Below are 72,089 nucleotides of genomic sequence, written 5' to 3' on the forward strand. Positions count from 1 at the left end.
AACAATGAATTGATACGAGAAAAATTTGAAAACTATACTGTTTTATCTAATGTAAATTATTGCATCTATTATTAATGCCCTTTCACAATTTACTTGAATGTTCTGATTTATTTTTATTATTTTCATGTTTGTAAGGGTTTACATTTAAGGGAAGTGGTAAAGTCTTCAACATTTTATTAAATATTAAAGTTGGGGTTTGGGGGTCTAACTCTATTTACTCCTTAGCTGATTTGATGCTTGAACCTGAATTATATTCACCCAAGTACAAGTGAAGGGAAAATGGGAATAGGAATATTTTTTCCTCATGTTTAAATAGCTTTTGTACTGTCTTGAAGCATATATGCTACTTTTCTGGCATTTAATCATTACTGCATAGCTCAGTACATATTTTTTTTTACAGAAATCTGACCTATTTCTTCTCAAAGAAGACTGTATTTTTGAAATATGAACATTTGAATCTTTGAGTATCAGATTATGTGTGAATAGGAATAATAGTAAAAAAAAAATACAGAGGAGCTGTGACAGTAATATAGACAAAATTTACATTTGGTTTTGGGCTATGTTTTGAGTGTAGAGTTGAATAGCATCATAATTGATATTATATAAATGAAAGTACTTCCAACAAAATAATGTCTCAAGACGTGTTAGAAGGCAGCTTATTCCTAATGTTTTATTACTTATAATTTGTGGGGAATACTTAAATTGGTTGCTTTTGTGAACTTAATATAAAATGTTGGCTATTTGCTCCCTCTCATCTCACTACTTTATCATATCATATTGTATTTCTTTGGGACTAGGAAAATAAGTAGGTGAGAGATTTATAATTTTTTAAAAGATATAGTTTAGCAACTGCTGGCCAAATGTAGAACAAGTTAAAACAGATAAGGTTAATATCAGTAAAAACAATTGCAAAGAAAAGAGATAATCAACTAGTAGGAAAAACTTGGAATATGTATTAATAAGAGATCTAGATTTATCCATAGATTTACAACTAATTTTCCATTTCTTATTTTTCCAATTAATCTCTTTGAGTCTTAATTTTCTTATCTGCAAAGTGTGGCTTAGAACTTCTATTACTTCAAATATTTGCAAGAGGGGGTGGGACATCAACCAGGATGCAACAGCCACAATAAAAAGATAACCTTTCCCACAGGCGGACTCCTGAGTTGTTGTATGAATCAAGTTAATAATATAGAACTTTATAAACTCTAAAGCACTTAACGCATTACCTTTAACAAAAAGATAACTAGGGCATGCTAATAACACTGAACTGTGAGTTTGGACTATAAACTCCAGTGAAGAGACTGGAGTTTTGTGACTTTATTGTGACTATAAAGCTTGTTGACATATGAAGAGGATTTGATAAGAGGATAAGGGACCTACTCAGACAAGACAGGGTAGGGTACGATTGGCTACCATTTTCAGGGTTGGTCTTTGATTCACACACAGAAGCATAATCGTGTACTTCAAAAACTGTAAACTTTTTGCATAAGCATCACATAATTATTATTTGTCTTATCTTTGCAAGGGAGATATATTATAATCCAACTGCCAGATGAAGAAGCTGAGAGACCCAGTGGTTAAAGGCCTTAGCCAAAGTCATAAAACTAAGGAATGTCAGGGCCAGTATCAGAACTTCTAAGGTGGTGTGGTTTCTGCCACATTGTCAGTGATGGTTTAGATATGGGATGATAAAGTGATGAATATGGATAAAAGTTCAAAATGCTTAGATTTAATATCTCTGTTTTGAATCCATCATTTTCCTCCAGAAGGGTGCTGGAGCCAGGAAACTACTCTTTCAGTGAAAAATAGAGGAAGAAACCACTTGAATCACAGCTGAAATATTCAACCCAATCAAAGCAACCTTCAAGAGCTGACAAGTAGCCACAGCTTTGAGAGTCCATGCAAGTAAGCCAATAAATCATGCTATTTATTAAATGTCCTATTAAAATGACACTGGAATCTAGTCCTTTGCCTACATTATTTCAGAGTTGCCAAATTTAAAGATGGTAACAACTAGCAAAATACCCAGAACTTCTAGCAAGCATGGGGAGGTAAACCATTCCTTTCCTGAAAAAAAAAAAAAAAAAACCAAACAGCTGTTGTATTTGTGTAGTTGAATCCTATGAGGATGATATCATAAAGAAACTTCTTGGATGATGACAGATATTTTAAGGTTCCTAAAAATATGTACTATTTTAGGAAATATTTAATGTCATAAGATCATGACTTGTAATTTTAGAGAGTGTTGTCTGAGATTTGAATTGCTTATTAAAATACTTGTATTAAAAGGGTTTATATTTCTGTTATACTTTTTATCTTTCTCATGTTTTTTCATATGTAGATATCTTTTGAACATTTATTGAGCATGTTTTCATAACTATGAGAACTTAAGTTTATGATATTAAAATTTATATTTGATGTATACATACACTTATATAGTATAGAAAGTAATTTCACTTAAATAACATTTTGAAATAAATTATGGTGGTAGAAGAGGATCCAGGTCTAGAGGCTCTGCTTCTTATGCTAATATTTTGTAGACAGAAGACTCAATAAATGTTACCTGAATGATTGAAAAAATAAATGGGATTATCTCTGAGCTTTAGTTCCCTCATACATAAAAGACAAAAATACTTTTGATAGTGTTTTTTTTTAATGGGGAAGTTTATATCTAATTTCTGTTATAGTGACTGGACCACAACAGCTGCTTAAAAATGATAGCTGTTATATAAATATCAATTTCCTCTCCTACTTCCTGTTTTTCCTTTGATTCATTTTAGATGGAAATCTTTCCAAAATGTTGCCCATTCTTGTAATAAAATGAAGTTATCTGTGCTATGCGCTGTGTTTAGTCGCTCAATCATGACAGATTCTTTGCAACCCCATGGACTGTAACCTTCCAGGCTCCTCTATCCAAGGGGATTCTCCAGGAAAAAATACTGGAGTGGGTTACCATGTCCTTCTCCAGGGGACCTTCCCAATCCAGGGATTGAACCCAGGTCTCCTGCATTGCAGGCAGATTCTTTACCATCTGAGCCACCAGGGAAGCTCAAAGTAATTTTTGTGTGGAAGACTAAGAGAATAGCAATAACTAATATTTATTGTTTTACTATGCTCTAAGAGCCATAAGAATCATAATGTTTTTCTTAAATATAAGGAAATCAAAGCTCAGATAGGGAAAACAACATCTTCAAAGCCATATAACCATTTAGTGAAGAGACAGAGTGTAAATCTCAGCATTTGGACCCCCAAATTCCTGTGCTTGGCTCTAACGCCCAACCATGGTTATGACAGTGGGCTTGTGTACAGGGAGACTGTTAGAAATTACTAATGCTTGTTTGTCCTATACTGAATAGTCTTAATAGACTAATACTAATGTGCTTTTACAAGTTCAGGCTGTTTTTGATGATTTTTTTGGTCTAATGCCTGTTAGCTGGCGACTTAAGTCATTTCCCCCTTCATAGTCTAGGAGAGAGTGCTTTTATTTCACTGCACCAGTATTTTGTAGGTTGAGAAATCATTTAACAACATGTTTAAGACTCTAGATAAGACAAAAATAAATATGCCTGAGGAATTCTTCTCTTACCAAAAGATATAAAATTTAGCAACTGAGCTTTTAAGGCAAACTCATTATGAATCTGACTAATGCTTATTAAGTGTTGGGCATTAGGTAGCATATAAAAATGGGAAAGACTTGTCTGTTACCCATAGACCTTACAATCAAGTCATTCAAGGTGCCATATTATGTGCAGATAAAAACTACAAGATAAGTTATATGTTTAAATTAGGGAATACTCATTTCTGAGTCAGAGAGAAGACAATATAAAAATTGTGAGCATACTTAGAACTTCTCTTGAAACAGAGAGTATCAATAGATTTTCCTTAAGTTGAATTGAATTATTTAAGTTGAATTCCAAGATCCTAAAGGTCTTAGTGAATATAAAGTGCAAATAATAAAGGCCAGCAAATCATGGGCAAAAAATAAAGAGTAGGAAAGTTTATGTTCTGAATAAATGTCTTCTGAACAAGTATATTTTAACTCAATTCTTTATATTGGAATATAAAGATGAAATGAGTTATTTTTGTCTGAACCCCTCCTTTTACCGGAAACCTGTTCCATTTTTGTGCTGTGCTGAAATTCACTAGTAGGTATTTTTGTAGCATTTACTAGCGTGGGAGATTGTATTTTCCAAAAATGGCTGCCACAATATTTGCCACCACATGTACTCTTCAGCAAAGCAACAATAAAACACATTTCTGGACAGCAGAGAGTAGATGAAGTGAATGGCTGACTAAACAGAGCAAAAGAAACTATGATCCAGATCACTCTAGGTAAGGGCTACAGGGGAGCAGGGGAGCCAATCTCAGAGAAAATATTGGGGGTAAGAAAATCAGGACCATTGAAGGTATCTCCTATAAAAAATGCTTCTTCTGGTCTTGCAAGGCCCCCCTGCACATGCCTGATGCTAAACAGGCAGCTGGAATTTATCCACATGCAAAAAAAAAAAAAAATACAGCAAAGGGCTTTTTCTAGAACAATTGAACAGTTTTTCTGAGGAAGAGCTGAGGTTGCCTGAGGTGGATTTTATAGCCTAGAGTAAAACCCTATGTACATTGATATCTGGGGACCTAAACCTCCAGGTAAACTTCTTATTTGTACTCTCCAACTTGAAACTTGCCCTTTGACAGGTTCTGCCTGATGACTCAGGTTTCTGTCTTCCTACCCTTTCAAAAAATAGATGTATAAAAGCAACAGCAGAGAAAACCACCCAGCTACTTTGAATCATCAGCCTATTTATTTATTATTAAAAATAAAGGGACATGTAGAGGCCATTAGGTATGTGAGAAAAACCAGCAGCGTAGAAGAGAAAGATCATAATTAACAAAACAACAAAACTCAGGGCAAGCAAAGATAATTCAGGCAATAAAAGAGAATATTAAATGAAAATTTCTATATTTAGGAAAATTCAAAATTTATTATAGTCACATAAACAGAAGAAAATAATTTTAAATGTGAATGATCAGAGAAACCAGAAGCTGTTGGATATTTAAAAAAGAGTATTACCAAAATATGGTTTAATGAAAGAGTTAGAAGATAAAATTGATCAACCCTTCTAATATACAGGAAGAAGAAATAGAAAACATGAAAAAATGACAAGAGAAATAGAGGATTCCTCCAAAAGGCCCAATTTCTGAACATCTCACTGGAGAGGAGTCTCAGAATAGAAAACAGAAAATGTGAAAAGGAGCAAATAATCAAATAAATAATAAAAACAAAAATTTCCAAATCTAATAAAAGAAAATTTCTTCTGACTAGAAATGTTTACCATAGCCTAACCCAGATACTTTTCTGCAGTGATTTTCTGGGCTCCAAAATCACTGCAGATGGTGACTGCAGCCATGAAATTAGAAGATGCTTACTCCTTGGAAGGAAAGTTATCACCAACCTAGATAGCATATTAAAAAGCTAAAACATTACTGTGTCAACAAAGGTCTGTCTAGTCAAGGCTTTGGTTTTTGCAGTGATCGTATATGGATGTGAGAGTTGGACTATAAAGAAAGCTGAGCACAGAAGAACTCATGCTTTTGAACTGTGGTGTTGGCAAAGACTCTTGAGAGTCCCTTGGACTGCAAGGAGATCCAACCAGTCTATCCTAAAGGAGATCAATCCTGGGTATTCATTGGAAGGACTGTTGTTGAAGCTGAAACTCCAATACTTTGGCCACCTGATTCGAATAGCTGACTCATTGGAAAAGACCCTGATGCTGGGAAAGATTGAGGGCAGGAGGAGAAGGGGACGACAGAGGATGAGATGGTTGGATGGCATCACTGACTCAATGGACATGGGTTTGGGTGGACTCCCGGAGTTGGTGATGGACAGGGCGGCCTGGCGTGCTGTGGTTCATGGGGCTGCAAAGAGTTGGACATGACTGAGCAACTGAACTGAACTGAACTGAACTGAACCCAGATACATGAAAGTTACACACAAAGAATAAAGACAAGATTACAAAATTTGTCAGAAATATGAAGAGAATATAAGAATATAAAGAATAGGAGGAGAATATAGTGGCAAAGAAAGAGGAGGAACCTTACTTTCAATCAGTGGGGTGAGGGTAAAGAGGGAGGAGAGAAATCAGTGGAGGGATAATTCTAAAATTCTGAGGGAAAAAGATTTTGAATTTATGATTTTATTCTCAGCTAAAATTGTCAACTGAATGTGAAGGCCAATTAGAAATATTTTCAAACATACTAAGATTGTGAAGTCTTACCATCCATGCATTTTTCCCTTGAAAAATTGTTTAAGGTGTTACTTTAGTAGTGTATGGGAGAAATCCATGGAAGATCTGAAATCCAAGAAAGCATCAGACTCAGGAATTAGGAAAGGGAAGTATTAGCATGTAAGCTGTGCAGACAATCTAGAACATATTGGTTCAGGTTGGAGCAGGAGATTGGTGTGCTCAGGGAGAGTACATCTCCAGGAAAAAGAAGAAAGATTCCATGCAGTAAATGACCAGATTAAGACAATGGGAAGCTGTGGAATATTGTGAACACAGATTTTTTTTTTCCACCAAAAAGGAAAAGAACTGAAACTCTAAGGGAAAAAAGTTGTATGAATCTCTCATGGTTAAAATACAAAGCAAATTAGACTGTGGCACAGAGTACTAGAAAAAAAAAATAGAGTTGATTTTGATGGTAGTGATGTTTCTCTTTGCATAGCACAGGGTATGAAACACTGGACCTGTAAAGAGGAAATATAATTTTAACACACAGTTTTGAAATACAAATGATTCATAGGCACAATAACAAAGCACTATATATAGGGGTTCAATGATCAAAATTAACCAATAGATAAACATGTGGACCATTTTTCACTATCTTTACCCTGAGAGTTTCAGTGACATGTGATGTGACAGATTTATTGAACTGACTAAGTAATGAAATCATGTCCAAAATGAAAAAAAAGTCAAATTTTATCTGAAGAAGCATTTCTGTTTTAACAACTTTTGATAGTCTACTGGAGGAAAAAAAGTGATCTTAAAATATGAATAACATCACTCCAAATATAAAATATTTCAGTGGTTTCTGGCTGCACTTAGAATAAATTCTAAACTTTCCCCCAAGACCCTGTATGTCTGGATTCCTTTCAACAATTATTTATAGGGTTTCACACCACATTCTCAGCATCTCGTCTACCTAACCATGGTTCTGACCACTGTCATCCATCCACAGCACCCTCCAACATTTCAGTTCGATGTTTGTTATATCAGCTCATTCTACTTATTAAAAGTATCACGTTTTTTTTTTCTTTTAAGCTTGTGTTTACGATTGTTTCCCACCAGGAGATAAGTTCAAGAAACAAGAATGATGTCTGTCTTTTTCACTGCTATTTCCTTGCTGTTTGTTCTGCAAGTTTTAATATTAATACATATGGAACCCACATTCTCAGTGACATCTTGTTGAGTTCTTAACAACATCTAAGACAATGACTGTTAAAGATCATAAAATCTGAAGGGACCTTGCTATCTTTTGAAAAAAATTTTCCAATGAGGTCCATCTTGAAAGCACATGTATAATACTTCAGCTTGGACAAGCTCAGGCCCACGAGGACTTGGCTAGGTTGTGGGAGAGCTTTGGATAAGTGAAGTGTCTCACATTTAAAAGGCCAGAACAGGTTATTAAGAATGCTTTGTAAAATTAATAACAAAGGGTGGTGTGGAATTATTATAGTAGAATTACAGCCAGGCCCTTTTTATGAATTTTAAAATGAGCAGGATGCTACTCTGAAAGTATATTTCTCATTTATTGTACTTTCTCCAAAATTTCTGAGAAAACAGTTTTGAAGAAGGTAAAGTCACTGTTATTATCAAGTGTGATGCCAAAATGGATTATTAAGAAAACAATAAAAACTGTTATTGAGGATGTATGAGATGCCAGGCACTGTACTGAGCCATAAACATGTATGACTTCATTTAATTTTCCTAAAGAACCTCTGATTTCATCCCTCTTGTACAAATATTACCAATGTTCAGGGATGTTAAATAATTCAACCAAAATCTCCAATTTTATAAGTGGCAAACTCAGGCTTCTAATCTACAGTATAGCGTTATAACGGTCAAGATCAGACGGCAATGAAAAATCAAGGCAATTTAAATGAAGGAGGAGATAATCTTTCCTAAAATATTTATTCATGTAATCAAAATATTCTGTATGTGTAGTTAAAAATTACAGTGTTTTTCATGATGCCAAGAGTAAATTAGCAAATTCTATGCTAAAGGCATAAAGACAAAGTGACATAGAGTTCAATGGATTTGGTGATGATTTTTATAATAAAGAGGTCTAAGAGCTTTAATACTTTCTCCTAATAGAACAAAGATTTTTTAAAATGAAGTAAGAATGCCTTTGCTGAATAAGATTGTTGTAGTGAGAATATGATTTAATGCCATTTAAATGCCTTGGGAAAACCCGTGAAGAGGTTACACTTGTGTATGAAGTCCTAAAAATCAAAGGGTACTTGGCCATTCATCTGTAATCACACTTCTTTTCCATTTTACTGAAGAAATTTTTACTAACAACCCTCAAGATAGGATTTGTGTAAAATTCATTGCTCTATTACTCAAAAGAAAATCATTGTAATAGGTTTACGCAGAGTAGGTATTCAATATTGTTGAATATATTAATTAATGAATAAAGGATACTAAGTATTTATCATATTTTTGCATAATATTTTGTGCTTTAAAACACAGTATCTCATCTAATTTCTAAATAACCCTGTGAGTTATTATTTATATTTATTTTTAAACTTCATTTTTGTACAATTCAATTTTTACTATTTGAAATAGAATTTAAAGTGTTATGTTTGGTCATTATACCACATACCTACGGAGAAGGCAATGGCACCCCACTCCAGTACTCTTGCCTGGAAAATCCCGTGAGCAGAGGAGCCTGGTAGGCTGCAGTCCACGGGGTCGCTAAGAGTCAGACACGACTGAGCAACTTCACTTTCACTTTTCACTTTCATGCATTGGAGAAGGAAATGGCAACCCACTCCAGTGTTCTTGCCTGGAGAATCCCTGGGGAGCCTGGTGGGCTGCCGTCTATGGGGTCGCACAGAGTCGGACACGACTGAAGCGACTTAGCAGCAGCAGCAGCATACCACATACCTATGATCCAAATGCATGTACAATCATTAATTGGAAATAATTCTGTTCAAGGCTTAAATCTTGCTTTGAAGCACTCTGCAGCAGATCAGGTAGTATTAAGTACATTTTACAATTTTTCAAAACAAGGCTAAGGCAGAAATGTACCTTATACCAAACAGCCTTAGGTGTTTGGAACCCAACTCCTCTGACCTCAAAATCACTTCTTTTTCCATAATAACCTGTTTTAGTATCTTATCTTTTTGTTGAGAGCGTGGCTCGTTGGGGTATCTGAAGAAGGTGAGACGTAAGAACATGTATATGTTTTTCTTTTCCAAGAATCACATGGAGCATATACCTCACTGGCTTCTAAGTATTAAACAGGGCTGGAAGTCTTCAATTTCCAGCCAGGCTTTGGTAGCTCAAGCATTCTATAACCTTGATAGAAGCAAAATGATTGAATAATTCTTAAAACGGAAGATTGTATTGAATTTTAATGAAATGCTCTTTAAAAATACATATTGCTTGGCTTTTCTGGGCTCAGTTTCCTCATTCAAAAGAACACAATTGGCTTATATGGCATCCGTGCTCCTGCCAAGGGCAGAACTACTTTCAGTATTATGAAGAAAGTGCGTGCATTTTTTTCCCAGCTATTAGTAGCTTGTTTCTTTCTTTTCATCATTCTATTTGTAGACAGTCTTTCCAGCATGATATATTAATATATGGTGGCTGATGGAGGTGGTTTCTACAGTGTTTATAAGACTATACATTTTCTTATCCAACAACTCTAATTTGGTTAAATGCTATTGGAAATTTGGGAGGATGGGATTATAAGACCAAGTATCTTTAGCTATTCTACAGCCTGCTTCGTATTGGTGTGTCATTTTTAGATGTTCATGCCTATCTCTTTCTGAAGTGAATAGGGATTATATTCTCGTATTTGTATCTCTCTAACATATCACCTCACAGCAAAAGACGTGTTGGTGATATCTTGTTGACAGGAAGAATGGTCTGTGTCAACGATAACAAGCATGTTCCTGTTCCCTGACCCTGCCATTTATCTTCTGGGTGCCACCTTTCATACCTTTGATAGGCTTTCTGGGCAGATTTTAAAATGACCGTGCTTATCAACCTTTTCATGTGATGAGGACATCCAGACTGCTGCCCTTGCTGAATACAGAAAATGACACTTGTGGTAGCCCAGAAATCACCTCTGTTCTGCCTCAGCTGTGACCAATGACACAGACTCCAGCATGGAAGAGAACTGCTACTTGTCCTGGGAAGGAACGCATTTTCTAAAGAAAGAAAACTATTTTGGAATTTCTGGATGTGACAACCTCTCTTGTTCACACTCAATAGACACATTAGCTGGATGCTTCTGATTGTCAATTAGCAATGTTTTGCCAGGAAGACTGGCATTGATGCTGTTTTTAGCATTGAAAACTCCTGTGGGAGAAATGTGGAATTTTGCATGTTGTAGGTCTTAGGATTCCTGAGTGTCTGACAGTCTTCTTGGAACTATTATAACTAATGAAGTTTTCCATCTGAAAGACCGACTCTTACTATTAGGTTTCAAGAGAAGTTTCTTTGAAAAACAATAAGTACTAAGGGCTCAGATTCAATCTACTTTCAGAGGCAAGTCACACCTTTCCTTATTGAGCACTTGGGCTGAAGAGCTCCCAGGGCACATGAGGCCAAGGTCAGAAGTGTTCAGACATCAGTGGCCAACTACTGTCTTGTAAGAAATGATTCTGTCCTTCAGCTACAGTTTATTCCCTAGCCCTGACTTGCTCTCGCATTGAGAGATGGTCGTTGTACCTGACACAAAGGAGAGCAAGAAAGAGATTGTGAATGGCAGTGGAAATCAAGATACCAAAATAAATTAGAGAGCTAGACTGAAATGTGGATTTGTGACTTCTTTGTGTTAAGCTGAGCCACACAAAATTGCTAGGTTTGCTGGTTTAAAAATAAAAATAAGAGCTATTTTATATGGTTCAAATTTACATTTTTTCTGATGATAATACAGAAAGGAGAATTTAGAGAATTCTATTAGGTCAGCTAGGCTGATTCTTTTTCATGCAAACACAATTTCTTCAAGTTAAATGACCAAACTTATACTATTTTAAATACAACAACAACAACAACATAGGGTATTTTAAAATAAAATTTTAGTAGAAGCAAAGTGACACAATCTAATAAATAATTATTTATTTTATTTAAGCCTGGTAAATTGTGGGGCAGTTCATGTGATTATGTGATGATGATTACCTCCTGAAGCCAGGACGCAAGGTTCAAACTGAAGCTCTGATACATCATACCTTCACCTCGAGCAGGTTACTCCATCTGTGGCCCAGTTTCCTTACTTTAAAATGGGCAGGATAATAGTATCTATCTTGTTAGGTTGCTGCAAGAATTAAATGAGTTAATCTACATAAAACATTTAGAATGATACTCAATAAATATTAGCTGTTATAAGTAGTTACTTATAACTACCAATGACAAAATGAAGTCATGGTAGAAAACTAATTAGGTATGCAAATGCCTGTTGCTGTCATTTTTGAAATAAATTTTCAATCTAGAGCAATTAATGATAGAGCCCAATATTGTATTTTAGGACTGGCTAGCGGTGTTATGCAAAGCTCACGTGCATGTTGGGTGATAACACTGTCAAGATGGCTGAAACATTTCACATGATGAACTTTAGACGAGCCAAGAACTCCAGTGAGCTCTAAAGATAGATCATCAGCCTGCAAAGAATCCATCTCTGCTTTTTTCCAGATCAGAAGTGCCATGACCTCATTGTGAGTCTTTTAGAGGATAAGAACGATTGGGTGAGGACAATGTTAGTAACTTGGTTGGTCATGATATTTCAGTGCCTATCAGCTCTTTGGTGTCTAAAATTTTGTCACATTGATTCCTGTCACCAGGAAAAAGAGGCCAATCCTCTCTTGTTTAGGAATTATGTGAGGTTCAACAAATACATAGCAACAAAGTTTTAATTTGAGCAGGGTTATAGATAAGTTCTCCATATCCTTCTAGAAGAAGAAACACCTGAGACAGCCGTGTTTAATGGTCGGATGACTGCTGAAAAAAAAGAAAGTGGAATCTAAAAGTCAGAATTTTCAGGGCTGTAGACCACTACCTTTCTGCTCTTCCACTGAAAACTGTGGAAGTCATGGACATGGAACTGTAATTTCTGGAAAACAAATTCCTTTCACACGCTGTTTAGCAGTGGATTTGAAGCAAAATGCCCCTGGTCACTGTTTTACTCTATTATTAGGGAGAAGGGAGAGTGGTATAAACACTCAACCTCCCTGCTTCTCTCCCACTCTGCCAAATTTGTTTGTTTTGACAATTCCTAGTTGAAGTAATTGAACATTGCTGGAGAAGATATTCACAGCTCAGCTAAATGCTTTTAAATTCACGTTAGTTTTCAAATGGGCACTCAATTCTATCCTACAATCCTATGAAATCTCCCTGGGTGTTCACTTTCCCTATCTCTGGCACCTGTATTTCATGTTCTGTCCCACCCTCTTCTCTTGTGTTCATCCGCTGACTTTCCATATGCTTTACCAAGAAACGAAGCCCTCTCATGGGAATACCATCTTCCCACCATCAAGTCAGAAACCCACCTGCTCAAATTCTCTGTGTCCCCTCCCATTTTCTCTGCTTATTATGCCTAGATCAGCCCTGTTTCTTTTACATCATTCTGCTCTTATGGATTTTCCCCACTGGAATTATAACCTTAAAAATGTATTAATCCTCATATCTACAATCTACTAACACATTTTTCCTCTTCTCTTTACAATAAAATCTATTGAAAGTTGTTTACATTCTCTCTCTCTACTTTTCCTCGACTCAGTCCAATAAGACTCCCTTCACCAATCCTCCCCTAAAAATGCTCTTGTCAAGGTCAGCAATGACTTGTGTATAGCCAAATTCAGTGGAGCCTACCCTCTCAGTTGCATTTGATAGAAAAGACCGCTTTCTTCATCTCCATACATATCCTGGTTTCCTGTTGCCTCAGTGCCTATATGCCGTCTGTTTCCTTTGCCAGCTTCACTTCCAATGTTCTACCTTTCCATGCTGGTATACTGTAGTATCCGGTCCTGTGGCTCTTCTCTTTTCCATGTACATTCAATCTCCAGATAATCTCAGGTATGGCTTTACATGCTGATAATTCCCACACTTGTAGCTTTTGCCCATATTATACTACAGACCTGTGGACTCATAGATCCAATTTTAGACTTGTCATACAAACTTAGTAAGTTAAATTTTCAATGTTCTTAACAGAGCTATTAATGTATATTTTCTCCCTTCCCACATATCTATTTCTTACCTATCCTAGTAAATGGCCATAGTTTACCTGGGTAGTGGAAACCAAAATTATGTCAGCCTGTTCTTTTTGTTTGTTCACTTCTCATTTCCAGTCCAGCAGCAAATACTGTCCAGTGTTCTTTCTCTATTTTACGAAGAGATTTGTACAAGATTAATGGTATTTCTTCCTTAAATGTTCGATAGATTTTACCAATGAAACCAACAGTCTGGATTTTTCTTTAGGGGAGGTTTTTGGTTAACAGTTTTACTTTATTTAAAAGAGGGCTATTCAAATTGTCTGTTTTACCCCATCAGTTTTGGCAAAGTGTTTTCAAGCAAATTGTCCATTTCCTTGAAGTTGTCAAATTTGTTGGCATAAAATTGTCTATAATATTTTTATTTTTCTTGTCTGATCTGTAGAATCTATTGTGATGAATCCCTTTCATTCTTGATCTTGGTAATTTATATTCTCTTTCTCCCTTTTTTTGTTTATCAGTCTAGCTAGAGGTTTATCAGTTTTGTTGGCTTTTTCAAAGAGATATTTTTATTGGCTTTATCAAATTTTTCTGTTTATTTTCTCTTATTTCTACTAAATAATTTCTGTCGAGCCACTTTAATTTTATTTTGCTCTTTTTTTTTTTTTTTTTTGACTACTTAAGGTGGAAGCTCAGGTCATTGTTTTTAGAGGTTCTTAAACTTTTTTGTCTCAGAACTCATTCACACTCTTAAAAAACCAAAGAGAACCCCAAGAACTTTCCCTGTATGGATTATATCTATAGACTGTCTATGATTACATATCATATAATAATTTTTTTTAAATGTTATAAATATTTATTTTAAAAATATCTATAATAAACCCATATCATGTTAACAAAGTAAAATATTTATAAAAAGTAACTGTATTTTCAAAAGCAAAAAACATAGTGAGAAGTGACATTGCTTTAAGAAAATTTCTGTGTTTATCATCTGGCTTTATAGAAGACAACTGAATTCACATTTCTGCTTTTGTATTCAATTTGTTAAAATATATTGTTTTGATTGGAGTTTATGAATAAAATTCAACCTCATACAAATATATAGCTGGAAAAGGGAGTTTTATTTTCATAATTTCTTTAGATAATGGTGAGTATTCTCCTTTAGTACTACACCAAAACTCTCAACAGTTGTTTCAAAGGTTAGTTTCAATGTGGAATCTAAAATCATGCCTGTGAAATTTTCATACTCTCTACTGTGACCTTTGAATGGATCTGTGAATCTTTTATTAATTTTTTTTGCAGTAACAGCATGCTTTATCAGAAGACTGTCAACTCACAGTTACACAAATCTTCCAAAGGTTGACACATTTCATTATGCAATTTGAAAAAAAACTCACTTGTTAATATCACCGGTCATCTCCTCTGTTAAGCCTTTAAACATTTGGTATTTGGAATTAATCAAGTTCACAGTGGCAGATACCAGTTTCCCAAAATTCTAAGTTTCCTATGAAAGCTTAAATTCTTTATTACTGGTAATAATATCAATTGTTATCCTTGAACTGAGAAGTTCATTTATTTTTTGCAAAATATCTTCTAAACATTCAAGTCAGATTAATGATTCCTTGTCTGTCAGTCATTTTTCAAGTAAAATAATTTTTACTCAACAATTTTCTCAGCAAATTTTGAGTTCGCTCAACAATTCCTTGAAAATTATGGCTAGGTAACCTCACAACATAAACAAGCACACAGGTGCTTTTTTCCTCAAGATTTTCATTATACTTTGGTATAGACACCAGAGGGCCTTCTGTATGATCTCATTTTGTCACAAAGAATGATAAACTCTTGTACACACTAGAGTTAGATTTAATAAAGTTAATGTTTTTCCTGATTTATCAATGATATTCTTAAGTAAACTAACTGGCGATTTTTTATCTTTACTGCAAGTAATGATGCAGAATGCAATGACTATTACCATAGTTCAGTCCCATGGCCCTGACTTGTACTAAAGCACCAGCACCAAATATTACTTTTGCATCATCAGTATAAATGTCAACATTATGAAAATGTCAAACAATAACATCATTATTAACAATACATTGTTCTCAGATTGTCTTGGGTGATCCTCAGGTTTTTATGGAGCACATTTTGAGAAGCTCATGCTTGATTAATAAAACAGGTAAATATACTATTTATATAAATATAAATTTACTGCATAAGGTTCCTCCTCCCTACTCTCACTTGCCTTACTACCACTCAAATGGAAGAACCAAGACTCAAACTTGGCTATCCAAGAAGCCTAGTCTCTTATTCCTTACCAGATACTGTTGGGTTTTCTGATAGGGCAAATGGATTATGTTTGGCTTCTTAACTCAGCAGATTAGTTCTGGAGGTTAATTTTTTGGCTTTTCATGAAGCAGAGAAGGGTAAATAAGTAGTTGCCATCTAAAGAACCACTTTCTCTGCAAGAGCCCAAAGCCAGTGTAGCCAGCTCTCTATTGCATCATCATTTCAGGTAGAAGGAAACTTCTTTAGTAACTGCACCAGCTCACCTCAGCTTACTACTCGAATCATTCCAGCTAATTATATAGCTTCATAAATATGTTTAATAAAATGATTGATGGTTTTTATAAAACCCCAGTGTCCCAGGCTTTCCTATCCTTCACCATCTCCCAGAACTTGCTCAAACTCATGTTCATTGAGTCAGTGATGCCATCCAACCATCTCATCCTCTGTCATCCCCTTGTATTCCTGTCCCCAATCTTTCTCAGGATCAGAGTCTTTTCTAATGAGTCAGTTCTATTGGAACTTCAGCTTTAGCATCAGTCCTTCCAATGAATATTCAGGCTTGATTTCCTTTAGGATTGACTGGTTTGATCTCCTTGCTGTCCAATGGACTCTCAAGAGTCTTCTCTAGCACCACAGTTTGAAAGCATTTGTTCTTTGGCACTTAGCCTTCAGCCAACACTTACATCTGTACATGACTAATGGAAAAACCATAGCTTTGACAATATGGACCTTTGTTGGCAAAGTGATGTCTTTGCTTTTTAATAGGCTGTCTAAGTTTGTCATAGCTTTCCATCCAAGGAGCAAGTGTCTTTTAATTTCATGGCAGTAGTTACTGTCTGCAGTGATTTTCGAGTCAGAGAAGGTAAAATTTGTCACTGTTTCCGTTTTTCCCCCTATTTGCCATGAAGTGATGGGATCAGATGCCATGATCTTCATTTTGAGTATTAAGTCTTAAGCCACTTTTTCACTTTTCTCTTTCACCTTCATCAAGAGGGTTTTTAATTCCTCTTCCCTTTCTGCCATTAGGGTGGTGTCATGTCCCTTCTATTAGTTTATTAAAATCTACACTGAACATCTTGAAACATGCAGTGAACTCAACTGAAGGGCTTTTAAAACAAACTTAGAAAACATTTTCTTCAGGGGTCTGAACACATATAACTGTGTTGAAGGGGAAAATGCTGTTAAATTTGCTTTGACTTTTAAAGTGCCAAAGCCCTCATGGGGAAACTAAAAGCATGCAAATAAAAAGGTTTATTCTAAGATACCTGAAAACTCTCATAACATATTGCATTTATTCTCTCTACTGCTTTTCCATATGACAAAAAAACACAACCCCACACTGTAATAAATACTATTTTTCTCCTCTCCTCAGACTGAAGTCCAAGACACTTGTGAAGAAATACTCCTCCCCAGCTAAAAGAAGAGCAAAATTCTCAAAGATGAGATATTTTATATCTCCAAAGGATATAAAATTTGATATCCTTATAACTCCCAGTAGACTAAAATTTATTTTGAACATAATATGATAATGTAAGGGAAAATCGAGCCTACTAAAATTAGTGACACTCCAGTATTCTTGAATGTCTAACTTTAACATTTGGCTGGTGCCTGTGAACTCACCATTTAAATAAAAGCAAACTAGTTCAATCTCCTTGTCTGAGAAACTTAAGGTTTAAATGTGTTGCCTGCACATCTTTACTATGATATTTAACAAGCTAAAAATACAGTCCACCATTGGGAAGTAAACTAGGAATAAGTCACATTAAAGTTGTTTGAAGTCTGAAAAATGTGATACTTTTGAGCCCATCAGAGGAAAAGTGACATTTTTTACTACCCCATCAAACTTATAGTAACTTAAGTCTGTTCCTTGTTATCTTTTCTCCATTATTCTTAGAACGTTTTTCTTTATTCTACTTTCCCTTTGTGAATCAGGTTATTATAGACATTACCTGTCTTAGAAACAGTCTTGCGATCCTTATGCCATGGGGTATATCAGAGCTGACCGGATCATGAAGTTTATGGGCTAGCTTATTCTGAATGTTCTTCAACAGAAAGACCTTTAATCTTCAGCACTTTGAATATAAGGAATTGTGTTTCCTTCTCTGTGATTGATCATATTCTTATTTGCCATTGAAAAGGTATATTGTTTTCACTTGTCAGGCTCCCCCCCCCAAAAATCCCTGATGTATATGAGATTTATCTTATAGTTGTCATCCTGTTGGAAAATTTAAAAGCTCTAAGTAAAACTAATGTCAGCATAAATAAAGCCTAAGCATTTTAGACAGTTTCCCCCCTGCCCCGGTATTAGTTTTTTAAAATAACCTTGGTTTATTGATCAATTAAAACAAATCTGATTTACAGACTTTAAATCTGTCACTCAACCTGATTATTCAACCTGATTCTGAACTCCTTGTACGTCACTATTCAATTTCTCCTGAGGTCATCATTGTGAGAGAGGCTTTCTTTGATCAAAAAAAAAATTATCTTGGCTGTTTATATTTCTACAGGGCCTGTTATCTTAAAAAATGCATATTTGACATATTATACTTCCTAGAATTTTATAACTGTATGAAGATTTTTTTCCCTGTACATTTTAATTTTTTGTATCAGAAGGTTAAATTCCCTGGCCAGAATTTAACCATTTATAATCACTGAATTGAATGGTTTGCTTTGCAAATGAACTGAGAAATTCTGTTGTTTTTGAGATTGCACCTAAGTACCGCATTTTGGACTCTTTTGTTGACTATGAGAGCTACTCCATTTTTTTCTAAGGGATTCTTACCCACAGTCATAGATATACTGGTCATCTGAATTAAATTTGCCCATTCTGGTCCATTTTAGTCTACTGATTTAGTCCACTGAAGATAAAAAAGAGAATGAAAAAACTAGCTTAAAACTCAACATTCAGAAACCTAAGATCATGGCACCCAGTTGCATCACTTCATGGCAAATAGATGGGGGAAAAGTGGAAACAGTGGCAGATTATCTTTTCTTTGACTCAAAAATCACTGTGGACAGTGACTGCGGCCAGGAAATTAAAAGATGCTTGCTCTTTGGAAGAAAAGCTGTGACACAGTAAAAAGCAGGGCAATCACTTTGCCAACAAAGCTCTGTATAGTCAAAGCTATGGTTTTTCCAGTAGCCATGTACTGATGTGAGAGTTGAACCATAAAGAAGACTGAGTGCTGAAGAACTGATGCTTTCAAATTGTGGTGCTGGAGAATCCTCTTGAGAGTCCCTTGGCCTGCAAGGAGATCTAACCAGTCAATCCTGAAGGAAATCAAGCCTGAATATTCATTGGAAGGACTGATGCTGAAGCTCCAATACTTTGGCCACCTGATGTGAAGAGCTGACTCATTGGAAAAGACCCTGATGCTGGGAAAGATGAAGAGTAGGAGTAGAAGGGGATGACAAAAGATGAGACGGTTGAATGGCATGCTATGCTAAGTCACTTCAGTCGTGTCCGACTCTGTGCGACCCTAGAGACGGCAGCTCACCAGGCTCCGCCATCCCTGGGATCCTCCAGGCAAGAATACTGGAGTGGGTTGCCATTTCCTTCTCCAATGCATGAAAGTGAAAAGTGAAGTCGCTCAGTCGTGTCCAACTCCTAGCGACCCCATGGACTACAGCCTACCAGGCTCCTCCGCCCATGGGATTTGTCAGGCAAGAGTGCTGGAGTGGGGTGCCATTGCCTTCTCCTTGAATGGCATAGCCGACACCAAAAAAAAAAACCGTCAGTTTGAACAAACTCTGGCAGTTAGTGAAGGACAGGGAAGCCTGGCATACTGGAGTCCACGGTGTCACAAATAGTTGGACTCAGCTTAGCGACTGAATGACAACAATAACAAGCGTTGAATTGATCCTTTTCTACTCAACTTTTTCCTATTCTGTAAATAAAACAAATATTTTCATTCTGTGTTTCATTTTGATAATTCAATACTGGCTCATCTATGAAAGTAACTATGTTTAAAGTGAAAAAAATATTTATGGAGCTTGAGGAATATTTGGTTATCAATATTCATGGAGACAACATGGCCAAACTTAAATGTAACCACCGCCAAAATGTATTTTTTTTTTTTGATGGCTTTTCTGGTGGCTCAGCAGTAAAGAATCCACTTGTTAATGTGGGAGATGCAAGTTTGGTCCCTGGGTTGGGAAGATTCCCTAGAGAAGGAAATGGTAACCCACTCCAATAATCTTGCCTGGGAAATGCTATGGACAGAGGAGCCTGGTGGGTTATAGTCCATGGCGTCGCAAAGAGTTGGACCCAGTTTAGTGACTAAACAACAGCAACGAACTTATTTTAAAAGCCCCTTTTTGATTTTGAAGATAAACAACCATCAGGACACAGATAGTCATATCATTCTGAGATTTTAGTTGGTGAATCAAAATCATCAAGGTATAGAGATTTCCCCTATTTGAGAGAATGTATCACAAAATATTGTAAAGCATATGTCCTCCAATTAAAAATAAATTATGAAAAATTTGTTTCACAAGATAGGAAGAACTCTGGAGTTTTAGCAAAATATAATATGTATTGCTATTTGAAACAAATTAAATTTACACATAATGGAAGAAACACTTTGATTTTATTTTTTAAAGTTACATGGGGAGTAAAGAGGTAAATAGGAAGAGAGAAAATAAGTTAGTGGTGTATTCAAAATTCTGCACTTCACTTGTTACCATCAGTAAAACTACTAAAAAACCAACAGGGTTAAAGGGAACCTGGTCCAGTTGTTACAGTGGTAAAAGAATCTACCTGCCAGTACAGGAGATGCAAGAGACATGGGTTCCATCGTGGGTTGAGAAGATCCTCTGAAGTAGGAAATGGCAACCCACTCCAGTATTCTTGCCAGGAAAATTCCATGGCCAGAGGAGCCTGGCAGGTTATAGTCCATGGTGTTGCACAAAGTCAGACATGACTGAGCAACTGAGCATGTAGTATAGGTTTATATTCATAAAAATTAGTTATGCGTTACTTAGAGTACAGACAGATCTAATGTTACAAATGTACCTAAAATACAGTGGCTTAAACAAGAAGGAGGTTTATTTCTTTCTCACACAATGGTTCAGAGGTACGTGGGTGGTTCAAGATCAATAGATGGCTCTGCCCCAGTAGGTCTTTAAGGAACCAAGGTGTCCTTTGTCTTGTTGCCCTTTCCTTTTCTAGGATGTTGACCTTGTCCATGTGGTAGAAGATGGCTGGTGGCTAAGTACATTCTAGACAGAGTATGTGGTTTAAGAGAATACTTAAGGCTGAGAAAGGAACAGGGAAAGACTGGGCTAATATGATCTAAGTGATATGGATATAAAAAGTTATGTGGATAGAAGGAGGTATATGGATAGAAAGAGAATGAGAATTTAAAAATTCTGAACCATTTTAGGAAAAAGTTTTAGAAATATAAAAATAGGGTGATCTAATTAAATAATGGACTAGGAAGATTTTGGTAGTTATCTTGAAGATGAGTCCAGATGAGTAGTATAGAAGATGAGATTTCTAAGAGAAAAATAGTGCTGTCTGTCTGGCAATTTTGTACATAATAAGTTGCTAACTAAATATTTAATGATGTACAACAGTATTAGGATGAGTAGCCACTGGCTAACCACTGGGTGCCATGTAGCTCCCACTGAGGAGGAAATAACATGACTCTGAATATACTTAGCCCCTTATTATTGAATTTCTGAGAAGCACACTGTTCCCTAGAGATCTACAAGAATAAAGGGTTAGAGAAGGAAATACTCAGGCCCTCAGTTGGAGAAGACTCTTGAGAGTCCCTTGGATTGCAAGGAGATACAACCAGTCCATTCTAAAGGAGATCAGTCCTAGGTGTTCATTGGAAGGACTTATGCTAAAGCTGAAACTCCAGTACTTTGGCCACCTCATGCGAAGAGTTGACTCATTGGAAAAGACACTGATGCTGGGAGGGATTGGGGGCAGGAGGAGAAGGGGACGACGGAGGATGAGATAGTTGGATGGCATCACTGACTCGATGGACATGGGTTTGGGTGAACTCCGGGAGTTGGTGATGGACAGGGAGGCCTGGCGTGCTGCGGTTCATGGGGTCTCAAAGAGTTGGACACGGCTGAGCAACTGAACTTAACACAATAAGATTGAGTGGATGACTATCCTTTAAAACAGGGGTCATGAAACTTATTTTGTGAAGTGCCAGATAATAAATATTTTAGGATTTTGTACCCTACAGTCTCTGTCACAGCTACTGAGTTCTGCTATTATAGGGCAAACTATTCATGGGTAATATGCAAAGAAATGGGAGTAGTGGTATTCCAGTAAAACTTTATCAATAAAAGGTAGAGGGCCAGATTAGGCCTATAGACCATACTTTCATGCCCTCTGTTTTAAAGCAATGAAATGAGAATAATTAGGTAAATTAGGGAAAGTTTTTTTTTTAATTGTAAGATTATAAAAGTTCATAAATAAGTTGCACTCTACTAGATATAAACTATTTAGAAAGATCAACAGTAAGTAAGAAAGAAGATATTAATGTTCTCAGAGGGTGCAGATGCTTTGGAATAGAAGATAACAACATTTCATTATATAACATTAACAACATTATAAATATTGTTGCCTCTATGAATGTTTGGATTCTAAAAACAATATTGATAAACCAGCATAAGTTGTATGTAAAGAACTAGAAAACATTAAAATTATATTTAAAATAATTTTAAGAAATCATAAAGAAAAGAGAAATTATTGTATATTTCATTCATTGAGTTTCTCTCTTTCTTTCTTTTTTGTTTGTTATAATTAAATCAGTCAGTCAGTTCTTCTGAAAAGGACTCATCTGGTATAGATAAACTGATTCTAAATCTCACTCCAGACCTTCAAAATATCTTCATGATATAAAAAATTATATTAGGAAAAGGTGCAGAATTACAGGTAGACTAAAAACTGAGACCATTGTTCCTTCCAAAGAATTCTAAACTTTTTTAATTTATACAACATTATAGAACCTGTTAACGTAAAATAAATTCTATTTTAAAATATTACATTAGAAAAATGTTTCCTGTATAACAATGCTTGAGCCTCAAACAATATTTTTATAAGATGTACCACCACCTATTTTTCTCTCAGGAATAAATGTCATCAGAAATAATTGCCTTACCTACTTTGGAGAGTGACAGTCAAGTGAATAATTATCTCAGCCCTTCACTCTGAAAAGGCTGAAAAGGGTTAAAATGTCTCTGCCTGTGGAAAGATCTGCTTGCCTGAAGGTCCTACTCTTGGTGTGTTTGCCCTTCTAGTTTTTGAAATTCCTGGCAAGGGAGCACTTTCAATCATTGCTGCTTTTAACCAAGGTCTCGATAGTGTCTCTCTGTACTGGCACTAAGTCTTGCCAGTGAAAAATCCAATTTGGAGATCTTAAAAAGGTTGAGTGGCACTCTGATGGTAATGGCCTACACTTGAGGTACTTTACAGTTTATAAAATATTTTTACCTAAATGATTGAATTTCATTTGGAATACTCCTTGGGATGAACAGGGTTGTGGTTCTTATTTTCTGAAGGAAAAAATAAATTCAAGGAATTGAAGCAAACTGTAGTCCATAGCAATTCAGAAAGAGCTGAAACAAAGACAAGATCCCATTTTTTGAGACTACCGGTCTAGTCTTCTCTGTTTCAAGCCTGTCGGTTTTTCTATCTCAATACTTCCAAAGTTCATACCCTTTTTCTACTTTCCACTGAGAACTGTGAGACAGACTTTATAATATCGATGGTTAAACCAGGGGAAAAATCACAACAGCTAAGCATATCAAAAACTTAAACAGCGACTGTATGAAGTCTCCCATTACCAAACCTCACTATTAGCTGAAGTCCTTGGCCCTCTTACCCCAAGCATTAACTGTGTGTCCTTGGACAAATCAAGTAACCTATCTGGCTCTTGGCTTCTTTATCTCTTAGATGAAAGGATTATATAAGATCCTCCCTGCACATAAAATTCTGAAACATTAGTAAAGAGATACACATTCCTTAAAAAAAATTGTTCTGTTTTGTTCCCTCTTAGAATTGCTGGAGTGGACTTCAGACTGCAGTATTACAGCTGCCAATTCTTTAACAGTTTGAACTGTGTAGCACTAACTTAAATTCACCTGTGGGAATAGAGTTGGAGGCAATACACCATCTCAACTTGCTGTGTTTGTGTTTTCAAAACCACTAAGGGAAGTTGGGCTGAAACTGGTTTTGGAAAAATACAGAAACTCTATATCAAACTTGACAAGAAAGTTAACTGTATGCCTTATTAATGCATTTTGACTGTATTAGTAATTTCCTATTGCATTGTTTTGAGATTCAGTTATGTTGGCACAAAATAAAAAACAATGTGGTTCCAATTTAATTTAATCTGTTAAGAGTCCAACGTGGGACACAGGTGCATACTATTTGAATGTATGTAACTAATACAGTTTAAAATTTACATAATTGATAAATTGCAGGCTTTATTAGACTGACATCAATAAAAGTGTCTGACTGATCTATATTTTATGAATCTCTCTGGGGAGTCATCTTGCTTCTCCTATTTTTGTTTATCACCAGACCCAGATTTTGGCTTGAAGAATTTCCAAAGATCAAATGGTCAGTCTCAATAATCAACATCATCAACTCCATGCCTCTTATTTCCTCTCCTCTCTCCTCTTCTCCTATTTTTTTGGCTTTTGAAGAGATAATTATTATAAGATGGACAAAGTTCCCAACAGTATCCAGCATAGCTACCCACAAACATATCTTTGAATCCAGCAGACAAGCCTGTGGTTGGTTCCTATTTTGCCACTCCTTTATAACATAAGGTCATCCAGTTCAATTGAAAGGCTAGATGCTGAACTGTTACTTCTCTAATTCCACAAAGTAGCTAGCCATCCAAACACATAATTAAAGAGGGCAGCAGCCTGTGTTCCAGAATGCTGATGTAATATTTCGGGGAAGAGTATGTTGGTGAAGTCAGTAGCACGCCCACCTAGCCACTACTATATTTGCCTAAAAAGAAGGCTATTTTTCTTACTCTGTGGACATTTAAGCTCAAGTCTGTTAATTGTTTGCAGTTCAAAGTCTGTCCATGTCGAAATTAATCATACATAGTCTAACGAATACCAAACTGTGTGGACTGCCAGAGAACTCCTGTGTCAGTTTCCCTGCTGTGAAGAACTTGCCAGTGACCTTTAAAGTTATTCACTTTCTCTTTGCTTTAGAGTTTTTGAACTCTAATCTTTAAAATATAATACCTATCTCTTACTCTACATGAAATCATAATTAAACATTTGTAATGAATCTTAAGTCTGTTAGGAAGAAGTTGTTGTATAAGTACATATCTTCCCACTAATTCACCTCCTGTACGTTGTCAATGCTAGCAGTTAATTTTTCTTCTTTGTTTTAACTAAATCTGTAGAAATGTAAGTTTCTAAAGTGCTTTATTTAAAGAAATGTCTTAACAGTTCCCACTACTGAGCCACCTTCTTTAAATATGCCTGTGGAATTTATAGAAGAACAATAGAGATTATCAACCCAAAACTGAAAATTTCGCCTTCTTTGTATCTTAATAGGGAGCATATTTAAATACCTAAGTGTAGTTTTATTTATTGTGGAAGCAAAAAGCATTTTTTTTAACTGAAGAACTTTCAAATCTTATTACTGATGCACAGATGAAACACTGTCCATTCTCCTTTTGCTCCTGCTTCTAGATACACATCTCTTTTCCTGGAAAGCACAGCATAAATATGGAAAATGGAAATTTAGCTCTTTTTATGTACTTCATAATTACAGGGTTACATTAGTATTACTAAGAAATTGTGTTTGTTTTTAATTATGATTCCAAAGGAAAGCAAACCCAGGAGCAGATGAGTAACAGATCAGGTTCAGTTGGAAACTTTTGTGTATGTTACTTTTTAAGAAATTCTGAAAGCCTTCCCCATACTCATCCTGCTGGTAGAGGGGACCCAAAAGAAGAAGACGAGAATATGACATACTGATCTCATACACTGTTTGTAGCTGTAAACATCCCAGGCCCTTCGAGAATCTCACTCTGGCAAAAGTATTTTGAATCATACCACTTCCTTCCCTTTCTGTAGTGCTTCAGGAGGCTAAGGTACTTTTTGAAAAAATCTTGGAAGAACTGAGACTATCTAAACTTATCTTTCTAGACTTTTCTACACATCTACCAGAATGAACTCCCAGTAGACTAGTTTTTTCTGAAAAGAATAGAATGTGTCATTTGCTGACAGAAGCTGAAGGACAAGCTTTCACACCCTTTCTCTAAGTCTAGATAGAAAAAAAATGTAGTGGAGAGTTAATAAAATTCATATGATTCTGTTGAAGCCTCTTTGGAAACACTGAAAATGGATTTCGGGCATTTCTGCATGAAAATCATCTTTATGTGTCTCTGAAATGAAAGAGATGATTAGAAAGGAAGAGGGACAGGGAAGTGGATGTAGGGGGAAGGAAAAAGTTGCATGGTGAGATACCATTTCAGGGAGACCAGTTTCCCCAGAGAGTATCTTAACTTTCTACTTTACTTTGCCTGTGTAAATACAGCCTCTGCAAGCTTCTCTTCTCCTTTCTCTTCCTTCTTTCTCCGGAAAGAAATTCTCATTTCACTGTGACTGTATTTTTGAATGTAGAAATTTGGAAATTCATTTTATGTTCAGTTTTCTCAACATAGGTGCTATTTATCTAAATCTTTATTTTGGTAAATGTAAGCAAACCACAATAAGATTCAAAGACAGGTAAAATGAAGGGGCAACTTTTCAACACTTAACCATCTTCAAAAAGAGAGAACTTCATAAAAGCATTCCTTTCATTGCCTTCATCTGGAATATTTCTTTAGGATCAAAGATTTGACAGAGAGGAAAGACCCCTCCACCCCAATCTTACACAGAAATATATATCAACCAGGAAAGACTCCTTAAGTGAAAACATTCCTACAATAACCTTCTTTATTTCCATCTCTTTACCTAATAAGTTTTCTGAGACACTTTAAAAAATGAAATGGAAGAAAGGAAATGTTCTTTGTAGGCATTTCATATTATGACTGCATTCAACAAACGGATTATAAAATATAGCCGACACAGCTCTTTTTAAAAAAATCTGCGTTTGTGTCATGTACGCTAAAGATTCAAATGACTAAGAAATATTCCACTGTTATTAAGATATCTGATACTGTATTGAAATAAAATTTGCACATAATTTATTGTTCCAACAACTGGGTAGAAGGGTAAAATTAAAATATGCTTTAGATTCCTTAAAAGACCCCAGTGATTTTCCTGTATCACTGAAGGACAAGTCTAGTCTTTTCTGAAAAGAATAGAACTGCATATTCTACATCTGGGCTAAAGACAAAAGTGTATACACTTTTTTCTTTTGGACATATGCATAGTTCTGTGTCAGAGAGAGTAAAACATCCATATTGGTGGCATCTCAGTTGCAGGAAACACAACTCATCTTTCTGACCATAATTTAAAAAATATTTTTTATTACAGAAAACAGTGTATAGAGATACAAAAAGGAAGAAACTAAACATCATTTATAATCCTCTATCCTCTTCCACCCATAGATATTCACCTGCTGATGCCCTGAAGTGGCTCAGACAGTAAAGAATCTGCCTGCAATGCAGGAGCAGGTTTGATCCCTGGGTTGGGAAGATACCCTGGAGAAGGCAATGGCTACCCACTCCAATATTCTTGCTTAGAGAATCCCATGGAAAAGGAGCCTGGCAGGCTACGATCCATGAGGTTGCAACGAGTTGGACACAACTAAATGACTAAGTGCACACATATATGCCCTGAAGTGGGGGGAGATGCCATTGATGTGGATTTGAGTTTAGTGTCCATGAGAGGGCTAAAGAGGACCTTGAATCTTCAAGAGGAAGGAGATTTGGATAGAAACATCTATCAAAACCTAGATTACTTACATCAAACTAAAAAATTTCTTGAATTTTTATTTTTGCAGCAATTGAAACAATCAACAAAATTAAAACTCAAACTACAGAAAGGGAGGAAATATTTGCAAACGATATATCCAATAAAGAGTTAATATCCAAAATATATAAGGTGCTCATACAACTCAGTAGCAAAAAGCCAAATAATCTGATGATAAAAGAGGCAAAAGACTTGATTTGACACTTTTCTTACAAGACATACAAATGGTAAACAGGTATATGAAAACATGCTCATAATAATCATTATGGAAACGTAGCTTAAAGTCAAAATGAGATAGCACCTCAAACTTGTTAGGCTGGCTGTTATGAAAAAGTTGAAAATAACAGACTTTGGCATGGATGTGGAGAAATGGGATCCCTCCCTATCCTGTTAGGGAGATCATAAATTGGTATAGGCTTATGGTATAGGCATAATTTTCTCAAGAAATTAAAAATATGATCTAGCAATCCCACTTCTGGGTATATATTCAAAGGAAATAAAATCACTATCTAGAACTCACTCCCATGTTCATTTTTCACATTAATGAAGATACAAAAACAATTTGATGACAAATGCAGGTATAAACAAAATATCTTGTAAGCAATTTGATCTTAGATTGAAACTCCTCTCTTTTTCTCTATTTGTTGTAAAAAATTCTCAAGTTTAAAGATAGGTTTTTTAAAGATTGTATAAATTTTATTAATGTAAAATCATTTAGACACTAGGAAACTTGGGAAACATGAGTGTCTCCCAATTCCTTCAAAACTAAATGTTAAATGCTGTCAATTGAGCTTTTCCTTTGTCTGCTGTGAAATGTTTTTTTTAATCACAAGACAAAAGAATGAAAATCAAACAGATTTTTAATGGATGTAAAACTCTTAGTCATAAAAATAAGTTAAAGAAGAATTTTTGAGAAAAGTTTTTAAGGATAGGCATTTAAAATTTAAAGTCTTTATTGTTCTTTTGTTGATCTTTCTCATTTTAAAATATAGTCTTTAATTTTGTGCCAAAGGACTTCTATTTTTTGCATTACTAAGAAGTTGCTTGATGGATGATGATATTGTCCATACTCTGCCTGGTGATCCATCTCAACATTGTTCTGGTGAATTTTGTACAAATAATTTTACAAAGGCTTATTCAGTTTCTTAACACCTCCCATGGGAACCTGGGTTTGGCAGCCTTCTATTAGTGATTATAACATTTAGCGTGAGTTGAATCAAGACACAGACTGTGATGTATTCTATTTAAAATCCATTTGTGAGGCATTAGCAGAAGATTTATGAGAATATTGTAATAATACTGTTTAATAGAAGGTAAGACTATCTTTAGCTATGTGAATAAATAGAGTTTGATTAGATTTCAAGAAGTGGTTTAAGGTTCATTGTTTTCTTATAAATTTGAAAAGGCAATCAACACTATAGTATTAGAAAATATCATGTATTAACTTTTGAAATCCAATTTATATTCATGTGAGTTTTATGTACATGAGGCAGAACTGTATCCTTAAGTAGGTCAAATAACTTCCTGTTCTTTTGAGAATTCAGGCTGGCTTTTGTTTTGGAGTGGCTCAAACAAGACTCAGGCCTTTGGCCTCTTCTCCTAGGTAGCTCTTCATTTCAGTTCAGTCCTTCAGTCGTGTCCATCTCTCTGCGACCCCATGGACTGCAGCATGCCAAGCTTCTCTGTCCATCACCAACTCCTGGAGCCTACTCAAACTCATGTCCATCACGTCAGTGAAGCCATCCAACCATCTCATCCTCTGTCGTTCCCTTCTCCTTCTGCCTTCGATATTTCCCAGCATCAGGATCTTTTCCAATCAGTCAGTTCTTCACATGAGGTATCCAAAGTACTGGAGTTTCAGCTTCAGCATCAGTCCTTCCAATGAACACTCAGGACTGATCTCCTTGAGGATGGACTGGTTGGATCTCCCTGCAGTCCAAGGGACTCTCAAGAGTCTTCTCCAACACCACAGCTCAAAAGCGTCAATTCTTCAGCACTCAGCTTTCTTTATACTCCAACTCTCACATCCATACATGACCACTGGAAAAACCATAGCTTTGACTAGACGGACCTTTGTTGGCAAAGTAATGTCTCTGCTTTTTAATATGCTGTCTAGGTTGGTCATAACTTTCCTTCCAAGGAGTAAGCGTCTTTTAATTTCATGGCTGCAGTCACCATCTGCAGTGATTTTGGAGCCCCCAAAATAAAGTCTCTCACTGTTTCCATTGCTTCCCCATCTGTTGTCGTGAAGTGATGGGACTGGATGCCACGATCTTCGTTGAATGTTGAGTTTTAAACCAACGTTCTCACTCTCCTCTTTCACTTTCATCAAGAGGCTCCTTAGTTCTTCTTCGCTTTCTGCCATAAGGTTAGTGTCATCTGCATATCTGAGGTTATTGATATTTCTCCCAGCAATCTTGGTGCCAGCTTGTGCTTCATCCAGCCCGGCATTTCTCATGATGTACTCTCCATATAAGTTAAATAAGCAGGGTGACAATATACAGCCTTGATATACTCCTTTCCCGATTTGGAATCAGTCTGTTGTTCCATGTCCAGTTCTAACTGTTGCTTCTTGACCTACATACAGATTTCTCAAGAGGCAGGTCAGGTGGTCTGGTATTCCCATCTCTTTCAGAATTTTCCAGTTTGTTGTGATTCACACAGTCAAAGGCTTTGGCATAGTCAATAAAGCAGAAAGATATGTTTTTCTGGAATTCTCTTGCTTTTTTGATGATCCATTGGATGTTGGCAATTTGATCTCTGGTTCCTCTGCCTTTTCTAAATCCAGCTTGAACATCTGGAAGTTCATGGTTCATTTATTGTTGAAGCCTGGCTTGCAGAATTTTGAGCATTACTTTACTAGCATGTGAGATGAGTACAACTGTGCGGTAGTTTGAACATTCTTTGGCATTGCCTTTCTTTGGGATTGAATGAAAACTGACCTTTTCCAGTCCTGTGGCCATTGCTGAGTTTTCCAAATTTGCTGGCATATTGAGTATAGCACTTTCACAGCATCATCTTCTAGGATTTGAAATAGCTCAACTGGAATTCCATCATCTCCTCTAGCTTTGTTCGTAGTGATGCTTCCTAAGGCCCACTTGACTTCACATTCCAGGATGTCTGGCTCTAGGTGAGTGATGGCACCATCGTGATTATCTGGGTCGTGAAGATCTTTTTTGTACAGTTCTGTGTATTCTTGCCACCTCTTCTTAATATCTTCTGTTTCTATTAGGTCCATACCATTTCTGTCATTTATTGTGCCCATCTTTGCATGAAATGTTGCGGCAAAATTAGTATCTCCAGTTTTCTTGAAGAGATCTCTAGTCTTTCCCATTCTATTGTTTTCCTCTGTTTCTTTGCATTCATCACTGAGGAAGGCTTTCTTATCTCTCCTTGCTATTCTTTGGAACTCTGTATTCAGATGGGTATATCTTTCCTTTTCTCCTTTGCTTTTCTCTTCTCTTCCTTTCTCAGCTATTTGTAAGGCCTCCTCAGACAACCATTTTGCCTTTTTGCATTTCTTTTTCTTGGGGATGTTCTTGATCACTGCCTCCTGTACAATGTCACGAACCTCTGTCCATAGTTCTTCAGGCACTCTATCAGATCTAATCCCTTGAATGTATTTGTTACTTCCACTGTATAATTGTTATGGATTTGATTTAGGTCATATCTGGATGGTCTAGTGGTCTTCCCTACTTTCTTAGGTAGCTGTACCAATTCCTTTTTGCTCTTATTCAGTCTCAAGGCATTAAATAGACTGATGGCACTAAAATTTTTATATATGGTTCAGAACTCTTTATGAACTCAGAAGAATATGTCTGATGGTCTGTGTGCAACATCTCCTTAAGATGATTTATAGGCCTATTAGACTCAGTATATTCAAAGCTTATTTCCTTATTCCAACAGCCCCACCTCCAATTCAACTTTTCAGCTCATTGAATTGTAGGGTATCTGTAAACCTATTTTGCCTGTTTTCTCAGTGTAATTATTAATCCTCTTCGACTCTCAAAAGTATCTTAAGTTTCAGATATCATGATATATTATTTTATGATTACTTATGTTCATGGTAATTTCATTTTCAATGTTGTTTCAACCTCCAAGGAATAGCTATACCGTTTTTCTGTCTTTCATATCCCACATCTACTTTATCAGCAAATCCTGTGGGGTTTACTGTGAAAATATATGCAGATTTTGACCATTGTCGACATGCCCATTGTCAACATGCTGATTCAAGCTAGCATCACCTTTTACCTGGGTGATCGCAATAGTTTCCTAAAGTGGTCTTGCTGGCATCCACAGCTCCCTATTATGATAATTGTTGGATGATAATTCTGCTCAGCTCTAGATCCTCAGCTACGTGACTAGTTTTATTACTTATTGATGGACTTCCCTGATGTCAATATTTTAAAGCCTGCTTGGACTTGGGCGATATAGCCCTCTATCATAATTGAGTTCTCCATCACTATACTTTTCTTAACTATTGGAACAACTACCGCCTCTGTCTTGCTCATTTGCCTGGCTGCAACCTCCATTTGATTCCTGGTCACCAAGGTTACCAGATTGGATTTTGGATCCTGTACTTAGCATCTGCAGCTGTGTCTACCCTGTTTCTTTGCTCTTGCTTGGCCCAGCATGTTGAGTAGTCTTTGAAAGGCCCTAATAATTCCTAGTATAATTCATCTTGCTTTAAGTAACTAAGACAGATCCATTTGGTTTGCTTAATTAAGACCACTGACATCTTGAAGTAAAGAAAGCCAAGTTCATCAGAAGAGTGAACTACTTGAGTACCAATAATAGGAATGGTAATGATAATATATTTAGCTCAAATGTATCTATTGCAAAATTTCTTGTCCTTTTATTTTAAGAATATATCTAGACTTGCATTTAGAATTCACACTGTAATTTTATTATTTTCAAACATCAGGACTATATTTTAGGAGAATATTTCCTGGGATGGTGAATTTCTACAACATTTAAACAAATTTAAAAAGTGAACTTTGGAAATAATGCACAGATATTTAATTAAAATAATCAATCCAAGAGAAATATAGTCTTGTAAAAATGATAGTAGGTAGTTTATTAGGACCTGAAATTTTTATTCAATACACCTCCCTAATAAAATGGTTATGAAGGCTTTGGCAAGAAATGATGAGACATGCTTTTTTTTCCCAGTTGTGATAAATTTTTGTTCTAATGTTCAAAATTAAATAACAAATGGAAAATTTTGGCATGTCCTTGGTTTCTGAGAGATTACTTACTAGATTCATCTTTCCCCCAGTCCTTGAAATTTTTTATGTCCTGATAAGTATCTTTAAATTAATTGCATATAATCCTTATAAAATCTATAATAATTTTGCACATAATGTTTCTCAACATGAATCAGTGAGAGATTTGATTAAACTTAGGTTTTTTTTTTTTCAAATTCACAATGCCAAGACTTTTTTTGGCCTTTTTGAAAGGGAGTACTAATGTTCATATTTAGTGTTAGAGTTTGTTGCAAAGTTGAATCTGACTCTTTGCAGCTTGATGGGCTGTAGCCTACCAGGCTCCTTTGTTCATGGAATCCTCCAGGCAAGGATACTGGAGTGGGTTGCCATTCCCTTCTCCAGTGGATCATCCCAACTCAGAGATGGAACGCGGGTCTCCTGAATTGCAGGCAGATACTTTTACCGTTGGAACCACAAGGCTTTAGTACTGTTTTTTAAATTATCCTATGTGAAAATACAAGTTAAGCTAACTGACATCAAATTTAACTCAGATGAGGTCACTTTCTTACCCCTTTGGTAAACTTAGCAGTTTATAAACATTGAAAAATATACCTAGAAAATTTTGTAACAGAAAATAAGGCCTGATTTTACTCAGGTTCTGGAACATTTTAACAAGAGAATTAATAGATGAAGGACTAGACGTCAATCCATCATGATGAAATAGTGATTTAACCATTTGTATGTTTTGATGTAGCCAAAACATACATTCAAGTTATGTATGTATGCTGAATACATACATACTGAATGTATTCAATGCTGAATGAATAAAACTTGAATGCTGAAGTCTTAACCAAGTCTTCTAACCTCATCCTAAAGATTAGTTTTATTTATGATATTAATCTACTCCTCGTGTGAATCTACCCAGTATTCCAATTACATAGCAGAAATTTTAGATCATTCCCCACGTATATATCAGAAGCTTTTCTTTATAGATCATCTTACTCAGAAAAAGAATTCATTACTCATTTTCAAATCCTTAAAGTGTTATCAGTAAAACTCTCTCTCTCTTTTTTTTTTTTGTTCTGGATTTATGAATTAGCTAAACCATCTAATAATTGGGAAACCTGCTTTCTGTGACTCTAAGGAATTGGAAGAAGTATCACAGTAGGCTATTGTAATATCTTCATTTTCTCACAAAAGTTCAAATGGAGATACAAAACATTGTCACCAAAAGGATCTCTCATGTTGCTATCCTTTAGTCACACCTACTTGATGAAAGTAAAAAATGAGAGTGAAAAAGTCGGCTTAAAGCTCAACATTCAGAAAATGAAGATCATGGCATCTGGTCCCATCACTTCATGGGAAATAGATGGAGAAACAGTGGAAACAGTGTCAGACTTTATTTTTGGGGGCTCCAAAATCACTGCAGATGGTGACTGTAACCATGAAATTAAAAGACGCTTACTCCTTGGAAGGAAAGTTATGACCAACCTAGATAGCATATTGAAAAGCAGAGACATTACTTTGCCAACAAAAGTCCGTCTAGTCAAGGCTATGGTTTCTCCAGTGGTCATGTATGGATGTGAGAGTTGGACTGTGAAGAAAGCTGAGTGCCAAAGAATTGATGCTTTTGAACTGTGGTGTTAGAGAAGACTCTTGAGAGTCCCTTGGACTGCAGGGAGGTCCAACCAGTCCATCCTAAAGGAGATCGGTCCTGGGTGTTCATTGGAAGGACTGATGCTATGCTAAAGCTGAAACTCCAATACTTTGGCCACCTCATGGGAAGAGTTGACTCATTGGAAAAGACCCTGATGCTGGGAGGGATTGGGGGCAGGAGGAGAAGGGGACGACAGAGGATGAGATGGCTGGATGGCATCACCAACTCGATGGACATGAGTTTGAGTGAACTCTGGGAGTTGGTGATGGACAGGGAGGCCTGCTGTGCTGCGATTCATGGGGTTGCAAATAGTTCGACACGACTGAGGGACTGAACTGAACTGACCTGAACTTCTCTCTTTGAACTTAATCCCTGCAGCTACTAATCTTTTCTCTAAATCTACAATTTTGTCATCTCAAGAATGGCATATAAATGAAATCATACAGTGCTTAACTTTTTTGAAATTGGTTTTTCCCACTCATGATATCAAAAGTTTGCTCTTTTTGTAGCTGAGAATACATGATTTTCAGCTAGAACACTACTAGCTGAGTAGTATTCTATGATCTCTGTATTATAATTTTCAACTTTCATCTGTTGAAGGATATATGTACTGTTTCTAGTTGTCAGTTATTACAAATAAAGCTGCTAGGAACATTCATGTGCAGGCTTTTGTGTGAACATATGTTTTCATTTTTCTGGGCTAAGTGACCAGGAATGCAATAGCTAGGTTGACTGGTAATTGCATGTTTAGTTAAAATCTTTTTAAAGAAATTGCCTAACTGTTTTCCAGAGTGGCTGTACCATTTTATATTTTCAACAGCAAGTGCAACTGATTCAGTTTCTCCACCTATTTGTCAGCATTTGGTGTTTTCACTATTTTTAAATTTTAGCCATTTTTCTAGGTGTATGATTATATCTCATTGTGACTTTAATTTGCATTTGCCTAGTGGGTAATGGCTGAGATAAGAAAGCCTTCCTCAGCAGTCAATGCAAAGAAATAGAGGAACACAAAGGAATGGGAAAGACTAGAGATCTCTTCAAGAAAACTGGAGATACTAAGGGAACATTTCATGTGAAGATGGGCTCGATAAAGGACAGAAATGGGATGGACCTAACAGAAGCAGAAGATATTAAGAAGAGATGGCAAGAATACACAGAGGAACTGTACAAAAAAGATCTTCACAACCCAGATAGTCACGATGGTGCCATCACTCACCTAGAGCCAGACATCCTGGAATGTGAAGTCAAGTAGGCCTTAGAAAGCATCACTATGAACAAAGCTACTGGAGGTGATGGAATTCCAGTTGAGCTATTTCAAATCCTAGAAGATGATGCTGTGAAAGTGCTGCACTCAGTATGCCCCCAAATTTGGAAAACTCAGCAGGGGCCACATGACTGGAAGAGGTCAGTTTTCATTCCAATCCCAAAGAAAGGCAATGCCAAAGAATGTTCAAACTACCACACAATTGCACTCATCTCACATGCTAGTAAAGTAATGCTCAAAATTCTCTAGGCCAGGCTTCAACAGTATGTGAACCATGAAATTCCAGATGTTCAAGCTGGTTTTAAAGGCAGAGGAACCAGAGATCAAATTGCCAACATCTGCTGGATCATTGAAAAAGCAAGAGAATTCCAGAAAAACATCTATTTTTGCTTTATTGACTATGCCAAAGCCTTTGACTCTGTGGACCACAATAAACTGTGGAAAATTCTGGAAGAGATGGGAATACCAGACCACCTGACCTGCATCTTGAGAAACCTATATGCAGGTCAGGAAGCAACAGTTAGAACTGGACGTGGAACAACAGACTGGTTCCAAATAGGAAAAGGAGCATGTCAAGGCTGTGTATTGTCACCCTGCGTATTTAATTTATATGCAGAGTACATCATGAGAAACGCTGGGCTGCAGGAAGCACAAGCTGGAATCAAGATTGCTGGGAGAAATATCAATCACCTCAGATATGCAGATGACACTGCCCTTATGGCAGAAAGTGAAGAGGAACTAAAAAGCCTCTTGATGAAAGTGAAAGTGGAGAGTGAAAAAGTTGGCTTAAAGCTCAATATTCAGAAAACTAAGATCACGGCATTTGGTCCCAACACTTCATGGCAGATAGATGGGGAAACAGTAGAAACAGTGTCAGACTTTATTTTGGGGGCTCCAAAATCACTGTGGATGGTGATTGCAGCCATTAAATTAAAAGACGCTTACTCCTTGGAAGGAAAGTTATGACTAACCTAGATAGCATATTAAAAAGCAGAGACATTACTTTGCCAACAAAGGTTTATCTAGTCAAGGCTATAGTTTTTCCAGTAGTCATGTATGGATGTGAGAGTTGGACTATAAAGAAGGCCGAAGAACTGATGCTTTTGAACTGTGTTGTTGGAGAAGACTCTTGATGGTCCCTTGGACTGCAAGGAGACCCAACCAGTCCATCCTAAAGGAGATCAGTCCTGGGTGTTCATTGGAAGGACTGATGCTGAAGCTGAAACTCCAGTACTTTGGCCACCTCATGTGAAGAGTTGAGTCATTGGAAAAGATCTTGATGCTAGGAGGGGTTGGGGGCAGGAGGAGAAGGGGACGACAGTGGATGAGATGGTTGGATGGCATCACCGACTCGATGGACATGAGTTTGAGTGAATTCCGGGAGTTGGTGATGGACAGGGAGGCCTGGTGTGCTGCGATTCATGGGGTTGCAAAGGGTCAGACATGACTGAGCAACTGAACTGACCTGAACTGAATGGGTAATGATATTGAACATCTTTTAATGTACTTATTTGCCAGACTTATTCTTTGATAAAATGCTTGTTCATAGTTTTGATCCATTTTCTTTGGATTATTTATATTTTAGCTCTTGAGTTTGAGAGTTCTTCATATGGATACTTGGAGAAGGCAATGGCAAGCCACTCCAGTACTCTTGCCTAGAAATATCCCATGGACGGAGGAGCCTGGTAGGCTGCAGTCCATGGGGTCGCTACGAGTTGGACATGACTGAACGACTTCACTTTCACTTTTCACTTTCATGCATTAGAGAAAGAAATGGCCACCCACTCCAGTGTTCTTGCCTGGAGAATCTCAGGGATGGGGAAGCCTGGTGGGCTCACGTCTATGGGGTCGCACAGAGTCGGAGACAACTGAAGCGACTTAGCAGCAGCAGCAGAATATAGATACTAGGCTCGTTAGACATGTAGTTTGCAATTATTTTCTCCCATTGCATAGTTTAACCTTAATAGGGTCTTTCACATACAAATGCTTTTGAAGTTAGTAGAGGCCAATTGATCAGTTTTTTATTTTAGGGATTGTCCTTTTGGTGTCAGCTCTAAGTAAGAATTCTTAGCCTAGCCTCAATCCAAATGTTTTCTCCTATTTTTTTTCAAAAAGACTTCTAGTTTAACATTTTTCATATGTATGCATGGTTAATTTTGAGTTAATTTTTATTATATAAGTTGTGACAATTAGGATGAGTTTCATTATTTTTTAAGTGCTTGTAGAAGTGCACTCATTCAAGTACCATTTATTGAAAAGGTTATCTTTCCTTCATTGGATTGCCTTTGCATCTTTGAGAAAAAGCAGTTTAGGATATGGGTAGAGACTATTTCTGAGTTCTCTATTCTGTTCCACTGATCTATGTGTCTACCCCTGTGCCAATACTGTGTGGTCCTGATTATTGTACCTATATAATCAGTCTTGAATTTGGGTAGACTGATTCCTCGCACTTTATTCTTCTTTTTCAGAATCAATCAGTTCAGTTCAGTTGTCTGACTTTCAGTTCAGTGTCTGACTCTGTGACCCCATGGACTGCAACATGCCAAGCTTTCCTGTCCATCACCAACTCCTGGAGCTTACTCAAACTCATGTCTATGTAGCCGGTGATGCCACCCAACCATCTCATCCTCTGTTGTCCCCTTCTCCTCCCACCTTCAATCTTTCCCAGCATCAGGGTCTTTTCCAATGAGTCAGTTCTTTGCAGCAGGTGGCCAAAGTATTCAGCTTCAGCATCAGTTCTTCTGGTGAATATTCAGGACTGATTTCCTTTAGGATGGACTGGCTGGATCTCCTTGCAGTCCAAAGGACTCTCAAGAGTCTTCCAATACCACAGTTTAAATGCATCAATTCTTTGGTGCTCAGCTTTCTTTATAGTCCAACTCTCACATCTATACATGACTACTGGGAAACCATAGCTTTGATTTGATGGACCTTTGTTGGCAAAGTAGTGATTCTGCTTTATAATATGCTGTCTAGCTTGGTCATAGCTTTTCTTCGAAGGAGCAAGTATCTTTTAATTTCATGGCTGCAGTCACCATCTGCAGTGATTTTGGAGCCCAAGAAAATAAAGTCTGTCACAGTTTCCATTATTTCCCCATCTATTTGCCATGAAGTGATGGGACCAGATACCATGATCTTTGTTTTCTGAATGTTGAGCTTTAAGCCAACTTTTTCACTCTCCTCTTTCACTTTCATCAAGAGGCTCTTTAGTTCTTCTTCACTTTCTGCCATAAGGGTGGTGTCATTTGCATATCTGAAGTTATTGATATTTCTCCTGGCTATCTCAATTTCCAGCTTGTGCTTCATGCAGTCCAGCATTTTAATGATGTACTCTGCCTATAAGTTAAATAAGCAGGGTGACAATACACAGCCTTGACATCCTTCTTTCCCAACTTGAAACCAGTCCATTGTTCCATGTCCTAGTTTTTAACTTATTTAGTTTCCTTGTCTTTCCATATAAATTTTAGAATAATCTTCTCTTTATCTAAACAAGTTTTCACTGGGATTTTGATACATAGAACAGTAAACCTGAATATTAATTTGGAGAGAATTAATACTTTAACTATTTTGAGTCTCCCAAACAATGAGCATATTGTCTTTCCATCTGTTTAGGTCATCTTTGGTTTCTTTCATTATTTTTTGTTTCTTTTTTTTTTTTTAGGTTTTCAGCATACTATCTGAATTCTTGTGTTTTTGTTGAACTTACACCAAAGTATTCAACTTTTTCAGTGATTATAAATAGTATTGTGTGTTTTTTAAATTTATTTATTTTAATTGGAGGCTAATTGCTTTACAATATTCTTGTGGTTTTGCCATACATTGACATGAATCCCCCATGGGTGTACATGTGTTCCCCATCCTGAACCCCCCTGTCACCTCCCTTCCCATCGCATCGCTCAGGGTCATCCCAGTGCACTAGCCCTCAGCACCCTGTCTCATGCATCGAACCTGGACTGGTGATCTATTTCACATATGATAATATACATATTTCAATGCTGTTCTCTCAAATCATCCCAGCCTTGCCTTCTCCCACAGAGTCCAAATAGTAATGTGTTTTAAATTTTAGTATGCATTTGTTCATTGCTACTATATAGAAGTGCAATTAATTTTGTATGCTTATCTTATATCCTGAAATCTTGCTGAACTCATTTATTAGTTCTAGCAGGTGTTTTGTGCATTCCCTGGGAATTTTAACATGGACAATGATATCACAAGCCTATGGTGACTGTTTTGTTTCTTTCTTTCCAAATTATCTGATTTGATTCCCTTTTCTTGCATTACTCAGTGGCTAGAACTTCCAGCACAGTGTTATGCAAGAGTGGTGGAAGCAGACATCCTTCATTTAATTTCATTCTGTTTTTCTCTCTAGTTATTGAATTTACTTCAATCTTCAAATTTTATTTAATCTTTAAGGGTTCTGACCAGTGATCAGAACCCTATTACTCTTGTATATTAATTTGTACACAAGGCTGCTGAGTTGTAAAATAAAGAAGCATGCCGTCTATTCCTTTCAGGTCCTAAAGACAACATTAAACATTATAACAAAAATATGACTTGAGAAACACTAATTTTAAGCTTCCTTGCCTTGGCATAGATAATATTGAATCCTTTCTGTAAAAGATCCTTGATATAATAAAATAGTCAAACAAGAAAATCCCCAAGGAGCCACAAGTGAACAACCCAACTGCTTCTATAAGGAGAGGCAGGAAAGGGAAGTTGGAAGAAATTTGCTACAAAGCAGAGAATAACTACAGAGCAAAGGTCTCACTAGTAATGACGGGAAATGCTTTTAGGGTTTATGGAGGCTAGAAATTGTAATATAAACAGGCTGGGACCCAGAGATTATTCATACTTTGACTCCATCAGTAACTAGTATACAACCTGGGCACATGTCTGTACATCTTGAAGTGTTTCCTGATGCCTTTTAGTTTTAATTTAAGGATGGAAATATCTACTTTAGAGAGTCAGTTTATGAATTAAATGAAATAAAGTATAATATTTATATGATGAATTAGTTTGGTACATAGTGAATATTCAGTGTTGATTTCATTTTCCTTTTTCTCTCATTGTTCTGCTAACACAAAGTGTTTTATAAAACGTGTGCTAATACAAAGAACAGAGAAGGAGGCATTTTGTAGAAGGTACTTGACATCATGTGACATGAACATAGTAATGCTGTTCGGTAGAAAATACAAGCAGAAATACCTGTTGATAACATATTTGAGATTTTGTATTTTAAGTATATGTACGGAACATCTTTATTTATTTAAACACATCTATTGAACATCTATATTTAAATATATATATTTAGTATCTTTAAACTGATATTTCTTACCCAGTGAGGAAGCAATCTAACACGGAGTTTGAGAAACCATGAAATAAGAGAAGGACCAACCGGCAACTAAATGAGCAAAAACAGGAGACAGATAATTGAAACCACTAGTGCCTCTAAGATTTACTCCAATGAAGAAAAATTGGTAGTTTACTCCAGAACTGCATTAAAATTATGCTTAAATAAAACTGGTAGCTGACTCTTCATTGTGAGGCTATAGCCTTATTGTTCCTGGATCTTGATAAATGCAGATATGGATAAAGGAGAGATATTTTGTTTGTTTTTTGTTTTGATTTTGAAAGCTTTTATTAATTATATTCTCTCTCTGTGATGAGGACTTGTTCCCTCTTGGGTGTGCCAAGAGTTATATAGTTAAGTGTTGGGATTATTAAAAACTATGCCACACACAGAAGACTCAAAATTATTGCAAATGTCAAAGAAGGTTAGGGTTGTAGTTTAGCCCTGAGCAATATTAGTCTGTCATTAAAGAATTCGTATTTACTGACTGAAATTATTGCTTCAGAAACAAGGCTGAAAGAGCGCATTTTTTCTGGATGGTTTCATAGTTGATCTTTGACTCTTACCTCTTCCAAATTTTGTAAAATACTTTTGAACATCCCTGATAAAGAACTACACAGCACATCGAGATGCTCCACCTGGCTGTTGCCCTTTTAGTTGGCAGGGCCTGATGAGCTGTGTAATTACATACGTGTTTCACCAATACACGGGCACAGTAATGTTTTTCATCTTTTCCATTATCGTATACTTAACTAGAAAGCATACACTCATTTGGCATCCTAAGCACTTTTGATTGATTTACAGTGTCAGTAAAATTTACAGATTATGCATTCCAAAAGATAAGAGGGAATTAATGTCTTAGGAAAAGTTTTCAGCATAGCTCCTTTTGCCAACATTAATTTTTTTAGCATTAGTGTGTCTAAATGTGCAGAAGCAAGTAAACATGGATAAGTGTAATCCAAATTAAATTGCTGAGAATATTATTTTCCATTTGGTTTGCTCTGGGTTTATAAGTAATAGTTCTTGATGTATACTTTGAAGTATGTCCTGACTTTTATTAGCAATGTCAAAATAATGTTCAGAATGCTCCGTTACATGTTGTCTCATACTCCCTTTGGATATGCTAGCTTTTTCTTCCCTGTAACACATTTAGATTTAAAACAAGTGAAAATCAATAAAAATAATAAAAGAAGTATAATATGAATTTCAAAGGTGGAACATCAGAGTACCTCTTGGTATTTTGGAAATTATATATTGTCCAATAAGAAATAATAAGAGATTTTTCCTCATTATATTTTAGCTTTACTTACAAATTTTATGCACCTTATAATAAAGGCTATTCAAACAATTGAGAAAGTTTAGCTTGAAAATCTAGTTTACCAAAAGACTTGACAGTTATATAAAATACCCTCTACTCTTACATACTCTTAAATCACATTATGGATATATCAGTAGGAAAAAAATATTTTATATACATATAAAAATAAATCTTATTTAGAAGGGTTATATATTATTGAAAGTAAAAAATCAATACTTTAAAGTTCAGGTTTATATAAGCTTGCCAAGACTTTGCTTTATAAAATAACTAAATTTGGATTTAAATCATTCTTTCCTTAATGATTTATTTAAGGCAAATCTGCTATTTTAGGGGTTAAGTGAGTTTTTAAGAATAAATATTTAGGATCTCAGAAAAGCATATTTTGTCTGTCATGGAATAAATCAGATATTTAGGGAACAAAGGATCTACAAGGCCTGAATAATTTTTTAGTCAGGTTGCAGTCTGAGTAAATATAGACAGAATTTCTTTCTAGAAATTTAGTGTTAAGAGTGGGTTTGTTTGACACAGACTGACATTAGTTGGCTTCTGGAGAAAATGAGTATCCACATAGGATTAGGACACAGACATTCCTAGCTAAGGAGTCAATGAGCAGAGATTGTTAGGTTGCAAGTTTTTATTATGCCAAAACTGTAACCAAAGGTGATTTTTCCCCTTGGGAATGTAGCTGGTTATTTATTTGACTCCTGAAAAGTCTCAAGTACTGGATAAGAAGATAATTTTCTTGGTTTCATTTGTTGCTTTCATCTTGATTCATTTTGAGTGATTATTTTAAGCTCATTTCTCTTCAGATCTGGAGGAATCATTTAACCTTTGATTTTAGAATCTCAAGATGAAATTATTCATATTTTCTTTCTTTAAAGTCCAAACAGAAATGCCTTTTAAAGAACTGGTTAATTAGGAAGCCACAAACATTTTCCACTTATCAGGAATTATTCAGGTATATTATGCACTAGGCCAGTATTTACCTGTTCTTTTTTTAAAATTTTTTTAAATATAATTTTTTTTAATTGGAGGCTAATTACTTTACAATATTGTATTGGTTTTGCCATACATTGACATGAATCTGCAATGGGTGTACACGTGTTCCCCATCCTGAACCCCCCTCCCACCTCCCTCCCCGTTATCCCAGTTCACCAGCCCCGAGCACCCTGTCTCATGCATTGAACCTGGACTGGTGATTCGTTTCACATATGATAATATACGTGTTTCAAAGCCATTCTCCCAAATCATCCCACCCTCGCCCTCTCCCACAGAGTCCAAAAGACTGTTATATACATCTGTGTCTCTTTTGCTGTCTTGCATACAGGGTTGTCATTACCATCTTTCTAAATTCCATATATATGCATTAGTATACTTTGCATATACAAAGAAAAGTATACTTTTCTTTCTGGCTTACTTCACTCTGTAAAATAGGTTCCAGTTTCATCCACCTCATTAGAACTGATTCAAATGTATTCTTTTTAATGGCTGAGTAATACTCCATTGTGTATATGTACCACAGCTTTCTTATCCATTCATCTGCTGATGGACATCTAGGTTGCTTCCATGTCCTGGCTATTATAAACAGTGCTGCGATGAACATTGGGGTACACGTGTCTCTTTCAATTCTGGTTTCCTCAGTGTGTATGCCCAGCAGTGGGATTGCTGGGTCACATGGCAGTTCTATTTCCAGCTTTTTTTTTTTTTTAATTTTATTTTATTTTTAAACTTTACATAATTGTAGTAGTTTTGCCAAATATCAAAATGAATCCACCACAGGTATATATGTGTTCCCCATCCTGAACCCTCCTCCCTCCTCCCTCCCCATACCATCCCTCTGGGTCGTCCCAGTGCACTAGCCCCAAGCATCCAGTATCATGCATCGAACCCAGACTGGCATCTTGTTTCATACATGATATTTTACATGTTTCAACGCCATTCTCCCAAATCTTCCCACCCTCTCCCTCTCCCACAGAGTCCATAAGACTGTTCTACACATCAGTGTCTCTTTTGCTGTCTTGTACACAGGATTATTGTTACCATCTTTCTAAATTCCATATATATGTGTTAGTATACTGTATTGGTGTTTTTCCTTCTGGCTTACTTCACTCTGTATAATAGGCTCCAGTTTCATCCACCTCATTAGAACTGATTCAAATGTATTCTTTTTAATGGCTGAGTAATACTCCATTGTGTATATGTACCACAGCTTTCTTATCCATTCATCTGCTGATGGACATCTAGGTTGCTTCCATGTCCTGGCTATTATAAACAGTGCTGCGATGAACATTGGGGTACACATGTCTCTTTCCCTTCTGGTTTCCTCAGTGTGTATGTATTTCCAGTTTTTTAAGGAATCTCCACACTGTTCTCCATAGTGGCTGTACTAGTTTGCATTCCCACCAACAGTGTAAGAGGGTTCCCTTTTCTCCACACCCTCTCCAGCATTTATTGTTTGTAGACTTTTGGATAGCAGCCATTCTGACTGGCGTGAAATGGTACCTCACTGTGATTTTGATTTGCATTTCTCTGGTAATGAGTGATGTTGAGCATCTTTTCATGTGTTTGTTAGCCATCTGTATGTCTTCTTTGGAGAAATGTCTGTTTAGCTCTTTGGCCCATTTTTTGATTGGGTCATTTATTTTTCTGGAATTGAGCTGCAGGAGTTGCTTGTATATTTTTGAGATTAATTCTTTGTCAGTTGCTTTGTTTGCTACTATTTTTTCCCATTCTGAAGGCTGTCTTTTCACCTTGCTTACAGTTTCCTGTTCTGATAAAAGATTCATGAAGCTACCCAAAGACTCTTGCAGAGGAGGAGTCCTTGGATTAAGGGGTGGAGACAAAGTAGGGTGTAATGGTGTGGATGCCCTGCTTCAATCAGACTAATTCTACCTTTATATTTTACATATTCATCTTCTGTGTAGGCTGTTATTTAAGAAAATGCTCAGATCTAAAATTTGCATGCTTTAAGAAAAAGAAGATATTGACTAGAATTTAATTCAGTACAATTCATTAACAAATCTATCAATTTATTAACTGTCATCTAGTGCTTTTCTGAGTATTTTAAATTATTCAAAGAAATAAAATCATTAAGTTTAGCTTATGATTTAGTATTTTTTAAAAAGAAAGAATAAAGGAAAGATTTGTTATTATAGAGTTGTCCACTGAATTCTCATTAAGTAGAGGGGAAAAAAATAACTCAAATGGACATGTATGCTAAATTCTTTGAGGCCCTTGTTGATTTGCTTGTCTTAATTCATATGGGACTAGTAACTAGTTAAATCACCCTAAGAAATAAATTGTAATTTAGGGTTGGGGGAGGAGTTAGAGAAGAGGGTAAAAGAAGTACTCAAGGTTATAATTCAGAAAAAGAAAATGTGCATTCAAGAGAGAAAAATATGTAGGAAACAAGAAACAGTTCTGCATAAAGGAACTAGTAGAATGTATTTAGTTAAAATAAGCAATGACACATAATAAAATTTTTCTATCTGATTATTAAAAAATAAAATTTCTTAATTTTGTGAGGGATACTTTGAGGAAGTCCAGGCCACATGGATGAAGAAGGAAATGACAACCCACTCTAGTGTTCCTGCCTGGAGAATCCCAGGGATGGGGGAGCCTCATGGGCTGCCGTCTATGGGGTTGCACAGAGTCGGACACGACTGAGCGACTTCACTTTCACTTTTCACTTTCATGCATTGGAGAAGGAAATGGCAACCCACTCCAGTGTTCTTGCCTGGAGAATCTCAGGGATGGGGGAGCCTGGTGGGCAGCCGTCTATGGGGTCGCACAGAGTTGGACACGACTGAAGCAACCTAGCAGCAGCAGCAGCAGGCCACATGGAGAGAAATGAGAAAGAATGCCCAAGAGACCAAAATATGGGGATAAATATCGGATTATATTTTGTGAAAAAAATTTTGCAAAGCAGACCAAGTGTAGCATATTGAGAGGATAATGTCACAAAGAAAGCAAATGCCTCATAGCATTTCAATGTATTTGAATATTTTATTATGTAAACAATTATCTGATTTCAATATCATGAATAGAAATAATGTCAATGAATATCCTTAAATTTAATTATTCAATGGTTATTCAGACTACACCGGGTCAGAGGCTCACAGTGGCTTTCCACCAAAGTAGGGAATAAAATCATTTTCTTCTCCCTTTAAATCGAGACTCTATCCCCTTTTTTATTACTAAAAAAGTTTTATAGAAAGAACACATCTGAATATCATTCTATTGGTGATGACAATTGAACAATACTCATAAAACATAACTGTTCTTGAGTAACTAATAATTATCAAAGATTATTGTACAATATTGAGAAGTATAGAATAAAATACAGTTATTGGAGGACAGTTGCTCTACAAAATTGTGCTGGCCTCTGCCACATGTCAACACAAATCAAACACAGGAATACGTATACTCCCTCCCTCCTGAACCCCCCTCTCATATTCGTCCCCATCCTACCCAGCTGCATTCCAAGTCAATCCTATTGAGTTTGGATGAGCCTAGAGCTGACTATGCAAAGTGAAGTAGGTCAGAAAGAGAAAGACAGATATCGTTTAGTAACGCATGTGTATGGAATCTAGAAAGATGGTGCTAATGAGCCTACTTGCAGGGCAGCAGTGGAGACAGACGTAGACAGCAGGCTTGTGGACGGTGGAAGCAGAGAGTGGGGTGAATTGCGAGAATTGCATGGAAACATATACATTACCATATGTAAAATAGATAGCTAGTGAAGATTTGCTGTGTAAAACAGGGAGCTCCACCCACTATTCTGTGCCGACCTAAATTAAGACTCTATTTTAAGCTACCTTAGCACTTTCTCCTCTTTCCATCCCATTATCTGTGTCTTTTCTTAATGCCAACACAACCCCTCAGTAAACACACACACAAATAAATGTGGAATGAATGAACCTCTCTAGCACGTTGACAGGCGATCTCCTACGTGCTAGGAATATGCAGTTCAATAACAAATCTTATCCACAAGGAACCACATCAAAATACCCCATTCTTTCACCTGAATATATTTGGAGGATTTTGTCTTTATCTCAGTTGACTTTTTAACCCTTTCAACTCTTTCCTTGACATTATTTCAACATTCATGAAAACACAGGTTTCACACAGAAAAATCTCTTATAGGCACAAAGATGTCTCCAAAATAAGCTTCATAAACTATGAAAAGATTAATTATTTCCCTTCACACAAATATTCTTGGATATTGGATGGTTAATACCTTATGTATTTTATATTTTCATGCAAATGAAGTATCTTTTGAAGTACTTGTTCCAGTATAGCAAAAAAGAAAACTAGTGATATAATCATTAAGGTTTCTTAATAGCAATTTTTATAACATAACAAGTGAGAATATGATTACAAAAAATTCAGATTACAAGATTTTAGCCTTCTGTGATAATGTTCAATACATGAGTGAAAAACTTTTATTTTAACCCATATTGTATTAAAATGGTCAAGAAATGGAAACCTTAGATGTAAAGGAAAATACTTTGTTTTTGTCTCAAAGGTTTCTTCCAAGCAGTCCTAGGGTATAATGGTTTATCTTCATTTGAAACATGATTTAGAAAATTAGAAAAATGAAAAATCGTTCAAAATAACAATTTTTTTGACTCTATAAATGTTAATATGGAAATAATTCCCTCAGATTAGATGGACTTTAAGCATGTACTCTCCCTGTGCTAAAATACCACTGCTTTGTTTTTGTAGAAAACAAAACTATTAAGTGTTCAATAAACTGTTTTAAAACATATTCCCATGCTGTAGAATGATGAAACAGATTTGTAAATTCACTCAGAGTAACAGCCTGTGTTACAAATTTGATCACAAAGAGAGTCAGAACAGTTCAGACTTCAGCCAGTTATCAATTGAGGATCTTGAGCCATTACTAAACCTCCCTGTAAATGAAATAATCACGTCTTACCCTAGGGGGTATTCATAAAGATTAAATGAGCTAAGACATGTAAAGCCCTTAAGACAGTATTTGACACATTGAAACTGGTATTAAGAATAGTTTTTTTTTTTTTGCTTATGCTTATTATAATATATTATAATAAAATATAAGTACCATTCTTTTGCTACATAGAAATCTCATTACTACACCTCCTCCAGAAAGATGTTAAGAGTTTTGTACACATTGTCTTTTTTTTTTTTTTTTTAAGTTTAATCCTTTTCCCAAGCTATGGGTACAGTTTTCCCTCCTTTTGTCTCTATGTCTGCTCGCTCTCTCTTTTTCAGCAAGAAAATGTGCTGTAACACCCTTTGTATTTATTAATTTATTAGGCTATATATGCTCCATAATATGAAACCTAAATGTTTGTAGATGAACTTTTAACTTGCTTTGCAGTATTTGCTGGAAATACTTTCCTAGTTTGGTGGGCTTTTTTCCCTGATTTATCAGATTTTTGACATACAGTCATTTTGTAACTGATTTTCTTAGCATATTCTTCAAGGAAAGTGTAAAAGTGATGGATTTTTGGTTGCCATAATCTCCAAACATGGTGTTACTCTTATCATTCTACCATTTTCTATGAGGTGTTCTTTGGGGGAAAATACAATCAATTATTCTGAAAGACATTTAAATTGCTGGAGGTATACAACTTTACAGTCTTGTCTATCTGATTGTATGAGCCCACAGGTGAAGATCAGGGAGCCAGAAAAATTCACGGGCAGACTTTGGTCCCTCTTTGTCAAGCCCTTTCCCATTGATTTTGAGCAGTGTTGTCAAAAATGTCAAAGTTTAAGTCACTCTTATGTGGCATCTGTACTATAATTTGTATGTGTGTATACAAACTGACTTTTCTTATGATATAAATCTGTACATGAACTTATCGAAATTCTTAATCATCTCCTTAAGATGGATTATAAAACTTGTGTCAAAGGTAATGTATATAAAGGGAATTGTGTGTACTGGACACCTATTATTTGGACTATGTAGCACCCCTCTGCTGCTTCTTTTGGCAGTGGTGCATCATCCTTTTGTAACCAAGTGATTCCCAGAGAACCTTCACATGCTTATTAAACTCTTCTCTTGCAGCCACTATTCATTGGCTAGGGCCAACAATTTACCCAATATAGTTCAGTGAGTATCTCCCCATCATTTATGGATAAGGGGCCAAGAGGGAATGTATGAAAGTGAAAGTTGCTCAGTCATGTCCGACTCTTTGTGACCCCATGGACTATACAAGTCCATGGAATTCCCCGGGCCAGAATACTGGAGTGGGTAGCCTTTCCCTTCTCCAGTGGATCTTCCTGACAGGAATTGAACCAAGGTCTCCTGCATTGCAGGCAGATTCTTTACCAACTGAGCTATCAGGGAAGCCCCAAGATGAAATAGTTTAGTATAAAATTTAAACACCAAAGCTACTGGAGCCCCTTGTTTCCAAAATGTAGTGCAAGTCAACATGACTTGTATCGAGTCAGATAAGCAAATTGCTATTCAGAAACCTGTAATAACTAACGCCCACTAGAGGAGATGAAGGCATCCTGATGACTGTGTTTTATTTCTCTCAAGTTAATAATTTGTAATTATTTTCACTTGTATTTATTTAATTACCTGTGAGGTTAGATTTTTTTTCATGTTTATTAGATATTTATGTTTCTCTTTTATGTATGTTGGTTCAATTTTTTTATTACTAATTCACTTATTTCCTTAATTTCCATAGGCTTTTTTACATTTTTATCAATATATAATTTTTAATATAAAATAAATGTGTAATTATTGCATATCACTGTAGAAAATTTATAAAACTTGGAGAAGTATGGAGAAAGAATATTAATGATAATGATAATAAGAATGATAATGTAAATGTTTTCTATTCTAAGCAGCCTCACTAGGTGTCACAAAATTGAAGTCACACTGATTTACTGTGTTGTGACCTGCTTTGGCATTAATATGCACTGACCTATTTTTCATGGCATCAGTTAGTTCAGTCGCTCAGTCGTGTCCAACTCTTCGTGACTCCATGGACTGCAGCACACCAGGCCTCCCTGCCCATCACCAGCTCCCGGAGTTCACTCAAACTCTTGTCCATCGAGTCGGTGATGCCATCCAGCCATCTCATCCTCTGTCTCCCTCTTCTCCTGCCTTCAGTCTTTCCCAGCATCAGGGTTTTTTCCAGTGAGTCAGCTCTTCACATCAGGTGGCCAAAGTATTGGAGCTTCAGCTTCAGCATCAGTCCTTCCAATGAATATTCGGGACTGATTCCCTTTAGGATGGACTGGTTGGATCACGGCATTAAGCCTTACTATAAAGTACAAGGTGTAAACTTCGCTAAAGCAAACCCTTATTATTTGCCATTAAAATCATTTACACTCTTTATTTCAATTATAAGTAATGCTCAATGACCTTACAGATACATATTTGTAAATGACTTTTTTATTGTGGTATAATACACAACATAGCATTTACCATTTCAGCCATTTTTCATGTACAGTTTTGTGGTATTAAGTATAAGTAATCATGCAACCATTACTGCTATCTATCTCTAGAACACTTTTCATCTTGAAAAATTGGAAGTCTATAGCCATTAAACAATAATTCCTGCTTTCCCCTCCCCCAACCCCTAACGACCACCATTCAGTTTTCTGTCTCTGTAATTTTGACTACTCTAGATAAGTGGAATCATACAGTATTTATCTTCTTACAACTGGCTTATTTCACTTAGCATAATGTCTTCAAGGTCTGTCCATGCAGTGTCTTATGCTAGAATCTCCATCCCTTTCTAAGGCTGAAGAATGTTCCATTGTAGTATATACCACATTTTGCTTATCCAGTCATCTGTCAGTTGACATTTGCATGACTGCCACATATCAGCTACTGTGAATAATGCTGCTATGAACATGAGTATACAGATACTTCTTCAAGACCCTGTTTGCAGTTCTTTGGGGTACATACTCAGAAGTAGAATTTCTGGAAATGGTAGTTCCATTATTAATATTTTGAGGAACCACCAGACTCTTTTCCATAGTGCCCATACCATTTTACATCTCCACCAACACTTCCCAGGGTTCCAATTTCTAGCGAAAGCACAGTATTTGGTAAATATTAGGTCATATAGCAATGAAAACGTGAATCAAGTGTTTTCTTTGTAAACTTGGAGATTTCTGAGTAGTCTTTTGGCATTCAATTCACTTTTCCCTTCAAAGTTTGTGAAAAACCCTATAGGCTCCCCAGAAAGGCTTTACTATGATGCTCTAGGAAACAAATCCACTTTGCACATATGGAAACCATCTCCCCCTGACCTATTTATTTACTGAAACCGAATAGGGCTATATCATATTGAAGGCTGCTCTTCGTAAACTGGCTGATTTTAATCTATTGGGCTGCAGTGTGCAACCTAAAGTGTTTTATAGCTCACATTAAGAACATTTTTGCTGAGTCCTTATAATGCACGCCATATAATAGTTCTTATGAGTTCACCAAGAGGTTGCAGCTACGTTCATGTCATTATTACTATTATTTTGCTTTTTGGCGCATATTGTTGGTAGGTTCTATATATGAGCTTCTATATATAATTCTTCACTCTTGACATTTAAAAAAATAGTTCTTAAGTGATGGAGCTTGCACTTTAGATTCAGACCACATGAGTTCCAAATCCGACTATACCATTTACCAGGTCTTTGATTTTAAACAAATCACTTTATTTTCTAAGAATCGATTTTCCCATATATAAAATAGGGAGTTGGGATAGTTGGGAGGATTAAATACTATGATTTATATTAAATGTATAGCCCAGGGTATTTACAGACTAATCAGTGATTAATATCAAACCACTGTTTTATTATTACAAGTGAAAATATGATTTCCCCTGCTAAACTAACCTTTAGCTACTTGACTAATGCATAACATTCAAAGTGAGAATTCAACAACAAACTTATCATCATCTAAAAAGAAGTAATTTGAGTTATTACTGTTAAATCACATGTTAATATTTTCAAACTTGAAAACTATTCATCTTGACTAAGATGTATGTTAATTCTGCTTTAACTTTTATTTCAGATTCAAGCATACATTTCATTCAGGGAAAACAGCTAGAGAATGATTACTTTTGGTAGACTTCTGAGAAAATTTTTCATGAAGAAAGAACAAAGTAATGTCTGGATATCTGGTACAATTCTAAGCCTACAAACATATAACTTAAACTTCTTTTCCCATAGGGAACTATAAAATTGCCACACACCCTCAGTCCTTCCATTTCTCATGCATAATGTATCAGTAACTTTCTTAAGATTTATTGCATTAAGGACAGAATTAGTGAATAGTAGCACATAATGTGCTTTAAAAAAAGGCTATATTTTTCTTTTTCCTCATAACACACTCACTCCAGATGGGTTTACCTTTTATACTTCTAAAAAATCGTGAAGACACGGGTTAAGATTTGGGGATCGTGTATCCTTGGCTCTGGTTGGACAAGAAAACATAAGAAGGAATTGGTGAGGCATATGCAACCTATAAATGAGTACTTCTAGAGGTAGAGGAATCCTAAGTATTGTAACCTGTAAGAGCCTGGTTTGTGGGTTGTACTGGGCAGAGAAAGTCTGAATAAAATCAATATAAAGAATTCTTGGAGAATTTTATTGTTGTAATTAACTTGTTTTATCATTTATGTTAATCAATAAAGTTTCATTTCCAAACTCAGTGCACTTTGAGTGATGATGTTGCAGATGGATCTGGCGTAAGGGTGGCAGAAGCAAGATGTCTCTTCCTGGAGAGACAGGCACCAATTGTAACTTGGTATCAGGAATCTAGTCCCAATAACCAACTTTGACCTGTCCTTTTTGCCTTCCTTCCTTATTTTCCTTTCCTCTCTTCCAGCTCTAGTATCATTGTTTCCAACCACTTGTGGAGACAGCACATTATTCACCTTCACTCTTGCCTCTGCAGTGTAGATTCTCTGTCTCAGATACCCGTCCTTCTTGCTAAGTCTATAAATATATTAGCATCTCTCATATCCCTTCACTCTGACTTCTGCTCAACCAATTTCATCATTCTCTTCCATTTTGATTTAAATTTCTTCATCAGGTAGTCCGTTTTCTCTGTCTTCACTTTCCTTCTTCCATTTATACCATCCACCATTGGAATTCAGTGTCTCTTCTCATCTTTCTAATAAAATTGTTCTCTGATAGGTCTATAAAATATTCAAAAATGTAATAACTAGTTAACTCATAATACAGTGGGTAGTATGGTCAGCTCTGTTGCCAGATTGTGAGCTACTTGGATCGGGGAACTGTGTCTTTTTGATTTTTGCAACCCAGGCACCTAGAACAGTGTCTGGCACATGATAAACACTCTATTTATTGAATTAAATATTCAAATTCCTTGATAAATGAAAACTTCTGGTATTCTAATAGGGAAGAAAAACAAATCTGAAATTACCTTTTTAAATCCTCAACAGGTCCTATGGAATAAATTAACTATTATCTCAGCTAAGAAGTGAAAAAGTTAAAAGTAAACTAATATTTCTTGAGTGCTATTTCCAGGCTCTTCACTTTGGGATTTACACGTATTGTCCTATTTATTCTCTCAACAATCCTGAGTGTTCAGAATTATGATTTTCACTTTTACCATTAGAAATCTGAGACTCACAGTTTAAGTGATGTGTTTAAGATCACACAAGTTATGAGCAGCAGCAGTAGGATTTAAGCCAACATCTGATTGATTTTAAAGTTGGTATTCTTTCCACTCTCCTATTTCAACATGTTTAGTAACATATGTCAGCAGCTTTCCAACTTGGACATGAGTACTCCTGGGATAGCTGAAGACTTTCCAAGGGATTCATTGCTCTGGAGAGTTTTAGGGACTCAGTTTCTAGTTAGGGGTGTCATATAGGTTCTGCTTTCTAGCTTTCCTTTCACATCTACCATTCTTCCATTTTAAAAAGAAAAACATCCTAATCTCTAATCTTGTCATGGAATATTGTCCCAGAGAGTACAAAAAAAAGAAAAAAAGGCAACTTCATGATGACAAAAAGATAGTTGAGAGTACTAAATATCAATGTCTAGGAAATGTTCTTTTTTATCAAGGTGCATTCTATGTCTCAGTTTTATTTTTTGAATGGAAGGGGAGTTAAAATGTTTCAAATCTACTGGTGAATCAGTATTATTAAATCTGCAAGTTTAAGAAAATAAGTTAAATGAATAATTTATAAATGGTAACATTATAATATAAAATAACACTCTGTAATATCTTCAATATTATTTTCTACTTGTAGATGAAACTATTTCTTCACCATTTTTTCTTAACATGGGAAAAAGTCTTCTGCCCACTGTCACTCCTCATCATTTTTTCCTCTTTATTAATTCATATTAGGTTTTGATTAATTTAATGTGATCTGTATTATATAAGACTTAAAAACAATGACTAATACACCTTTGGCAAGTCACACCCTAAAGTGGTGAAATATTTTCTCTTTTTGCTATTTTTACTGAATCCTTACTCACTCTAGCAACAAGAATTATTTATTCATGGATGCATCAACCACTTGGAGCAAAGCTCCATCCATATTACTATCAAACAATATATTCTTCATAAAACTGTACTTTTGTTGTAATAACTATCAACATAGGAATTCCCTGACAGTCCAGTTGTTACGATGTTGGCTTTCACTGAAGTGGACCCAGGAACAATCCCTGATCAGGGAACTAAGATCCCACAAGCTGCAGCCAAAAAAAAGAAAAGACATGGATTATACTTATATTGTTTTGATCAGTTGTACACCAATAATATTTGAAAAAATAAATCTGAAAAAAGCTGTGCTAACTTTTATAACCTAAAGTAATTGAAAGATATGCCTATATGCATATGTTTTGTTGTAGCAAAGTAGGTTAGAGTAATTTTAAGCATAAAGAAATATGACAAGAATAAAATTATGTGAGGGAAAGTGGAATGGAAATATGAATTCAAAGAGAGAAATGGAAGAAGTCAAAATAGTAACTTAAAAAAATGTGCTCATGTCTTTTAAAATGAATAATGATTGGTGTTAAAACACTACAATATATGTTACATTGGATAGATTAAAATGATAAAAGTATACTTTTAAATGTCTATTTTTAAACTGCATCAGAAATTACCACATTTATAGCTATTTAAACTTTGAAAAAAATACACGTTAACATAAATGTGCCAGGGAAGAGAAGTGTTTTCAGAATTCTTTTAAAAGTTCAGATCAGTTCAGTTCAGTCACTCAGTCATGTCTGACTCTTTGCGACCCCATGAACCACACAGCACGCCAGGCCTCCTTGTCCATCACCAACTCCTGGAGTCCACCCAAACCCATTTCCACTGAGTCAGTGATGCCATCCAACCATCTCATCCTCCGTCGTCCCTTTCTCCTCCTACCCTCAATTTTTCCCAGCATCAGTGTCTTTGCCAATGAGTCAGCTCTTCGCATCAGGTGGCCAAAGTACTGGAGTTTCAGCTTCAACATCAGTCCTTCCAATGAACACCCAGGACTGATCTCCTTTAGGATGGACTGGTTGGATCTCCTTGCAGTCCAAGGGACTCTCAAGAGTCTTCTCCAACACCACAGCTCAAAAGCATCAATTCTTTGGCACTCAGCTTTCTTTATAGTCCAACTCTTACATCCATACATGACTATTGGAAAAACCATAGCCTTGACTAGACGGACCTTTGTTGACAAAGTAATGTATCTGCTTTTTAACGTGCTATCTAGGTTGGTCATAACTTTCCTTCCAAGGAGTAAGCGTCTTTTAATTTCATGGCTGCAGTCACCATCTGCAGTGATTTTGGAGCCCCCCAAAATAAAGTCAGACACTGTTTCCACTGTTTCCCCATCTATTTGCCATGAAGTGATGGGACCGGATGCCATGATCTTCATTTTCTGAATGTTGAGCTTGAAGCCAACTTTTTCACTCTCCTCTTTCACTTTCATCAAGAGGCTCTTTAGTTCTTCACTTTCTGCCATAAATGTGGTGTCATCTGCATATCTGTGGTTATTGATATTTCTCCTGGCAATCTTGATTCCAGCTCGTGCTTCCTCCAGCCCAGCATTTCTCATGATGTACTCTGATGTCACTTTTAAGAGTTACACAAGCCAAAATTATGAAGACAACGCTGTAAAAGTGATACAATGTGGTGGGGAGTGCCCTGAATATATACAGAAAACTCTGAAGTCTCTGGCAGCTTCCACCTTCCCTGCTGCTGCTGCTGCTGCTTCGTCGCATCAGTCGTGTCCGACTCTGTGCGACCCCGTAGATGGCAGCCCACCAGGCTCTGCCGTCCCTGGGATTCTCCAGGCAAGAACACTGGAGTGGGTTGCCATTTCCTTCTCCAATGTATGAAAGTGAAAAGTGAAAGTGAAGTCGCTCAGTCGTGTCCCACTCTTCGCGACCCCATGGACTGCAGCCTACCAGGCTCCTCCGTCCATGGGATTTTCCAGGCAAGAGTACTAGAGTGGGTTACCATTGCCTTCTCCGTCCCTGAGGACCCACTAATCCTGTAAATTTTGAATTTGGGCAAGTTACTTAACTCTTCTGGATTTTGTTATCTTCATCTACAAAGTAGGGATAAGCACACCCACCTCACAGGTTGTTGGAAGAAGAAAGGAGCTCGTCTATGTAATGAAATTAGTACAGTCTTGGCTCACAGAAGAATCTCAATAAATGATAACTACTAGCACTTTTACTGATATTATTGTTATATTTTAATAGCCAGGCTCTAATGTCTCTAGTATCAAAGTGCAGTGAATTTTCAGGCACTTAGGATGGTCAGGTCTGTATCAGCTCTCCACAACCAAGTTTCCCTTAGTTAGTTGGGGTACAAATGGTCACATTTTGCTTAAGTGTGAATCTGTTTTTTGTTTAAAATTTTTCTGGCCTTTCCTGAAACTGCCTCTCTAGTGCTCTTCCTTCCCCTTCCCAAACATTGGCCCCAGTCCCACTCCACAGTTTTTCTCTTCACTTTTATCCAGAGCTGCTGGTCTCAGCATGACCTTCCACCATGTTGACTTCCTCAATCTCTCATGCCCAGGCCCCCACCCCAATTTAGCCACCCTCCAACTTTGCCCTTGGGGCCAGTGGAGCCCTCATTCCATCTTGAGCAAAGTTCTCATGGAGTAACTCTATGCAAAAGTATTTTGAAATTAAAGGTTATTCATCATCGTGCTGTGTGTGCTGTCTCTTCAGTTGTGTCCTACTCTTTTCAACCCGATGGACTGTAGCCCACCAGGCTCCTCTGTCCATGGGATTCTCCAAGCAACATTACCAGAGTGGGTTGCCATGCCCTCCTCTGGGGGATCTTCCCAACCTCTGTTTTGGCAGGTGGGTTCTTTACCACTAGCGCCACCTAGGAAGCCCTATTCATCATTATGCATCCTATTTTAATTCATTAAAAATGTTAAAATTGTCAAAAGAAAATGCTGATAAACAGGCTAGTGAGTTTATGTCAGCTTCTCAGCAAAAATGCATTATGTCAGTCAAATAGCAGCATAACAGTAGAGGTTATTGTACACTTCATTCACTTTTGGTCAGTTTAGTTGTGAGCTAGAGCTCAGACGCAGTCATGTGAGGAAGTGATTAAGAAATATGGTAAAGGATTAGTTAAAAAGTAGTCTGAAGTTTCTGAGACAAAGGAAAGTATAGAAAATGTAACAACATCAGTTTTATACAGCTTTATTAATGATTTATTTGAAAATATTTCATATTATTAAGCCCACAAGGACAGTTGCAAAATGTTAACACAGAAATAGAAAAGATAACCAGAAATGTGGGATAAAAAGTTTTTTCCATTAAACAGAAATGTAGGCACCTTCCCTTCACTTGGCAATTTGACAGCCAATTCCTTCCTTTCCAGCCCTTGCCCACTTAAAATACATTATTTAATGTTTGACACATACAAAGAAATATATATGCCATATGTATAGGTTATGAAGCATAATTTTTGATGATGATAAAACCCTCGTGAATTCATCATCTGACTTTAAATAATAGAGTATTATTTATTCTGATTAGCTCCCTGTGCTCTACCCAACTTTTCCTACACTCCCCGCCTTCTCCCCTGCCATTCTCTATTTGCTTGAGTAAGAAATGACTTACGTAGCCTCATCCAAATGTTTCTCCTCATCCTAGTTTTTTCATCTCTTCTCTTATTCTTTATCTGTTAAAATTTATCCCATTCCCCCCCCCCCAAAAAAAATTTATCTCATTCATCAAAGGCCATGTCAAATGCTAGCTCTTCCATTACAACCTCCTGTACCACACTCACTTAGAATAGTAGTCCTTCTGTGTAGCAAATGTAACACATATGTCTGTGCATTTACCTGCTACTTTCCTTCCTAAAACAGTAACTCATCTTAGCTAATTGTTGGGTGCCTTCTGTTCATTCGTTCAATAGTTTACTGAGCACCCACCAGGCCTCAGCACTGGTTGGTGTGTGTACCTGCAGATAGGCAAGAACTGTGCACACTTCTTACAGGCATCGTCTCCAGGCTTGCTTACAGCCATCCATCCTATGTGCTAGCCCTGGTATTATCCACAGTTTACAAATGAGAACACTGCGGCTTGGAGAAGGTAAGGGACTTGATGAAAGTTGCACAGTGAGTAAATAAGGGGGAAAGCTGAGGCTGGTTTCAGAGCCCACGTACTCCTAATGCCAGACTCTCCACCGCCACAGTGACCTGGCTTGCTGGATAGTCACAGCTTAGTACCCGTAGCTGTCTTTTGGTCTGGAGATCATTCCTAAGCCTCCTGGGTACAATATGTTCTTGGTCAGAGTTCTTTTGAATCTTTTCCTTTCTCTACCCTGGCATCAGTTTTCTTCCCACTTTGCTTCAGTTCCAGTCATTTGTTGAATGACACTGCTTTAAGATGTTCACATTTTCTTTGATCCCTGTGGTCTAAAAGGCTGCATTTTAGAGACTCAGAGGCATTTAGTGTCTGTTAAGAAAAAAGATAATAACCTTTAAATCCCTATTGCTTTTCCCAAATTATTTACAGATTTCAGTTACTAACTAAAAAGAGGGCCTTCATTCAAATATGAATAAAGGAAGTGATGTGGCATTTACTACACATTTCATTTTTCCTTTTTGGTTCTTTTTACCTCCCAGCTGTTTAATGTCCTTTCTCTCATGTCCCCACTGTATATCAGCCTTACCAGTCTTGGCAGAGGAGAGACGTCTGCCCCAAAAGGAAAATTGGACTTTCTTCTGTCGTTTGCTTACAATTCATCTACCCTAAGTTCTGTTTCTAAGGATATTGGTCTTTCCTAGCTGAAATGACAGTAAGTGCTAGGGGGCTCCTGCATTTTCTCTTTGAGGTACATCAATATGTTAAAAAGATGTTACAGTTGTAGCTTATACTGATTATAAGAATAATACACATTTACTAAAGAAAGTTTGGAAAATTTGGGAAATATAATTGCCATCTGTTTATTTTTATAAAATTATGATTAGATGGTTTACATAGTTTGTATATATTTTATACATGAGCTATAGTAGTTTCTACTTAATATTTTGGTAAGAAGGTTAAAATAGTATGAGAGGTAGAATTGTGTAGGAAAGTATTAATAAATTTGGCCATATAAAATTGAAATTCTTTTAATAGAAAAATATTATAGGTATGTTAAAAAAGACAAGTAAACATCAGAAAACATCTGAAATCTATAATAGATAAAAGAACTATAAATCAAATAAAGATCTTCCACAAACAGATAAAAGAGCTGAACAAATTAATTAAAAACAAATAATGTAAGCCATCAATTCATTGCAGAACCACACCCTAACAACACTGTGTTTCCAATCTTTAAATCATTGTCAATCAAATTTTTTTTTAAAGATACGTTATTATTTAATTTGTGATTCTCTCATTGTTAGTATTAGGTTACTTTTTTGCATAACATTTACAAAAAAGAGTTTTGGTCATGCCTGGAACTTCAGAATAAAGCCTGAGAAACTATTTGTCAGTGGTAACTTGCAATTATACCATGTGGATAGTTAACTGCTTGGCTACTGGTTTTGCAAGTTCCTCCATGTCAGGGATCATTTCTTTTGGTCTTCAGCGTCTGGTTTAGAGCAAGGGGTTAGTATAATTTAGCACATATTTTTGAAAGAAAACACAAAAAGCTGATGCTATCAAGGCTTTATTATATAAAGTGTTCATTGTCTAAAATTAATTGGTAATGGTGTCACCATGGAAATAATTGCTGTTTTAATCTTTGCTTTCAGCACATGAGGCATAGGGGTGTCCAGCAAGCTGTGGAAGTAGGAAACAATTATCATGATATTGCTTAAGGTTTATCTGATTAGATTATTTGCTAAATCATTACAGTTCACTTCAGTCGCTCAGTCGTGTCCGACTCTTTGCAACCCCAGGCACGCCAGGCCTCCCTGTCCATCACCAACTCCCAGAGTTCACTCAGACTCATGTCCATCGAGTCAGTGATGCCATCCAGCCATCTCATCCTCTGTCATCCCATTCTCCTCCTGCACCCAAACCCTCCCAGCATCAGAGTCTTCTCCAATGAGTCAACTCTTTGCATGAGGTGGCCAAAGTACTGGAGTTTCAGCTTTAGCATCATTCCTTCCAAAGAACACCCAGGGCTGATCTCCTTCAGAATGGACAGGTTGGATCTCCTTGCAGTCCAAGGGACTCTCAAGAGTCTTCTCCAACACCACAGTTCAAAAGGATCAATTCTTCAGCGCCCAGCTTTTTTCACAGTCCAACTCTCACATCCATACATGACCACTGGAAAAACCATAGCCTTGACTAGACGGACCTTTGTTGGCAAAGTAATGTCTCTGCTTTTCAATATGCTATCTAGGTTTGTCATAACTTTCCTTCCAAGGAGTAAGCGTCTTTTAATTTCATGGCTGCAGTCACCATCTGCAGTGATTTTGGAGCCCCCAAAAATAAAGTCTGACACTGCTTCCAATGTCTCCCCATCTAAGTGACCTGTAAAAGGAGACTGGGGCTTCCCAGGTGACTCAGTGGCAAAGAATCCGCTTGCCAAGCAGGAGACACAAGACACTCGGGTTTGAACCCTGGGTCAGGAAGACCACCCCGGGTAAGGAAATGCAACCCAATCTGGTATTCTTGCCTGAGAAATCCCATGGACAGAGGAGCCTGGCTATGGTTCACGGGGGTCTCAAAGAGTCTGACACGACTCAGTGACTAAACAGCAACAACAACGAAAAGGAGACTCGGGAATAGGATGATGAAACAAGGCACAGTAAGAAAGGAATAGTGGAAAGAGACAGGGTGACCAGAAATTAGTTGAAAAGTAAGGGAAATTTTAGCAAACTAAGCAAAAGGAAATAACTAAAGACAAGGAAGAGTAACTAATGAGTTATACGGTTCTGGCATCTATTCTGCTTAATAGACTCATTCAGCACATTCATGTCTATCTGGACCCAGATCCTGGGGTCACAGCTGTTCTTAGCAGCCATGTGGGTGGGAGCTGGGACAGTACCCAAATATGACAGCATTCACTGACGTGTTGTTAACTCTGTGTCAAAGGTGATTGTGTGCTGAGGTGCTACCATTATGTTACTGCAGCTTTCCTAGGAAATCTGTGATTAAATTTTAAGATGATTTTTTTTTTTTTTTTAGATTTTAGTAAAGAAAGCATGACTCCTCACTCTTTTAAGTGTGGGTTGTACTTTTTTTTTCAAAAGAGTTTGAATAAAGAGAAAAACCTACTTTATAGTAAAGAAACTTCACAAACTCTATGTTAGCTATAGAATCAGGGTTAACATGAAAGGTGGTAAGTCATGTGGAGAGCATAAACCCTTGATATGACGTGGTGAAAATTGTATTTTGCTTCTTTGTTCTTCCTTCTAATCCCAGTCTAACTATGGAGAAAATATCAGACAAACTCAATTGAGAGACCTTCTAAAAATGGTTCAACACTTCTCAGAACAATCAAGGTCATCGAAAACAAGGAAACATAGTTTTACCATTAGGGATTGGCAGTCATGTTGCTGAAAAGGAGGGCTAATTGGGACACTATGTTAAAACTCAAATTTTGAAAAACATGAAGATTTTTAAACTAAAAATATCAAACTGGGAGTTATTTCTATAAGCATGTTAACTTCAAGTTAACATTTTTTGTTATATAACATAATCTGATCCCAATTTTTATTTGTCAGTAAAAGATGTCTTTAAATATCACAAGTGTCAGTTACACTTTTGCTTTTTCTAGCTGAATTATGTTTTCTGGTACTGTATAATTCTGGAAGACAACACAGATTTTACTTACACTGGCATTTTAAAAACATGCTTTATAAATAAAGCACAAATAGAAGCCTAATTTTCTCAAAGTTTTCTGTTAACAAATATTTTAAAGAAAGAAACTTCTCAAACACGTTTTTCCTCTCCCTGTACCTCTGGATTGACCAAAAACACTCCCTAATGAAAACCTGCAAAGTTTTGTCATCCTGCAGTGTTATGCGGAGAAGCCATTAATCAGACCAGTGTTGATTTAGTTGCACGCACTGGCTGTGGTGTAATTTATCACTACAGGTCTGTGCTGCGGTCCCCTTTCCTGTTGTTTCCTGGATGTTTCCTTGCCTGTGACAACATGGTGATTGATTATTTTACTTTCTCCAGTGGGAAAGTGGTAGATGCATGCTTAAGTTTTGGTATTTTATGGACAATATTAAGAGTGAACATTAAAATCAACACAAACTTGAAAAAACATTATTTTGTAAAAATGTTAAGAAATCAGGATAATAATGGATAATACAATCTCCCAGTATATTTCATCATTGTCCTTGAAATTAAGGACATCAACTAGAAAGCCAAATTGCCATTCCTATTCTTCTATTGCTATGTATTTATTTAACATAGAAGGAACATACAAAACAGATTAATCACATTGGTTTTATTATCTGATAATACCAAACACATATACTTATGGTTAATAAGTTTTACCTTATAGTTCTATATTTTAGAATGAATATTCTGGAGCTCATTTGATGTTTGGTAAGAGCTCCTATTTGGAGAAGGCAATGGCACCCCACTCCAGTACTGTTGCCTGGAAAATCCCATGGATGGAGGAGCCTGGTAGGCTGAGGTCCATGGGGTCACTGAGAGTCAGACACGACTGAGCGACTTCACTTTCACTTTTCACTTTCATGCATTGGAGAAGGAAATGGCAACCTACTCCAGTGTTCTTGCCTGGAGAGTACCAGGGATGGGGGAGCCTGGTGGGCTGCCGTCTATGGGGTCGCACTGAGTCGGACACTACTGAAGCGACTTAGCAGCAAGAGCTCCTATTAGGACTAAAATTAAAATCAATGCTAGTTGATCAAAGCATGTAGTGAATAATGAATTAAAACAATGTCATAAAAGTAGTTAGAAAAACTCCTTATATGATCTTGTAATAAAAAATAATGTTAAGGTTTAAAAATTTGTAATGGTAGCTTGGACAACAGAAAGAACATGTAGGAAGCTAACATAATACAGAAATAATTTTGTTCACCATATTAAGTAGTCAGTGTGTTGACATGCCATGAAAACACAGACTTCCACGATCTCTAGGACTAGAAGGAAATCCCAAGGTCTGCATCAACTCATGCTGGGTTTGAGATATGGCCATCCATTCTTTACTTGAACTCTTCCAGGGAAAGGGTTAGTGACTTGCTTATCACCAGTTCTTTTGTCTTAGACATCATGATGGATAGAAATTCATTATATTAAATTAAAATCTATCTCCTTGAAATTACTATCAGTTTTTCCTGGTTCTACCTCAACTGGCTAAATTTTCCAACCACAGCACTGTGAGGATCATATGGACTAATGTGTAAATTGCTGGGTAAATTGTTTCTCTTTCTTCTTTTTTCTTTGTTGAAACACAACTTTGATTATATCATTCTACAGTACAAACATTTCCAATGGCTGCCCCATTGTCTGCAAAATGTAATCCAACTTCTTTGATTTCTGCAATTGACAGTGACAGATATCTATCCCAAACATCTGCATTGTTTTTTTTGCTATCTTCCTTAAGTCATTTATCTCTTTCTCCTTTATATGTTAGTTATTTACACATATGTAAGTTCTCCCTTACACCACTGTGACAACCTTGAAAGGAGGATCTCTACTTGATATAATTTTGTATTCCTACAATCTCAGTCTTACATGATACACGGTAGCTACTCAATAATAAAAGAATAAATCATGGCCTCAAAAAATGGACATGATCCAAATGGCTTTGATCAAAACAGAACACCATAGAACTGTCTCTTCTCTTGTCCTTGACACTGGGCTATTATTAATGAAGCTTAAAGTTGTCTTTACTATTTTAGCAGCTAAATCATGCTGCAAGTTCATTCTGACCTTGCAGTCAACTCTAACTGCCAAATCCTTTCACATGAATTGCTGCTAATCCTGTATGTGTGAGGTTAATTTTTTTTTTTAAGCAGAAATGTAGAACTTCATATTTCTACCTTTTAAATTTCTTCTTGTTTTTTTTCTGGCCCATGTAAGTTTGTGGATGATATTTTTGAGTCCTGATTCCAACATCTCTCCTATAAACTCTCTCTTGTGTCATCTATAACATTCTAGATGGCAGCAGGCCAGTCAATAAAGTTTGTTTGATACAGTCAATCAGATATGACTACATATAAGTATCATCACCAAGTTCAGGAAATTTTCACTCTTTCATCAATTATCAGGAGAGATTTTATTAAACGCCTTGCAGAAGTCACACTGTACTACATAGTAAGTTGTAGTTTTCTTTAAAATATTCATTTGTCCTTGAAGGTATTATGTAGGGCTTCCCAGGAGGCTCGGTGTAAAGAATCTACCTGCCAGGGCAGGAAACATTGTCTGATCTCTGAGTCAGAAAGATCCCTGGAGAAGGAAATGGCAACCCACTCCAGTGTTCTTGTCTGGAGAATCCCATGGACAGAGGAACCTGGCGGACTGCAGTCCATAGGATCTCAAAGAGTAGGACACGACTAAGCTACTGAGCACACGTAGACGAAGATATTGTATGTATTAAATATCTATTGAATTTGAGGCACTCTATAGGCATGGTGTAAACTTTACCTTTTTTGAATACTATTAATTCTAGACATTATTATCCTGTTTTAAAGTTGAGAAAACAATCTCAGAACAGTGAAATACTTACCAGTGATTTCACAGCTAGCAAGTGTCAAGACTAGGCTTCTGACCTAAGGCGCCACTGATTTGCTGATACAATGCCAAGTCTGTACTTTGCTGTGTTCTTTGTCTTAGTCCTCATGTGTCATCCATCAGCAGCAAGTTCTGCCAGTCCCTCCTACAAAATCCCAAATTCAATCTCTCCTTTCATCTCCACATACTATTCTGATCCCAGAGTACCATCAACTCTTCCCTGGATCCTTCAATAATTTCCACATAGTTTCTCTGTTGCATTATTGTCCACTTATAACCAATTCTGTACAGAACTACCAAAATACTCTTTTAATCCTAAATCAGATTATGTCATCCCGCCCCTTAAACACATTCCAAAGGCCTTTAATTGAATTATAAAAAAAATTTAAACATATTTTTATGGGTCTGTATGTCCCTAAAAAAAAAATTAGGCTTCTGATTATCTCTCAACCCATTGCTATACTGTTTTCCATTTCTCATATTGTGTCCAGACTGAATATTTTTGACATTCCTTACATATTAACAAGTTTACTTCTTCATCCTAGAAAGTTTTTCTAGCATATTCTTTTGCAGCTGGTTCTATCTTATATCATGGACTCAGCCTAAATATCTCCTTTACAGGAGACTTCTCTCATTTCCCTATTTTTCTCCTCCCAGTTGATCTTTGTTATTTTGATCTGTACTATTTTATTCAATTCTCATGTACTTAGTTATAATTTTTGTATTTATTGATATATGTTTATAAAAACAGTTATTCCCTCCTAAGTATAAACTCTGTAATGGCAGAGAATTCTATTGTATTTTTCACTATTGTGTTTCCCCCAATCTAGCTGATAGTAGACTCTTCTATCAGTGGGCTTCCCTGGTAGCTCAGCTGGTAAAGAATCCACCTGCAATGCAGGAGACCCTGCTTCAATTCCTGGGTTGGGAAGATCCCCTGGAGAAGGGATAGGCTACCCACTCCGGTGTCCTTGGGCTTCCCTGGTGGCTCAGATGGTAAAGAATCTGCTTGCAGTGAGAGAGACCTGGGTTCAGTCCCTGGGTTGGGAAGATCCCCTAAAGGAGGGCATGGCAACCCACTCCAGTATTCTGGCCTGGAGAATCCCCATGGACAGAGGAGCCTGGTGGGCCACAATCCATAGGGCTGCACAGAGTCCAACACAACTGAAGTGACTAAGCAGCAGCAACAGGAGAGTCTTGGGAAATTACTAGTTAAATTAATGAAAACCATTTTCTGATTTCATAAGAAACTAAAATAAAAAGTCTTTCTCCTAAAAAAAAAAATCAAGCACTTTATTAGCCATATATATAGCACCTTAGATTAGAAAGAAGGGAAAAGAAAAAAATGAGTGGGGCATAATTAAAAAAAAAAAAAAAGGAAGAGCACATTTTATACCAATGACTCAGGAAAACAAATGAAAATAAAACCACATTGAGAAAGAATGTACTTTCACACATCCTGACAGTACTTTTCAATTTCAGGATGTATTATTTCTGGCACATCAATTAGAAAAAATAAATGCAAGTGCAGTGAAGGGTAGCAGTAAAAATGCAGGAGGGGGATGTTGCTTTTTTTTTAATAAACCAATATTTAAAATCTTTCTTCAATAAACTACACAAATTGATCTATAAAGCTAAGATTGTATAATAATTTAACAGACATTAATATCAATGACAATAGCTCTCAAGTGTTTTTTCTCTTTAAAATAATTTTAAAAATTGTCACACTTAATAAAATCATGTTCTGTAACTCCAAAAATTAAGAAAGCAATGACTATTGTATACCAACTGGTTTAAATATATGTAAATATGCCTAAATCTTAGACAAAATTTTATAGAAAATTATTTGTTAAACTTCTACATGTTACTTACTTCCTTATTTATATCTAAGAATGTATGCTGATAAAATAATTTTATTTTCATTAGAAAAGTTTAAGGGGAAAATTTGAACATTTTTTTCCTAAATATATATTTCATTGTGTAAATTCTAGTCTAAATATGTTTGTCTCCCAACATTTGCCTACTGTATTTCCTGGAATGCCCTTCCCTCTAAGCAAAACTACATAAATACCCCAAGATCTAACTCAATTTTCACCTTCTCTATGAAGATTTCTCTGATCTCCATCCTACCACATATACAATGTTATATATATTTGTTTCCTCTCTAATACCTCCAATATAGCACTTACATTTCATTTCCATTTTCAAAGGATTTGTCACCTTGTGTGAGATGAAAAATACACAGCTTGTATTATTCGTGTTGCATTCTCCAGGACCTCTAATAGTGTCTGAAACATAGTAGATTTTCAAAATTGATTTCTTCCTTCTTTCTTCCTTTGTTCCTTCATATATTTATTCAACAAGTAATTATCAAGTGCCTACTATTTACCAGGCACTATTTTTAGTGGTGAAAACATAGCTGTGACTATGACATACCCTCTGACACTCTAGAGAAGGAGAGAATAGAAATGTTAAAAATAAATAATATGTCAGCTAGTGATAAGTGCTGCACATAAAAAAATAAATAAAATAGTCTAAAAGAGGGGGGAAAATGGATGACTGGAAAGAAGCCTTCCATTTTAAGGTCAGGGGAAGGCTCTCTGGGAATATCATTTGAGCTTAAACATCAGCAACAAGAGGAAACCAATTATGTTAATCTCCTGGGGAAGAATCTTTCAGCCAGAGGACCAATGAGTGAAAAATGCTGACAGAAGAATAAACTTGTCTTGTTTTAGGGACACAGCAACAGGTCGAATGATTCTGTTGATATCAATCAATGTAGATTTCTGAGCAAGGTTTATTTCTAGAAATACAGTCGTTTTACAGTACTAAAGTGGTCTTCTATCAAGAGGACAAAACAATTCTAAATATCTTGGAACATAATAGGAGATCTTCAAAATACGTGAAGTTAAAAAAAAAAACTGAAAGGAGAACCAGATAAATCTACAATTATAATGAGAAATTCCACTGCTTGTTTCTCAAATCCTTGTTTCTCAATGAGCAAAGAGACAGAAAATAAACAAAGTTAGAAAAGACCTGAAAAATACTACTAATTTAACGGCAATTATAGAATAATCTACGCAACAACAGCAGGACACACATTTTTTTCAAGTTTAAGTGGAGCATTTACCAAAGTTAACTGTATTATGAGCCATAACGTCTTAATAGACGTTAAAGGTTTATGTCATATAAACTGTAACCTCTGACCACCATTTAATTAAATTAGAAATAAATAACAAATATCTAGAAAGTCAATAACAACCGGAAAACAAGAGAAAATTTAACCTAAATTATGCAGAAAGGAGGAAATAATAAAGATAATAGCAAATGTCAGTAAATAAAATTTAAAACACAGTAAACCAATAAAAAAAATCAATGAGACCAAAATGTGGTTCTTTGAGATGATCAATAAATCTGATGAATCTTAAGCCAAACTAATCAGGAAAAAAGAGAGAGAATACCAAAGTACTGATATTAGGATGAGAGAATGAACAACATTTTAATTCTTACAGACATTAATAGGTTAAAAGGGGAATATTATGACCAAGTCTATGATCATAGATTTGACAAATTACGTGACATGGGACTTTTCTTAAATGATAAAAGCTACCAAAGCTCACTCTCATCTCACCTCACATCTCACTCTCATCTCATCTCATCTCACAAGAAGAGATGTGCTCTTTGGCTTTGATCTTATTTTGTCCTTCCTCAGAAAGGCTTCCATCACAGGGTGGTGGTGCTGAGGGAGGTATTTGTTTCTCTTTTTCCTGAAAGACCACTATTTTGTATGTGGATACTACTCCCCACCAAAAAAAAAAAAAAATTCTCGGAGAAAATTTCTGCTTAAGTTTTTTGTGTCAGGTACCTAACCTTTGGGAATAACAGTGGCCACTCCTGGGTCACAATATTCACCCTTTAGGCGAGCATACTGCTTACTGTGATTGGCAGCTTCTCAGAGCCACAAAGAGTGGTAGAGGGTATTGCCCCCAGTAAAGGAATGGGTGACATCAGTGGAAAGGAGGGTGTATTCCACGGGCAAAATCAGCATATGTTCCAAGGAGATCTATAGTTAAAGAATTTCTGTGGGGAAGTTTAAGTGACTCTACAAAAATAAAATTTGAACAATATCAGTGTGAAACTAAGTTGTTTGCCTGGGAGTCAGACAAGGTCATATTTTATTTCTCTAATGAATAGAATTGAAAAAGGAAGCTTACTTCCCTTGGGTTAGATAGGGGTGCATTATTAATAAAGTAAAAGTCTTTGCTTTATTGTCATAATATTAATACATAATTAATGTAATGTAATGGCAACCAACTCCAGTATTCTTGCCTGGAAAACCTCACGGACAGAGGAGCCTGGCAGGCTACAGTCCATGGGGTTGCTAAGAGTTGGACACCTCTGAGTGACTTCACTTTATTTTAAAACATAATTGGGTACAAAACAACAACAAAAAAATTTTAAAAACTTACATGTCCCCGAGAAGACTCTATACGTGGACATAATCAGACGGTCAGCATCGAAATCAGATTGATTATATTCTTTGCAGCCCAAGATGGAGAAGCTCTACACAGTCAGCAAAAAAAGACCAGGAGGTGACTGTGGCTCAGACCATGAATTCCTTATTGGCAAATTCAGACTGAAATTGAAGAAAGTAGGGAAAACCACTAGACCATTCAGGTATGACCTAAATCAAATCCCTTATGATAATACAGTGGAAGTGAGAAATAGATTTAAGGGCCTAGATCTGATAGATAGAGTGCCTGATGAACTATGGAATGAGGTTCGTGACATTGTACAGGAGACAGGGATCAAGACCATCCCCATGGAAAAGAAATGCAAAAAAAGCAAAATGGCTGTCTGGGGAGGCCTTACAAATAGCTGTGAAAAGAAGAGAAGTGAAAAGCAAAGGAGAAAAGGAAAGATACAAACATCTGAATGCAGAGTTCCAAAGAATAGTAAGAAGAGATAAGAAAGCCTTCTTCAGCGATCAATGCAAAGAAATAGAGGAAAACAACAGAATTGGAAACACTAGAGATCTCTTCAAGAAAATCAGAGATACCAAAGGAACATTTCATGCAAAGATGGGCTCAATAAAGGACAGAAATGGTATGGACCTAACAGAAGCAGAAGATATTAAGAAGAAATGGCAAGAATACACAGAAGAACTGTACAAAAAAGATCTTCACTACCCAGATAATCACGATGGTGTGATCGATGACCTAGAGCCAGACATCCTGGAATGTGAAGTCAAGTGGGCCTTTGAAAGCATCACTGCGAACAAAGCTAGTGGAGGTGATAGAATTCCAGTTGAGCTATTCCAAATCCTGAAAGATGATGCTTTGAAAGTGCTGCACTCAATATGCCAGCAAATTTGGAAAACTCAGCAGTGGCCACAGGACTGGAAAAGGTCAGTTTTCATTCCAATCCTAAAGAAAGGCAATGCCAAAGAATGCTCAAACTACCACACAATTGCACTCATCTCACACACTGGTAAAGTAATGCTCAAAATTCTCCAAGCCAGGCTTCAGCAATATGTGAACTGTGAACTTCCTGATGTTCAAGCTGGTTTTAGAAAAGGCAGAGGAATAAGAGATCAAATTGCCAACATCTGCTGGATCGTGGGAAAAGCAAGAGAGTTCCAGAAAAACATCTATTTCTGCTTTATTGACTATGCCAAAGCCTTTGACTGTGTGGATCACAATAAACTGTGGAAAATTCTGAAAGAGATGGGAATACCAGACCACTGATCTGCCTCTTGAGAAATCTGTATGCAGGTCAGGAAGCAACAGTGAGAACTGGACATGGAACAACAGACTGGTTCCAAATATGAAAAGGAGTATGTCAAGGCTGTATATTGTCACCCTGTTTATTTAACTTATATGCAGAGTACATCATGAGAAACGCTGGACTGGAAGAAACACAAGCTGGAATCAAGATTGCCAGAAGAAATATCAATCACCTCAGATATGCAGATAACACCACCCTTATGGCAGAAAGTGAAGAGGAACTAAAAAGCCTCTTGATGAAAGTGAAAGTGGAGAGTGAAAAAGTTGGCTTAAAGCTCAACATTCAGAAAACGAAGATCATGGCATCAGGTCCCATCACTTCATGGGAAATAGATGGGGAAACAGTGGAAACAGTGTCAGACTTTGTTTTTCTGAGCTCCAAAATCATTGCAGATGGTGACTGCAGCCATGAAATTAAAAGATGCTTATTCCTTGGAAGGAAAGTTATGACCAACCTAGATAGCATATTAAAAAGCAGAGACATTACTTTGCCAACAAAGGTCCACATAGTCAAGGCTATGGTTTTTCCTGTGGTCATGTATGGATGTGAGAGTTGGACTGTGAAGAAGGCTGAGCGCCGAAGAATTGATGCTTTTGAACTGTGGTGTTGGAGAAGACTCTTGAGAGTCCCTTGGACTGCAAGGAGATCCAACCAGTCCATTCTGAAGGAGATCAGCCCTGGGATTTCTTTGGGAGTAATGATGCTAAAGCTGAAACTCCAGTACTTTGGCCACCTCATGCGAAGAGTTGACTCATTGGAA

The sequence above is a fragment of the Bos indicus genome, chromosome 9 (assembly GCF_029378745.1).
Source record: "Bos indicus isolate NIAB-ARS_2022 breed Sahiwal x Tharparkar chromosome 9, NIAB-ARS_B.indTharparkar_mat_pri_1.0, whole genome shotgun sequence".
Classification (NCBI taxonomy): Eukaryota; Metazoa; Chordata; class Mammalia; order Artiodactyla; family Bovidae; genus Bos; species Bos indicus.